The 71,318-nt window shown below is 49.3% G+C and overlaps 1 protein-coding gene and 1 pseudogene across 1 annotated transcript; both read left to right on the plus strand.

The window, feature by feature from the left end:
- Nucleotides 1-29,056: 29,056 nt before the first annotated feature.
- On the plus strand, nt 29,057-30,154 carry LOC148218307 (28S ribosomal RNA; annotated as a pseudogene).
- Nucleotides 30,155-47,248: 17,094 nt separating this feature from the next.
- On the plus strand, nt 47,249-48,204 carry LOC148218308 (olfactory receptor 14J1-like). Its single transcript, XM_088157875.1, has one exon. It carries the CDS (start codon nt 47,249-47,251, stop codon nt 48,011-48,013), a length of 765 nt encoding a protein of 254 aa, XP_088014001.1. The 3' UTR covers nt 48,014-48,204.
- Nucleotides 48,205-71,318: the final 23,114 nt, after the last annotated feature.

Consider the following 71,318-nt stretch of genomic DNA (forward strand, 5'->3'; position numbering starts at 1 on the left):
GATTGGTTGTAAAAATGACACATTCCTGCAAAGCCATGAGAAGGAAAGCAATTAATGATTGGTGTAAAAGGATGCTGGCAAACTTCACAAAAGTATTTGATTGGCTAAAAAACGAACATCAAGCATTGTAACTAAGAATGAGGAGGCTTCTGATAGTTTGGCACTGGATGTAACACCTTTAATGTCTCACCCTTCTGTGAGACTGACACCATGAGGCCATAAACCATCTTTTACAACGTCTCTCAGTTGCCTCATCTCTTGCAATATCAATCTCCCAATACACATTTTTTTGACATCAGACATGACTAATGAAATCAATAGGGACTTATGGACACCAGGTCTATCCCATTAAAGTCAATAGGGATTTAGGGACACCTGGTTTATCCATTAAAATCAATGGGGTTTTGTGGAAATTTGGCCCTAATATAGGGAAATTTGAGTAAATTTGGAGGAAATCTTGGGCTGAATTCTGGGAATTTCCACTCCAGGATTGCAGTGCCAATGCTCTGGATGTCCTGGATGAATTCCTGGAGGCCAATCCTGAATCCCTGATGCTTCACCTGCTGTCCATGCTGGAGCTGTGCCTCCAGGTAAGCTAAAAACTTTCCATTTTCAGTCTGTAACCTGGGAATTTCGAGCCCAAAATTGATATTTTTAGCAGCAAAAATACTGGCATATCAAGTCTACCCAAGGAAGTCAACAGGGATTGAAGGACACCAGATCTACCCCTGTGAAGTCAATAGGGATTTAGGGACACCAGGTCTACCCATTGAGAGGGCTTGATTGGGAAGAGTTACTGGTTAAACTGGGAGCACTGGGAAGGGCTAAAGGGGGACACTGGGGTGACTGGGAGCACTGAAGCAAAAGAGGGACCACTGGGAGGGATGTGTAGAGATAAATGGAGATAAACAGGACTCCAGAGCTAACCCATTGAAATGAATAAGAATTTAGGGACAGCAGGTCTAGCCTTTAAAGCCAATAACGTTTAGGGCCACCAGGTCTTCCCTGTCAAAGCAATGAGGATGTTTGAGACACTCGTTTTGAGGGTCCCAGGGGTTTTTGGTGATACAGGTGTCCAGGGGATACCCAGGTATATCCAGGTGATTTCTGGGGGTACCCAGGTGATTTTTGGGGATAGCCAGGTGTACCCAGGTGATTGTTGAGGGGGATCCAGGTGATTTTGGGCAGTATCCAGATGTACCCAGATAATTTTTGGGGATATCAGGGCTATTTTTGAGGCACCCAAGTGCCCTGACTCACCCTGACAGGCCAGGAGAAGATGATGGCCACTGTCCTCCCAGTCGACGTGGACACAGATGACCCTTGGCAGCCGAGAGGCTGTTGGGGGGCACCCCAACTTTCAGGGGGTACCCCAAAACTCCAGGTGAGGGCCTCAAGGGTGGGAGGGAGCCCTGACTTATCTCAGAAGAGGATGCAGTGCAGGTACAGCCAGGTGCTTTGGTCCATGGGGTTGCTGAAGACAGTGTTCTGCACCAGCTCTAGCTCTGGGGGGAGCATGTGGGCACCCCAAAATCTCTAGGGGGCCGTGGGGGACACCCCAATAGCTGAATACTCAAGTGTACCTGAGTTCAGGTGTACCCATTAAAGTCAAAGGGGATTTAGAGACACCAGTTCTACTCATTCAACACAATAGAACGCATCACCTCCCACTTTAGGTGAGGGAGGGGCTGGAAAATTTTGGGGATCCTGTGAAATTGTGGGAATTTTACTGGGCAATTGCTCACATTTCCTCAGCCATTTCTTGGGTTGTACCCCAGCCTCACCCTTTCTGGAGTCCCTGGTGGCTGCAGGCAGTGGTGCCAGGCTGAGAAGTTGGAGAAGTCACAGCTCAGCAGTGCCCCAGCAAAGGATAGCTTGGCCTCAGCCCCCACTGGTGTTCCTAGGCATAGACTGAGAGGGCACCAATATAAACCAGTAAGCACTGGGAGCCACCCCTGAGCTTCTGAGGCCCATGATGGCAGCTCCCAGTAGAAACCAGTAAGGCCTCATACACCCAAACCCATCCTCAGTGTAGTCTAAGGGCTCCCAGGTTTATACTGGGAGGGCACCAGTATAAACCAGTAAGCACTGGGAGCCACTCCTGAGCCCCTGAGACCTGTGGCAGCAGCTCCCAGTATAAACCAGTAAGGGTTGATGCACTCAAACCTGCTCCGAGTGTGGTCTAGAGGCTCCCAGGGTGATCTAGTGAGATGGGGAACATATATGGTTTGAAAATTCAGAACCTTATAAGTCTATGATGTGTTTAAACAGGTAGAGGAGAAATTGAACACATGGCAGAAATAGTGTGTAACCAACCATATAGAAACTTATTTCCCAGGAAAAAACTTTAAGATAACATATATTACAAAAACTCAGCAAAGCAAGACCTGGCTATTTTACAAACCCAACAAAACAGAAACCTGTGGCTTCAGAAACCAGCCAGGACCAGGCAGGTGGCTTTCGGTGGGACAAACTGACCTGAGGGAGAGCCAAACCTCCACAGCACCTGCCCAAAAGCAGAGGTCAAACCGATTACTGAGGAAGACATACAGCCTTCATCCCAAAGACCGCCAAACACAACCAAGAGGACAGATGGCACCTAATAATAATACAAAGGGAGAGAAGGTGGAGATGGGTGGGCAGGGAGGTGTGGGCTTATGGGATCAATGTGTATTTATACCTGGAACCTATCGTGACCAGGTACACGTGGTTTGGAAGAAATATCCCCCCATGTGTCCCCCATGTGCTGCCAATGAAACACTCTCTACAATTGCAGTGTCAAGTGCTGATTCTCGAAATCAGTTGTTGAGCCAGCCAGAAGGTCTTCGTCTGTCTGCTGGAGCACAGGGGACATCGACATCCCAGTGCACCCGGACTTTTTCTGGAGCTGACCTCTGCTCCCCGGTCACTCTCTGCAGGGATGAGCAACCAACCTCCTATATGGTCTAGAGGAACGTTTGACCAAAATTTTCTGGGGGATGCCCAAGGTAAGGTGAGCCTGTAAGACACTAGGGATGCCTGTACATGGCTAACAGTGTGTCAGAGACATCTGACACATAGAGCTGACAGGTTTGGGGAAGGTATTTGGAAGCTGGCAAAGACGTTTCTGTTGACCACTTAGGGTGGCCACTAGCAAGTTTGGGGGTAAGTTGAATGAACCAAGGTGTTATCAATATTATTAACAGCATAACTCACTGCTATAACCCTAACTGCCATAAATTGTGCTTGTTGTTTGTTGTAGGGTAGTGGAAGGGAGTATTTTATATGGTGGTTGGTGTTTTGTGTTTGCATCACTCGCATTTTGGTGGTGGAGATTTTGGATTTTGGGGAATGTCTTCTCTGTTTTCCGTAGTGGACCTGTGCAATATCTGGTGTAACACTGCCCTCTTGTGTTATCAACTGTCATTGCAACAAGTTAAGATTTCTGTTCTTTTCTGAGGCGTGAGATTCTATTGTTTCTGATGTAATGCTGCCCTCTTGTGTCTGTAACTGTCAATGACAGGTCAGTGATTTTTTTTGGAAACTGTCAGAGTTAAAAAGGTGGTGGAAGCTGGAAGTGAGTGCGGAGGGCTCGACCAAGCAAGGAGGAAGCCCTTTCTAGGTGGCTCCAGATTGAGCCCCCGGATTTCTTGAGGGATCAAGGGAAACTTGTACGGTTGGTACGGGAGGACGGGGGAGTAGAGCAGGTACACTTGGGAGGAATATTCTCAGATTCCATAGATAGTTATCTGGGTTTTGATTGGGAGCAACCTCTAATCGAAAGGGAACCTAGATGGGTTAGACCAATTCCTTGCTTTGCATGTGGACCAGCAATTTGGACACCAAGGTGGCATCCAGCCTGGGACCTCCTACAGTGACATTGGTGCAAAAGGAAGTGGCACTGCAGATCTAGGAGGTGGACGCCTACATGCCCCAGGTGTACCCCGGACCCATGGCATCATATTCCGGAATTAATACAGGTTGAGTGTGAGATTGTGAATTTGATCTGTGCAAAGAGTCTTTCAGTTCCCAAGGATTGGCTCGTTTTCGATGACCACTGGGAGGAAGTGAAAGAATATTGCCAGCAGAGGTTTGAGAGAGGAGATAAGAGAAATAAGGAGAGAAATCATGGGGACCCAGCAAAATAAAGAGGTGCCCAGGAGGAGCCCTTTAGGATGTATACTAACCCACTGGAAGGAAGTTGTGAGGACAGGAGGAACAGAGAGCAAAAGTGGTTTCATAAAATAATCTAATCAATGGTGGCCTCTCTAGAAATCAGAAGATCGGGCAAAGTGGCCATTAAATGGAACATGGGACTGTAACACCATGTTGAAATTAATGTTTTTAAGGTGGGAAGGAAAATGGGATGAGGCATCATATTCAGATGTTTTTCACCTTACAGAACCACCCAGAATGGCAAAGGGATTGTGCTATTAACCCTCCACAAGACCCACTGATCCTAGCAATGGAAAGAGAACACAGAAGGGTCATAGCACACCTTTGGACCCAGATCAGATATCAGGATACAGCAGTTAGTGTCATTATTTTTAGGTCAATCCAGCGGTGACATAAGATGCAAACTTCAGAAATTCAGACCCACTGAAGGAAGAAACTTAGAAATATTATTGGATGAAGCCTGGAGGGTGTTTAGCAATCAAGAAGAAGGGAATAAGGGGAAACAAGGAAGGGTGATGGCAGTAGTTAAAAAGGAAGATGAAAATTTTAAAAAGGGGCTTCCCCCTCCGCGTTTAGGAAGAAAAGAATGTGCTCTATGTGAGCAATTAGGCCACTGAAAAAAATGAATGCCCAGAACGCTGAGGACAGGGAAACAAAGGGGCACGGGTAGAGGCAAATGTAAATGAAGACTGACAGGAACCAGGGGGATCTTCCCTGGCTGATCCCTTGGTTATAATGAAGCTAGGGGAAAGAAAAGATCAAAAGCAAATAAAATTTTTAATTGATACAGGGGCAATGTGTTCGATTTTAAACACAGCTTTAACTCAGGTGGGAGAAGATTATATTATGTTTAAGGGAGCCACTGGCCAAGCTGAAAAGGCTTATTTTTGTGGACCACTAAAATATAAATCAGGAAAACTACTAGTAGGCTTGCATAAATTCTTATACATGCCTAATTCACCACATGCACTCCTTGGAAGAAATTTGTTTGAATAATTGAATGCAACAATCAGATTTGAAAAAGGGCAGGTTACTCTGGAGGTGGATACTCAAGAATATATTCAAATAATGAGGTTCCCATAGAAGGAAAAATCAGTGAAGATATCATCACCCAGGTGTAACCTGGTGTGTGGGCCACTGAGAAGCCAGGAAGAGCTAAGAATGCATCACCAGTAGAGGTAAAGCTAAAAGAGGGACAATGACCAGTAAAGATAAAACAATATCCCTTAAAAAGAGAGGGTGGGGAAGGAATCCAGCTGGTAACAGAAAAATTCTTGCAATGGGGTCTGTTAAGGGAATGTGAATCTGATTTGAACACTCCCATATTACCAGTTCACAAACCTGATGGAACGTACAGAGTAGTCCAGGATTTAAGAGCAGTCAATAGAATAGCAGAGGATTTATCTCCTGTAGTAGCAAACCCATACACTTTGTTAACAGTACTGACACCTTAACTAACCTGGTTTACTGGTTTAGATTTGAAAGATGCTCCCTTTTGCCTCCCTCTCTATGAAGCCAGCCAAAAGATATTTGCCTTTGAATGGAAAAGTGGACAAAGGACCCAGCTCACTTGGACTGTACTGCCTCAAGGATTCAAGAATTTCCCCACCATATTTGGCAACCAACTCGCCAAGGATCTCGAGTCTTGGGAAACCCCACCCGGGAAGGGGAGACTGCTACAATACAGAGATGACATCCTGATCACCACTGAGACAGAAGACACTTGCATGCCTTGGACGGTGAGTCTCTAAAACTCTTTGGGGCTCCAAGGGCACCGAGTGTCTAAGAAGGAAGCCCAGGTAATGCAGCAGGAAGTCACTTACTTGGGGCATGAAATTAATGTGGGGCAAAGAATTGTGGGGCAAGCCTGAAAAGAGGCTCTATGCCAAATACCAAAACCACAGACTGTAAAAGAATTGAGAACTTTCCTCAGAATGACTGAGCGGTGTCGCCTTTGGATCTATAATTACGAGTTGCTTGTTCAACCCCTGTATGCACTGATCAACTCTGAACAGAAGCATCTGCAATGGGACAAACAGGCCACATGAGCCTTGGAACAACTGAAAAAGGCCCTGATGTCAGCTTCAGCTCTGGGACTCCCTGAACTGGGTAAGCCTTTCTTTTTGTTTTCTCATGAGAAACAGGGAATCGCCCTGGGAGTATTGGCACAAGATTTCGATTTAGATATCACAGAGCAGTCACCTACATCTCCAAGCAATTGGATGTGACCACAAAAGGATAGCCAGGATGCCTGGATGTGGTAGCAGCAGTAGTGATAAATATCCAGGATGCTTGAAAATTCACTTTGGGACAAAAAATGACTGTGTTGGTGTCCCATACAGTGTCTGCAGTATTAGAAATGAAGGGCAGGTAGTGGCTTTCTCCACAGAGGTTCCTGAAATACCAATCCATACTGGTAGAACAGGATGGTGTGGAGATTGTGATCACTAACATTGTCAATCCAGATTCTTTCCTCAGTGGAAACACAGGAGAACGAGTACACCATGACTGCTTGGAAACCATTGAAGCAACATCCTCAAGCTGCCTGGATTTGAAGGATGTTCCTGTGGAAGATGCAGAGGACTGGTTCATGGACAGAAGCAGCAATGTCCTGAATGGCAAAAGGCATGCAGGATATGGCATCTCCATCAGCCATGAGGTAACAGAGTCAGAACCATTGCCTGTCAATACCTCTGCACAAAATGTGGAAATCGCCTTGACCCGAGCCTTGGAATTGACCCAATGTGAGAATGTGAACATAGACATGGATCCAAAGAACACATTGGGGCTGTGCATGCTTATGGAGCAATCTGAAAGGAAAGGGGGCTACTGAACTCTCAAAAGAAAAACCCTGAACATGCAGAAGAAATTCTGAAATTGCTGGAGGCAGCACAGCTCCCAAAGAAAATAGCAATTATGCACATCAGAGCACATCAAAAGGCATACTTGGAATCAGAAAAAGGAAATGAGCTGGCAGACAGGGAGGCAAAAGAAGCAGCAAAAAGAGAGGTACAATTGGAAGGAGCTCTAATCCCAGACAGGAAAATCTCCCTTGAGGGTAAACCAAATTATGCCAAAGAGGATCTGAAGCTAATTCCAAATTTGGATGAGACATACAGTAAAGAGGGTTGGGCCCCTACCCCAGAAGGAAGGGTAATCATACCTGGCCATCTAATATGGTTTGTAATAAGGGAGGAGCATAGGAAAAGACACTGGGGACCAGAGACTGTGTATGAACACTTAAATCACTACATCATGGCTAGAAATTGATACACTACAGTGAAGCAGGTAACTCAACAATGTGATCTCTGCCTCCAGACTAATCCTAAAAACAAAGCTAGAAATGGGTGAAATTGAGAAGGGAAATGTACCTGACCAATTATGGCAAATAAGACTTCACAGAACTCCCAAGAAAAGGGGGGTTTTGTTGTTTACTGGTATTAACTGATACCCTTTCAGGATGGCCTAAGGCTTTCCCTGCTACAACTGCTAAGGCCAGACAAGTGGTCAAGGCATTAGTAAAAGAGATAGAATCACGATTTGGGGTTCCAGCTGCCATTTCTTCAGATAGAGGGCTCCATTTTATTGCAAAGGTGGCACATCAGGTTAGTAATAGTTTAGGTATAGATTGGCAATTACATACCCCATATCATCCCCAGTCAAGTGGACAAGTGCAGAAGATGAATCATTTAATCAAACAGCAAATTGTTAAATTAGGACAGGAGGTCAATCTGCCCTGGCCTCAATCCCTTCCTTTAGCCCTTTTACACATCCCAACTAAACCAAGGGCAAAGGAAAGGCTGAGTCCTTTTGAGATCCTGTATGGGCGACCTTATGCAATACAGAAGGGAACATCAGCACAAATAGGGGAAGAAACTATAACAGAATACATGGTGGCCCTAGGGAAACAACTCAGCAATATCAGGAAACATGTAGAAAGAAGCTGGTGTAGGGGATTGGATGGACCAGTACATAATGTACAACCTGGAGATTGTGTGTATGTGAAGTCTCTCACAGAAAAGACTTTGGAACCACAGTAGGAAGGACCATACCAGGTGCTCCTCACCTCCTTCACTGCCATCAAGATCAGAGAACAAGCAGCATAGAGACATCACACTGGAATTAAAAAGGCTTCACAGTCACCATGGAGAATCAGGCAGGTGCAGCCTGGAAAGCTGTGGCTCTGATGATCATAGCCATGGCTATGGCAGACATGTGTGCAAGACCTCCTATATACAATGGAACTGGCATTTATGTGTGTCAGGGGAAAGCTTCTGACTTTGACTCTCCTAAGTCTCTGTGGCAGGTGTTCCAAATATCAAACACAACTGTCTGGCCAGGGAAAGATGTCTGGGGATGCAAATTTGCATTTGTTCAGGACGGATTCCATCAGGGACTTCTAAAACCCATTCAAATTGGTACTGAATGTTGTGACACATGCTTCACTAACTGTTCTGAATTCAGGCTTAAAATAGAGGGATGTGAAACCAAGGCTTTTAGAATTCAACCATGAGGGAACTGTGCTACATCTATCTGAACAGAGAACGTGGGCACAAGGGGTTAAAGGGAAGTGGCAGATTATTAACATAGAGCTATGTGCCACAAGAAAACAACTGAGGTTTGTATGTGAAGGAAATGTCAACAATGACCGAGATATCTGCCTGGATACACAACAAAGCATCTGTCTCTTCAGAATCCATTCAGTCAACCAGACAACCTTGCTGGTATATATAGATCAGGGTTGTGTATGCCTCAGAACAGCATGCCCCACCATAAGAGTGGACGAGCTCATTATAAAGGAAACACAATCTGATTTGTGCATTTGTAACTTGGTCAAAATTGAGGGGTGCAATTTCTCCTATTGGGCACCTGTTGTATCACATCAGTATATAAAGGCAAACATGGCAACTGTGCAGGATGTAATGTCTGTGCCCAGAAGAATGAATCTCACTCTAGTTACAGAGCTACTAAAACACTGAGATCTTCAGGAAATTCTGAACGAAATGAGAAGTATGGGAAAGAAGATCTTGATCACAATAGACCATGAGACAGACTATAAGGAGACCATAGAAGGTTGGAGAGAGACACATCTCACCACTGGTGGGATGTATTTTTTGGGTGGTCTCCTACTGTAGCAGGGTTTCTACACTGATTGTGTCATCTGATAGTAGTTTTGTTAGTTCTGATTAGTTAAAGCTTTGTTCTTGGTTATGATTTTCTGGAATTTGAAACAGTCACAAAGAATGGCTACAATGCCTATCCTGTTATGGAATCAACTAGGTAAAGACAGTCATAGAGAGTATGATAGGTATCTTAGAAAGCAAAAGAATTTGCATCATTTGGGAGAAAAAGGGGGAAATGAGATGGGGAACATCTATGGATTTGAAAATTCAGAATTTTAAAAGCCTATAATTTGCTTAAGCAAGAGGAGGGGAAATAGAGCACATAGCTTAACCGTATGTAACAAACCAGATAGGAACTTAGGTACCAGGAAAAAAACATTAAGGTATATTGCAAAAACTCAGCAAAGCAAGACCTGGCTATTGTACAAACCCAACAGAACAGAAACCTGTGGCTCCAGAAACCAGCCAGGACCAGCCAGGTGGTTTTGAGTGGGACAAGCTGACCTGAGGGAAAGCCAAACCTCCACTGCACCTGCCCAGAAGCAGAGGTCAAACAGCAATTACTGAGGAAGACATACAGCCTTCATCCCAAAAACCACCAAACACAACCTCCAGGAGAGGTGGCAGCTAGTTATGATACAAAGCAGGAGAAGGTGGAGATGGGTGGGCAGGGAGGTGTGGGCTTGTGGATCAATGAGTATTTATACCTGGAACCTGTCTTGACCAGGTACACGTGGTTTGGAGGAAATATCCCCCCAGGTGTCCCAGCTGGCAATGAAACACTCTCTACAATTTCAGTATCAAGTCCTGATTCCTGAAATCAGGAAAGGTCCAGCAGCTGTGTTGGTTCTGCAGAGCAAAAATGGCCCCTGGTTCCATGGGACCCCAGTGTCACAACTGACTCCTTGCTTCCCTGTCACTCCCTCAGTGTCAAAATGGCCCCTTCGCTCCAACAGAACACAAAGGTTTTGTATAAATATTGAGCAAATCCTGCTTAACACACCTGGGAACATCTGTCTGCATTCAAAAGTGAGATTAAAGGTGAGGGTGGCACCAGCAGCTTCCATCTACAACAATGACCCAGGGAAAAGACAGGGACAGAGAATTCAGCTGAAAGACTCAGAATTCTGCTTACAGAGATCATTGCTGGTCACACTGTCCCTCGTAGGAAGGTGACATCATTCCAGACAGCCTGGACTGAGCATGTGGTTCCTCAGTGGGGTTTGTTGTTCAGGAAAGCTGCTCAGGCTTTTCCATTTTTCCTCACAAACAGGAAAATTTCTCCTGGGCCTGTGTGCAGGCAGAGCCCTGAGGAGAGCAGGTGGGACATGGTGCAATGGGCTGGGACAGCCAGCTGCAGAGCTCAGGGGACAAGGTTCTGCTGCAGGGCACAGGGATGTCAGTCCCAGGTGGGCAATGTCAGACATGGTGAGGCTGGGGGTGAGGAGCAGGTTGTTCAAACAGGGGCAGCCAAAAAGGGGCTCATTCTTCTGTGTGCCCAAACTTCCTAAGGAAACATTCAGCATCAACATCACCTGGGGAATGCTTCTATCCTCTTTTCTGAAATTAAAAACTAAAAAAATACTCACTTTATTAAAGAAAAAAAAGTTACAAGGTGCACTTTGAAATCCGTCCTCATTAACAAAACTCCAAACGGACTCCAAGCAGCTGCACAACCCCTGATAACTTGAAGACAACTGGAAGAAGACAAGGTGCTCCTGAGGACTTTCTCTATTTTAATGATCCCCACAGTGGATTTGGGGCTGTGTCCAGGACCCTCAGGCACTGAGAGAAGGTTGAAGAAGCTGCTCAAGGAGTCAGAAGCAAAACTCCAAGTCCCTTGGAGCATCACTGGCCCCACTGAGGGCAGGGAGTGCCAAAGGCTCCCCAGGGACTGGTGAGAGCAGATCCTTGAGGGCAGGATTGCAGGAGCCCGAGGCTGTGAGCAGGGAACTGCAATGCTGAGCAAGGCCTGGGCTGGGTGGAGGAAGCAGAAAGGCCAAGGCCTGAGCCCAGGCCTGGCCCAGCAGGGCCTGTCCCTCACGGGTGGCTCGGGGCTGTTGCTGGGGCAGTGGGATGGCAGGGGCAGCAAGGACAAATGTCATCAAGCTGCAAGCCCTGCCAGCCTCCTGAGGGAGGGCCGAGGCAGAAGCAAAGTGCAGCCCCTGCCAGGAAAGTTCCTTCTGTGGGGCTGCAGAGGCCCTGCCCGAGCCCAGGGCACAAAGGCCTGGGTGCCTCTGGCCCTGCCAGCCCTGCCCAGCCCTTGGCCATCTCTCCTGCAGGCTGTGCCCCCTGTGCGTGCTGCTCCTGTGCCCTGGCCGGCTGCACACGCCCATCTCGCTGTCCCCCCCAGCATTTCTCAGCCCAGCATTGCTGTGCCCTCCCTGGGCTCCCTGCACCCAGCGCTGCCGGCTCCTGGCACACAGAGCCATGGCATGGCCCAGCCTCACGCTGGGACACCTCGGGCACCAACATTCTGCCCTGGGAGGGACTTTTCTGTTTCCTCACCTCCAGGCTGAACCTTCCAGGCTGCACTTTGGGGAGGTTTCTTTCTCTTCCCACTCCACAGGAAAGCTCTGTGTCCTGCTGTTCACAAAGAGAGAAGGGCTGGTGGGATATGTGGTGGTCAGAGGCTGTTTGGCCAACAATGACTATGAAATAATACAGCTTTTAAATTTTGTGTGAAAGAGGATGGGACATCAACAAAAACTCTACACTGGACGTAGAGGGAGCAGACTTTGGCCTATTCAAATTCAGATTTGGGGATAACAGAATCAGGTGCTGATTTCTTTAAGGGAAATAGCCTTTTAAAACAAAGAGATCCAGGCAAGATGGAAACATTTCAACAAAGAAATGTTGAAGGACCAAGAGCAGCCTGTCCCTATGCCCCAAAAAGTGACCTAGCAAGGAAAAAGACTGGCCTAGCTAGGCTTCCATGTAGTCAGGGAAAAAAGAAGGCACATCAACTTTGGAGAGAGAGGAAGACAACTCAGGAAGTGTTTAAGGATGTTGTTCAGTCATGCAGAAAGAAAAGGAGAGAGCTGAACGTTTAATTATAACTTAACCTGACAACATCTGTGAAGAAATCATGAAAAATATTTTTATAAATATATTAATTACCAAAGCAGGGACAAGGAGAACCTCATCTTTTATTGGATATGGGGGTGAATGTAGTAACTAAAGATGAGAAGAGGTTTGAGGTACATCAGGACTTTGCCTGAGTTTTCAACACTAAGACAGGTTGACCTCAGGACAAGTGTTCTCCTGAGCTGGCAGATGGGGACAGGGAGCAGAACAGACCCCTGTAATCCAGGAGGAAGCATCTGGGGATCTGCTGAGCCACTCAGATGCTCACAGGTGTATCTGGCACCAAATGGGATCCATCCTAGGGGGATGAGGGAGCTGCTGAATGAGCTCCCCAAGCTGCTCTCCATCATTTCTCATCAGTGCTGGCTCAGCAGGGAGGTGCCAGAGGACTGGAGGTGCCAATGTGAGCCCATGCCCAAGAAGGGCTGGAAGGAGGATGTGGGGAACTGCAGGCCTGTCAGCCTGACCTGGGTGCCTGGTGAGGTGATGGAACAGATCACCCTGAGTGCCATCACAGGGCACCTACAGGATGGCTGAGGGATCAGAGCCAGCCAGCGTGGATTTCAATATCTGCATTGATGATCTGGATGAGGGCATTGAGTGCAGCATCAGCAAATGTGCAGATGGCACCAAGCTGGGTGTGAGTGTGGATATGCTGGAGGGTAGGAGGGTTCTGCAGAGGGAACTGGACAGGCTGAAAAATCATCAGAGGACAAGGCAGCCAGACTTTTCTGTCCTGGATACTTTTGTGTGGACGCAATCCTTGGATGGATGGAATTTTAGATGTAGAATCCCAGTTTTGGCCATTGACATTTAGGTGAGAAGGGCAGTTCTTTTCCACTGTAATGCAAGTACAGAGCCCCAGTGTTTGGTGGTAGATGAGAGACGGCCCTCAGGAGGCCAAGGCCAGCCAGCGCTGTCTGTCCTGGCAGTTTTTGTCTGGGAGGACCCTTGCATATGGGGAACTCTTAGGGGGAGTAGCAATTTCAGCCTTGGGCACCTGGAAAGAGGGATGGTTCTTTTCCATGGGAAGGAAAGCACAGAGCCCCAGTTCTCCAGGGGCTGATGAGCAGCAGCCCTCAACATGCCAGGAACAGCCAGACCTGAGAGGTGGCCCCCAGGAGGCCAAGCCATCCAGATCTGTTCCATGTCCCCTTGGTTCCATGGGACCTTGTAGTGTCACAATGTTCTCCTTGCTTCTGCAGTGTCACAATGAGGCCCTGCAGGGTCACAATGGCCCTTTGGTTCCCCACAGTGTCACAATGGTCTCCATAGGAAGAAAACAACCAAGCCCCAGTGCTGCAGGGGCAGATGTGGAGCAGTCACCAGAGGCGAAGGACAGACAGACTTGATGGTGTTTGCAGATTTTTTGTGGGAGTAATCCCCAGATATACAGAATTTTAGAGGTGGAATACCAATTTCAGAAATGGACATCTGGAGGAAAAGGACAGTTCTTTTGCAGGGAAGCACGGAATACCAGTGTTTCAGGGGCAGATGAAAGATGACCATCAGAGGCCAAGGCCAGGCAGACCTTTCTGTTCTGACAGTTTTTGTCTGAAAGCAATCCTTCGATATAGGGAATTTCAGAGATGGAATCCAAATTTTGGCCGTATCTGCACTGATAAAAGGGACATTTTTTTTCCCTAGGAAGGAAAGCACAGAGCCCCAGTGTTTCAAAGGCAGATGAGAGCCAGCCCTCAGGAAACCAAAGCCTGCCTGACTTGTCAGTCATGGCAGCTTTTGTCTGGGAACAATCCTTGGATATAGGGAATTCTGGAGGGAGACTCCCAATTTTGGCCACGGGCACCTGGAGAAGGACGGTTCTTTTCCACAGGAAGGAAAGCACAGAGCCCCAGTGTTTCAGGGGCAGATGAGCAGTGGTCCTCGACATGCCAAGGTCAGCCAGACCTGTCAGGTGGCCCCCGAGAGGCCCAGCCAGCCAGACCTGTTCCATGCTCCCTTGGTTCCATGGGGCCCCACAGTGTCACAATATTCTCCTTGATTCCAGGAGTCCCTGTATTGTCACAATATTCTCCTTGTCACAATATTCTCCTTGCTTCTGTAGTGTCACAATGGCCCCTTGATCCATAAGTTCTTGCAGTGTCACCATGGCCCCTGGGCTCCATGAAGCCCCACTGTGTCACAATGGCTCCTTGGTTCTCTGGGCCCCACAGCTTCATCACTGACCCTTGGTTCCACTGGGGTCCTGAGTTTCACAGGGGATTTCACCCCCTGATTCCATGAGGCACCGGAGTGTCACAATGGTCTCTTTGGTTCCATGAGGTTCCATGGTGTCACCATGGTGTCCTTGGACCTGTATTGTCACAACGCCCCCTTGGTTCTGTACTGTCAGCAATGGTTCCTTTGTTCCACTGAGGCCTTGATGTGTCACAATGGCTCCTTGGTTCCATCACATTCCATAGTGTCACATACAGAAAATCACGCTATGAAAAGCCAGTGTCCATTAAGGAGACAGGGGAGTCTGCAACTTTATTTCAGTAAAGGGAAAGAGTCCACCAGGGCACACGCTCATGCAGTTTTCACTCTGAGGTTCTGGACGCAGCAGCCTCCTTTATCCTCAACTCCCAGGTGCACATTGCCCTCTTCCTTTCCCCATTGGCTGAGGTACTAGGAAGGTACAGCATTCCCAAATTGCCTACCCCATATCCCCCCTTGAACCTGTCATTTTACCCCAAAATTCATAAACTCAAGCTCATGCAGACCCTTGTCTGTTTCCGGAGCCAAGCTGGCTGGGCTCTGTAATAAACCTGTTGCTTGTAGTTAGTAGAGAAATTAAGACCCATTTCAAAGATATTAACACCCATACTTTCAGTTCATTGAATTATCTTTAAAGACAACTTACTTGTCAGTCACAATGGACTCCTCAGTTCCATGAGTCCCCACAGTGTCACAACTGACCCTTGGTTCCAGGAGGTTCCGCAGTGTCACCATGGTGGCTGTCAGAGGCTGGATGAGATCGATGTCCCAGGCACCTTGGGATGCTCGGAATGCCCGTGTGGGGCCAGGGCCGGGTCAGGCCTTGGTTTGTGGTGGGACAGAGCCCCGCCCCCAGCCATGGCCTGGCACAGCTGCCAATCACACAGGAGGGGCAATGCTAACCCAGCTCTGATTGGCTGAGCTGTCCATCAATCACACAGCAGGGGCGGTGTTAACCCAGCTCTGATTGGCTGAGCTGTCAATCACACAATAGGGGTGATCTTATCCGAGCTCAGGTTCTCTTTCTATCGACCTTCTCTTCTGCTGTTCTTCTCTATTTCTTCTCCTTCTAATCCTGCTTACCTGGAAGATTTTTGGATACCTTAGCATCTTAATGGTTAAAGGTTTCTAGGTTAAATGACATGAATGAAGTTCATGATATGATGAGACACTTATTTCGAATTGGATCTTTTATTAAACCCTTTGCCAATTTTCCTTGATTGTCTATATTTTGCCAGTAAAATTTTGTGTCATTTGGACCTCTTAACTCAATTGGTTAGAGCATGGTGCTGGTATCACTGAGGTTGTGGGTCCAATCCCTGTGTGGGCCATTCACTCAAGAGCTGGACTTGATGATCCTTGTGGGTCCATTCCTACCAAGAATCTTCTTTGCATCTGACCATGTTGAGAATACCCGGCTGAGGTTTCTCCTGTGCACCAAACTTGACTAAAGAAACCTTTGGTCACCCTCAGCATTTCAGTGTTCTGGGGTGTTACAGCCCTGCAGGCTCACCATGGCCTCTTGTTTCCATCAGGCCCTGCTGTGTCACACTGGCCCTTGGTTCCATGAGCATCTGGAGTGTCCCACAGCTTGATGACATTTGTCCTTGCTGCCCCTGCCATCCCACTGCCCCAGCAACAGCCCCGAGCCCCCCGTGAGGGACAGGCCCTGCTGGGCCAGGCCTGGGCTCAGGCCTTGGCCTTTCTGCTTCCTCCAGCCAGCCCAGGCCTTGCTCAGCATTGCAGTTCCCTGCTCACAGCCTTGGGCTCCTGCAATCCTGCCCTCAAGGATCTGCTCTCACCAGTCCCTGGGGAGCCTTTGGCACTCCCTGCCCTCAGTGGGGCCACTGATGCTCCAAGGGACTTGGAGTTTTGCTTCTGACTCCTTGAGTACCTTCTTCAAACTCCTCTCAGTGCCTAAGGGTCCTGGACTCAGCCCCAAATCCACTGTGGGGATCATAAAAATACAGAAAGTTTTCAGGAGCACCTTGTCTTCTTCCAGTTGTCTTCAAGTTATCAGGGGTTGTGCAGCGGCTTGGAGTCACTTTGGAGTTTTGTTAATGGGGAAGGATTTGATGTGCATCTCATGACTTTTATGTTTGTAATCACATGAGTAGTTTTTCATTTTCCATTTTAGAGAAGAGCTGATAGAAGCATTTACCAAGTGATCTTGATGCTGAATGTCTCCTTAGGAGGTCTGGGCATGCAGAAGAATGAGCCCCTTGCGGACTGACCCTGTTTGGACAACCTGCTCCTCACCCCCAGCCTCCCCATGTCTGACATTGCCCACCTGGGACTGACATCCCTGTGCCCTGCAGCAGAACCTTGTCCCCTGAGCTGTGCAGCTGGCTGTCCCAGCCCATTGCACCATGTCCCACCTGCTCTCCTCAGGTTTCTGCCTGCACACAGGCCCAGGAGAAATTTTCCTGTTTGTGAGGAAAGAATGGAATAACCTGAGCAGGTTTCCTAAACAACAAACCCCACTGTTATGAATGATGTTCTATTTTTCCCAATTTATCAAGCAACAAGATTAAATTTAATAGTAAGTTTTTAATAGTAACAAAATGAATATAATCAAAGTATTGGAGATGAAAATTAAAGTATTGGAGATGAAACAATCAAAGTGCATATATTTAAGATTATACAAATTTTGGCAGTAAGTAATTTAGTATAATTGAGGTTCATATAAAGCATAAGCAAAACCGACCGGGGAGGGGCCCCCCTCCGACCGGGGATACGGGGAGTGGCTCCCATTCCTCACGTATCAAAGTATCCAGGCTAACAATCCCACTTATATACTGTAGGCTACAGAAGTTTCTAGAAAGCTCCTCCTAGTTTCTATTCCTAAAATCTACATCACTATGTGTACAGCGCATGCTCTACTAATGGGTTAGGGGGTCTCTCATCCTTTTGAGGGTCTTATTTCTGATGAAGGCTCATCGTCTTCATCAGTGACCGAGGTGTGACCCACAGGTAGCGCAGGCGCCCTGTGTGACTGAGCAGATGTTTTCCATAACAAGATTTTAATTGAGTCCCATGCCTGGAATCGTCCCATTTTGGCCTATTTCAAGGTCAAAACTTTCTATTTCTAGATGCTGCTTGTCAGACCTACGTCCTTCTACTATTCTTGTTTGACTTTCTTCCAACCTCCTTCTTCGACTCCCAACATCTGGAAGATGTCCTTTGCCCTGTCTCACCCATCTCCCCCCTCACTCTGTAACAATTGTCTTCTATTGATCTAAATACAATTTTTTTAATATAGTTACAACTTAATAGCACGAATCACATTTATCACAATTCCCCCATTTCTCTTTTTGATCATATTGATTCGTGCTCTAAAAAGTTGCTACTTGGTATTGTCTATATTTCTTCATACTAGCCTCCAATTTTTCTAACATTTCTCATGTGGCATCCAGCTTTTCACACTCCTTCTCAAGTTTGGTTAATATTTCTCATGCCAGGGTATTCTCTTTGCATTCAGTCACTATTTTCTTGATCTTTCTCCCTCGAGTGCAAGTGGATTGTGCTTTCAGTACCATCAAGGAATTTAATTTCCCTTTTGCTTTTGATTCTATATCCATGGGCATGGCTGTAAGTTGCATTCCTTGAATTACTGAGTGGATTAGTTTGATTAGACAGGATATCATGCAAGGTAGAAACAATAGTTCTAAAACAGAACATAATAGCATGAATCCCAATTTTTTTTTTTTCATTACACGCCTGCAGAAAGTTTATCCCACCAATCAGCTTTCAGAATTCCATTTTTGAAGTGGTACATGTGCCACTCTTTTAATTTTATCAGCAAGCTTTGTGATGGCCTCCCCATGATCATCTATTTCCACACAGCACTCAGATTCATTAAACCTCCCACAAACTCCTCCTTCTTCTGCCCATGGATAGTCTAGGGCAATTTCTTGCATCAAATTTGCAAAAAGGTTTTTATTTGAAGTTGGCAAATCCCAGTCGCCATAGTGCTGTTTTAATTGTTTATAAACCTCATTCAGTTCCCTTAACTCTTTCCCTCTGATCTTTTCCTATCCTTTTTTTTGTTTCTTTTTGTTTTTCAACTTCCATTATCATATTTTTCAAAACAAAAGAAAATTTTATATCTAGGACAAAGCTGATCATTGTTAGGATAAAGAGTTCACCCATTGAATCCTAAATTTCTTCTTACTCAATAGAATTTTTGACTTTTCACACAATTTTCTAAAAAGCTGGTACAATCGTAACAGGTAGCACTAACATGTGGCTGTGCCACAAAAACTGATTCCATCTTATCCTTGACCACAGGGATCAGGAATAGTTTGTTTCTTTACTGCTGGCTCTTGCATTGCTTGTCTTCTTGTAATTTGTTCCTGCATGGTCTGTTCTTCTTTGCTCCATGCTGTCTTATAGTTTTAGCCAGTTGCCAGGGGTATTATAGTAAGCACAATGAAAATAATTCTCAGGAATTTTAACTTTCTACCTGTCTCAAGGCCCCTTGGGTTGCAGCCAAGGGCCGAGATGTCCATCTTCTCGGTAGCAAAGTTTTTCTCCTGGGATTTGTTTCTTTTTGATACCCTTGGCCTCATAAGGTTCGTATGAGCTATTTTAACTTTTTCTGTTCCAAAGATGGCACAAAGTATTCGTAGTTCTGCAGCACTGCCTTATCTCTCTCCCTAGATTGATCAGCTATTTTTCCTAATTCATTAAAGCTCCAGAGATATGCCAACTACAAGATTTGTTTTCACATAACTTGTCCCAATGGCATTCAAAAAAAATCACTAAATTTTTTTTTAAAAGTTAGCTGTTTACATACACAACTTAAACAAACCAATTGTCTTTTTTTTTTTTTTCACTCTAGTTACTCTTCACTACAAATTAAAACAACAGGTACAAATAACACAAATTTATGGACAACCCTTTAAGCCATGGTTAGTACCTTCCCAGTGTGTTAATTATGTTTTTGACCCTCTTAATAGCAGGTGTTACCAGTCTCTTTTTCTGGAGTTGTAGTTCTTCAAATAAATCAGTTAATGTTGACTGTTAGAGGCTCTTGGAGAAATTTTTCAATCCTCCTGAGCTGTTTCCATTGATCAACGAGGTGTCTGATTCTTTCCCATCAGAGCTGTTCTGCCTTCAGGTTCAATGAGGTTGCAGTTGGCAGCCAATTCAGGATGTCCAGATTTTGATAATGCACCTCTCAAAACAACTTCAAACTGGTATTTTAAACAGCATTGCCATAAAATAACATTTTTTTATCACACATACCAAAACCACATCCCCCCTTGGTCCCAAAGTACAGTGGTTCTATGCTAACTTTATATAGACTGTAGCCTTTGGCACCCAGCACACTCCTTAGCTTCACCATGGATTTATTACAATTTTATTGAGTAATTTGTTTCCTAATTTCAAATATTGTTATACACCCATAACATTGTTTTAAAAAATGGTCACAAAGTGCTCTCGTGCCCCAGTGAATCCCCCCATGCGAGCTGCCTGGGATCTGTCGGGCCAAAGGTCCCGGCCCCACTCTTCTACCGTGGGCAGAAGAATCCATCCTTCTTCCAGGGTTACCCCCAGCTTCTTCACAGCCTCCACTTCTGCCAAGGAAAAGCATGGTGCCCCACCCTGTGCTTCTGCTTCCCCAAAAGCCACACTCACACTGCTGCTTTCTCCCAGGGCTTCCCCCTGCTTCATCATCAGCCAAATTGTTTCCTCTTATTTTATGATGCTTGTATCCCCAAATAGTCTGTTCTGTTGGTGTTGAATATTGAATTCTGCAGCTTTAAGACTGATTCCAAGAGTGAAAGAGGGGAGAAAAAGTGCAGAATTAGTTATCAGAAACTACAATGACTCCCCCACATTCCTACTCACAGACTTAGTTGTCTGCAGTGGACAGAGGGAGAGAACTCTCTTTTGCTTTTGGGTTAATTTTTTTTTTCTAACCAATTAAAGTAAAAAAGTTCCTTTTTTTTTTTTTTTTTATATTTTGTTGAATGATTCAATCCTGCTCTGCACTAAAAACCCAAGAAAGCACTGGAAGCTCACACTGTAGCCCACCAGGCCTGGCCTGGGCCATGGCATTTCCCAGCACCGAAGGAACTGACTAAGTAAGTCAAGCTGCAACTCATAAAAAACTCTTTTGAATCTGTCATCTCTTTGAAACAACAAGAAGTTTTGCTGTTTAATATTGTTCATTTTTATACCGAAAAGTGTTTTGCCTGTTAAATAAACAGTTTTCTTTTTTTTTTCTCTTTTCCCCACTTGTCTCCGAGGTAATATTTTTCCCCTAACCAACTAGAAAAGAAAGACTGCTTAAATTTGTTTACTAGAAAAACCTTATTTAAAAGTTCCCCCCCAAATTTACCCTAAACTAAAACAAAGTCCCTGTGTGTACTAAAAATATGATTTCTTCATTTTGAGAATCTACTTTCAGCTTTATCAAGGGCTCTTCTTTTGTTTCGGTCCTCATTAAATAAATGAGCCCCTGACCCTTCTAGTCTTCTTGAAGCATTTTTTTATTTTGCTGCCTTTTTTTGCAGATTTTTTTTTGTATATGTCCTTTTTTTATTACAATAGAAAGAAATGGTTCCTGTACCCTTAGAGACAGGATAAGAATTTTGTAAATGTCCTTTTTTGTGACAAGAAAAGCACATAGGTCTTGTGTCCGCAGAAGTAGGACCTGATTTTTCTTTCTTCTTTTTATTCTTTCCTGATAAATTCTTTGTGTTTGTGGCTGCTTGTATTTCTTGGACTGCTGCCATTAGAATCCTGGCTTTTATTTTTTTTTCTCATCTCTTATAACATACACTTCGTGTCCTTCCTTTAACAACTCCTGAAGCCCCCTATCCTGCCAATTTTCTAATTTCTTCAGCTTTTTCCTGATGTCCCCCCAGGACTTAGCTACAAATTGTGTTTTCAAAAGGACCTGCCCTGCTGGTGTATCGGAGTCCATGCTGGAGTATAATTGCAAATCCTTTCTTAATCTCTCTAACCATTCTGCTGGGGACTCATCTTTCCCTTGGTGTTCACTCTGAGCTTTCCCTATGTTTTGTCCCCTTGGCACTGCTCCCCGAATTCCTTGGATAATCATCCAAATCCCTCATATTCTGCCTGTGTTCCACCTCCTGATTATTCCAATTTGGATCTGCCATAGGCCATTTCTGATCTCCCTGGTCTGGGCCCTGATGATCTCTATTCCAGGCCTGTATTCCTGGCTGTCTAATCATTTCTCTCTTCCACTGTAAACAAGATTCCTAAAATAGACTGCAATTCCACCCAGGTGTAAATATTCGGCCCTAAAAACTGATCTAGTCTCTCTGCTACTCCAGTAGGATCTTCTAGCATTTTTCCCATCTCTTTTTTAAATTCCCTGATGTCCTCAGTGTTAAGGGGAGCACTCATGTAACCAATAGGTCCCTGTCCTGGGGCCAGATTTGCCATTGGAACCTCTCTAAGAGGGTATAATCTATCTTCCCTTCCTGCTCCCTTGTCCTTTTTGTCACTTTCTTCCTCATGTCCCCTTCTGCCTCTAGCTCTGTGTGCTACTGGCTCATCCTGCATAGGGGGTTGTTGGGGGTTGAATTTTTCCCTTTTCTTCCTGTAGAATTTTTCCCATTGTTATGCTAAGTATTTGTGGCTACTCCCTAGCTAGTAACAGTTTCTCTCGAAGGGGTTAGGGAGAGGGGGAACACCAGAAAAGGAGAGGTGGGGCAGCTGCCTGCTCTCCCTGGCTCTCTCGCTCACTCGTGAAGTCGGAGGAAGACGGCTGGTGCTGCTACCCAGCACCCTTCCCACAATCCCAATGCCGGGAGCCACGTTCCTGCTGTCAGACATCGCTCTGCTGCCTTCCCACTTCACCCTCCTACCTCTGGACACTCTGCTGAGCACCACGACCGACACCATGAAGGGGGAGTCGCTCCCCCATCCCTCTCAGCCCTGGGCCACTGCCGCCATCACCCAGCCCTCTTCAACTGCGCGGGACCTGCCCTGCCCACAGCACCGGTAACTGAGCACAGGGATGGTGGGCCTGTGGCCAAAAAGGACTGGAACTGAGCTATACTGTTCTGTTTTGCTGTCAATTTTTATAGCTGTTGTTTCTTTTGTTTGCCTTGGTATATATATTAGTAAAGAACTGTTATTCCTACCCCCATATCTTTTGCCTGAGAGACCCTGATTTCAAAACTATAATAATTGGAAGGGAGGGGGTTGCACTCTCCATCTCAGGGAAGGGGGTCTTGCCTTTTCTTAGCAAATACCGGTTTTTCAAACCAAGACAGTTGGGCTTGACCACCAGGCTTGGCCAGGAATGGCAGGGTGGGGCAACCCCACAGCTCCAGGCATAGGGCAAACTGCTCTACTCAGCTCTGGCAGGACATAGCTGAATTTTGGCATGGCCTGGGTAGACGAGTCTTCCCTGGCCATCCTGGAAGTTTGCCAGGGGCTTGATTGTTTGAATTTCTGTGAGTTACATTATCCAAGTGCTGGCACCACCCCAGGGAAGCCTCAAACGTAACTGGCACAGGGCATTGCCCTGGCAGTGAAAATGTCTTGGCTGTGAGCAGCAGAGCAGAGAGAAAGCAACTGGCCCAGGCAGCTGCTGCCACAGGGACACAAACTCTGGTGCCCAGGACAGTCCCAGGGTGGCCATAAGGGTTTTCAGATGGACACAGAGCAGTTATAGAACATGTTGGGGAGAAAAGAATATTCTGTTCCAAGGAAGATGCAGAGAAAAAAGTCCTGTGCAGCTCATTTCCCATAGGAGGTGACACTGGTGTCCCAGAGGGAATTGGCCATGGCTTTAGGGACAGCAGTGCACATGGAGCCCTGGTGAAGCAGAGAGAGATTGAGCAGGAAGAAGTCCCTTGGGTGTATATTTGGTAATTGCAGACTCTCACAGGGATGATGAGGCCGTTGCCCAGAAAGGCAGCCTGGGCGATGCCCAGGAAGAGCCCCAAGGGCAGGAGCTGCAGCTCTGGTGGGTCTGCAAAGGCCAGGAGGAGGAACTGGGTGCTGGAGCTGATGTTGGACAACTATTGGAGCAAATACTCAAATGAGAGCTTTGAAGGCCGAAGTGGAGCAGGGTTCCATGTGAACAGCAGTTGAACATGGGTCAGTCGGTCCTAAGTGATAGGCGAGCGCCGTTCCGAAAGGGAGGGCGATGGCCTCCATTGCCCTCAGCCAATAGAAAGGGAGTCGGGTTCAGATCCCCGAATTCGGAGGGCCAGAGACGGGCGCCGTGAGGTGCCCAGTGCGGTGACACAACCCATCCCGGAGAAGCTGGCGGGAGCCCCGGGGAGAGTTCTCTTTTCTTTGTGAAGGGATGGGCGCCCTGGAATGGGTTCGCCCTGAGAGAGGGGCCCACACCTTGGAAAGCGTCGTGGTTCCAGCGGCGTCCGGTGAGCTCTCGCTGCCCCATGAAAATCCAGGGGAGAGGGTGTAAGTCTCGCTCTGGGCCGTACCCATATCCGCAGCAGGTCTCCAAGGTGAACAGCCTCTGGCATGTTGGAACAATGCAGGTATGGGAAGTCAGCAAGCCAGATCCTCAGGCTTAGGATTAGTTCTAAGGGCTGGGTTGGTCGGGCTGGGGTGAGAAGGGGGCTGGGTGAGCACTGTGGCTGGACGAGGCTCCGCACACAAGTAAGTGTGCTCCGCATGGCCTGCCCAGGTACTGGGGCATGCGCGTGTGTGGAGGTGAAGCCGGATGCGCACTGGGCCCTTCCTGTGGATCGCCCCAGCTTCAGCGAGTGCTGCTCGCCCCTCCCGTCCTGCCCTTCAGTGTGCCGTCATCGCCGTGTGCCACCGCCTTGTCAGTTCCCGCTGGCAGGGTTCACGCCATTTGCGGCCGGCATGTGCGGCCATGGCTGGTGTCAGCCAAGCGATTCCTGCCGGGGAGGGTCTCTAGGGGGAATTCCCAGGCTGGCACCCCACCTCAGCCAGTGCCTAGCAGCCGGCTTAGCACTGGTGCAGACCAGGGGAATCCGACTGTTTAATTAAAACAAAGCATCGCAAAGGCCCGAGGCAGGTGTTCACACGATGTGATTTCTGCCCAGTGCTCTGAATGTCAAAGTGAAGAAATTCAATGAAGCGGGGGTAAACAGCGGGAGTAACTATAACTCTCTGAGGGCAGCTTTAGAGAGTCAGGTTACAAACTGGGCTTGGCTGCGGAAGTCACACCTCCTCGTGGTCCCGCTGGACACCCGTAAAGGGTGACCGAGTTGACTTCTGCCCCAGTGTGAGCGAGGGTGTCGTATCGGCCTCTCCCTGTGGCTTGGATTCGCCACCCAGCGGTAGTCTCACAACTTTGCTGAAACCACAAATTAATTGGCACAGCTTCAGAGCTGCTGCCCAGAGCCTTGTCCACGGGCTACAGTTGGACACAGTTGGCAGTGTGGGAGAGGGCCACCTGCTGACTTTGACCACCCTCACTTGATCTTGACAGTTACTAGTTTTTACCAGTCTTGACAATGGTCCAACTACTGGCTTTGCAGTACATATCAACAGCTACTCAGACAGACCCTTCAGATCTGTGGGTCCAAAAAGCCAACATTCCATCTCTTCCCCCTGCCATACACAATGATGAAGGATTCGATCTGGTGAGTTTGGAGTTTATGAACTCCACCTATTCTGACACAGGTAGACTCCATCTAGGTATTGGTCAGGTGGGATTGGCTGATTTTCCTGAGCCATATGAGACCTCGCCCATTGGGTTGGCTCAGGAACTTAACTCTGAGTGCAGAGTGAGAGCGAGTGAAGAGCCTAGTACACCCATTGCTCTTCAAAAAACCAATAAGGGCGAGCCATTACTAAAAACACCCATTCTGTCCGTTAAGGATAAAGACCTGGCTTGTCCTAGTTGAGACATCCATTTCACCAGGATGTCAGGATTAGTCGAACATCTGCTGAGAAATCACGGACAGAAAAAGATCATTTTCCAATGTCCGAAGTGCGGTAAACAAAATCTCAATTGCCGCAGCATACAATGTCATATCCCACGATGCAAAGGGACAGTGTCTTTGGTTCCAACAGGTGACTGGACGTGTGAGGTATGCCAGAGAAGTTTTAACTCCAAGATTGGCCTGGGACAACATAAGAGATTGATGCATCCCTTTGAGAGAAATAAAGAGCGAATTGTGGCCTCCCATCCAAAGGAAACATCACAGAGAGGGGCCCACAACAAGGTGTGGTCAGAGAGTGAGGAAGCGCTAGTAAGACAGCTGATAACAGAGTACGCCGGGTGCAAGAATGTAAACCTAAGAATTGTGGAGTGATTGCCAACAAAAACAACTAAACAAATAAGGGATAAAAAGCACCTTTTGATAAAGGCCCCTTCCAAGCACTCACAAGAGGTGAAAGGACAGAAGTGCATGAGGTGAATTCTAGGATGGAAGTGCAAAAAAAGGCCTCCCAGGAGATGGAACTGCCGAGGGGAAATGAATTGAAGCTCCATTATCACGATGCCATCAGAGAGAAATTACCGGCGCACGAGTTACCCAACTGTCGAAGAGCCTTCAAGAAGGTTCTAAAGGGAAAAGACCCGCAAAAGGCAGTGAATAAGTGCTATAAGGAGGTCCTTGAGGGTCCAGAGAGTAATTGTCATGATGGAAAATCTTCCCAAAAAGCAAAGTCGAAGAAAGCCCGAAGACAGAAAGCATCCAAGTCAACTAACTGGATGCACAAGATAGCTATCAAAAGAGGAAAATATCTAAGATTCCAAAAAATGTTCCACTTACAGAGGGGAAGACTTGCAAGAATCATCCTGGATGATGTGGAAGATTTGCAATGCCAGATACCATCTAACACAGTCCACGCAGCGTTCAGATCCAGATGGGAAACAACGGTAGGGTTCAGGAGTCTTGACTCTTTCCCACCTCATGGGAAAGCTGATAACACCGCCTTTCAAGCTCTGATCACCCGGAAAGAGATTGAGAAAAACATCAAGGAAATGAGTAAGAGATCTGCTCCCAGGCCAGATAAGATTACTTTGGGTCATCTGCTTAAAAAGACACAAAGTTTTCTATGTTGATGGAGATCTTCAACCTCTGGTTTATATCTGGGACGATCCCCAATACGCTGAGGGGCTGCCGGACAGTCCTAATCCCAAAATCCAGCGACGTTGCCAAGCTGGGTGACATCAACAACTGGAGGCCCATCACCATTTCATCTACGGTGCTGAGGTTGTTCTCCAGAATCATAACAGCAAGACTGGCCAAAGCGTGTCCCATTAACCCCAGACAAAAGGGGTTCATAAGGGTGTCGGGATGTTCAGAAAATCTCAAGCTGTTACAACTTGTGCTTAAGCATGCAAAACGGGAGCACTGTGACCTAGGAGTTGTGTTTGTGGACATTGCAAAGGCTTTCGGTACCGTCTCCCGCCAGCATATCATCACGGGTCTTGAGCAAAGGGGAGTCGATCCCCATATTATCCATCTCATTAAAGACATGTATAAAAACACAACCATGTATATCACTATGAAGAACGAACAGACCGAGAGTATCAACATCCTCTCAGGTGTAAAGCAAGGTGACCCCATGTCTCCTCTGCTGTTCAATCTGGCTCTTGACCCCCTGCTGTGCAAGTTGGAGAAAGAAGGTAAAGGGTTCCAGCGAGGCAAACTAAGAGTTACAGCAATGGCCTTCGCCGATGACCTAGTACTACTCAGTAATTCCTGGGACGGTATGTGTGAGAACATCAAAATCCTGGAGACCTTCTGCGATCTAACGGGACTCCAAACTCAGGGGAAGAAATGTTATGGATTCTACATCAGGCCAACTAAGGACTCGTATACCATCAATGATTGTCCAACTTGGCTCATCAAAGGTTCCCTGCTGAACATGATCAATCCAGGAAGCTCTGAAAAATATCTTGTTGTACAGGTCGATCCCTGGACTGGCTTTGCAGACTCTGGGTTGTCAAGGAAAATGGAAGGATGGCTCCGTCAAATTGGGGAGGCACCACTCAAACCCCTACAAAAGATTGATATACTTCAGTCTTATACCATCCCAAGACTGATGGATCTGGCCAACCGAGACCAAAGCTGGGCCCCTGAGTCCCTTGACTCGAGTATTCGGAATGCAGTCAAGGATTGGTTACATCTCCCACCGTGCACATGCGATGCCATCCTATATTCAAGTTGCAGAGATGGTGGACTAGGCATCATCAAATTGGTGGCGCTGATCCCAAGTGTACAAGCAAGACGTCTACATCGATTGGCCCAAACATCTGACAAGGCCCTAAGAAAGTTTTTGAAGGGAGAAAACCTGGAGACGCTATATGAGAAGCTATGGATCAGAGCTGGAGGTGCGAAAGAAGCCATGCCGTCAATTTGGGAGCGTAGTACAATGATGACCATTGTCATGGGAAATGAGGACTTATCAGAATGGGAGGTCCCTGCTCCAAAAATTCATTACCCAAAACCATCTAATTGGAGAAAAACTGAATTTAAGAAATGGAAAAAGCTAGCATCACAGGGCCATAGAATTGAGATCTTTGAGGAAGACACCATCAGTAACAACTGGCGAAGGAACTACAGAGGCATACCTCATCGTAAACTGATCACCGGTCTGCAACTAAGGGCGAATGTCTACCCCACACGAGAATTCCTGGCCAGGGGTAGGAAAGAAAGTTATGCACGATCTTGCAGGCACTGTAAAGCAGAATACGAGTCAGCTGCCCATATCATTGGAACTTGCCCGATCACCCAGGACGCCAGGATCAAGCAGCACAACTCCATCTGTGACACCCTTAGTGCCGAAGCTAAAAAAGGAGGGTGGACCGTATTCCAGGAACCACACATATGGGATGATAGCAATGAATTATTTAAACCTGATTTAATCTTTGTTAAGGACAGCAAGGCATTGGTGGTGGATGTGACTGTACGTTATGAACATGACAAGCGCTCTCTAAAGAGAGCAGCTGAGGAAAAAATGACTAAATATCAACACCTTCTGCCGCAAATTCAAGACCTTACTAACGCCGCAGATGTCAAATTTATAGGCTTTCCCATTGGGGTGTGGGGAAAGTGGTACTCAAAGAACTCTGACGTGCTACAGACTCTCGGTCTCTCTAAATCGAGGCTAGGGAAGACTGCAAAAGCCTTGGCACTCAGAGCGCTCTCCTCCCCTGTTGATATTGTTCACATCTTTGGGAGCAAAGCTCGTTCAATTGTTTCTGTTTTACCTAATAAAGTTGTTGACCCCTCCCCTCCTGTTGGTTGCGCTGGACAGTGAGAATTGCTTTGGGTGGGAGGGGTTCATCCTTCATAACCACGTCTGGCCCCATAACAGCTTTTGGGCCCCAAATTCTGATTTGACTATAGGTGGACGGGCCACCTTTACTTAACCCGGAAGAGGAACATATAATTCTTTATATGTTTATTATATAGCCAAATGCCTTGTCATCTAATTAGTGACGCGCATGAATGGATGAACGAGATTCCCACTGTCCCTACCTACTATCCAGCGAAACCACAGCCAAGAGAACGGGCTTGGTGGAATCAGCGGGGAAAGAAGACCCTGTTGAGCTTGACTCTAGTCTGGCGCTGTGAAGAGACATGAGAGGTGTAGAATAAGTGCGAGGCCGGGCGCGTGCTCGGCGGCGCGGGGCGACCCGCCCATCGGCGTCCCGGCCGTCGGTGAAATACCACTACTCTGATCGTTTTTTCACTTACCCGGTGAGGCGGGGGGGGGGGCAAGCCCCGAGGGGGGCTCTCGCTTCTGGCACCAAGCGGCCGGCGCATGCCGGCCGCGACCTGCTCTGGGGACAGCGGCAGGTGGGGAGTTTGACTGGGGCGGTACACCTGTCAAAGCGTAACACAGGTGTCCTAAGGCGAGCTCAGGGAGGACGGAAACCTCCCGTGGAGCAGAAGGGCAAAAGCTCGCTTGATCTTGATTTTCAGTACGAATACAGACCGTGAAAGCGGGGCCTCAGGATCCTTCTGGCTTTTTGGGTTTCAAGCAGGAAGTGTCAGAGAAGTTACCACAGGGATAACTGGCTTTTGGTGGCCAAGCGTTCATAGCGACATCGCTTTTTGATCCTTCAATGTCGGCTCTTCCTATCATTGTGAAGCAGAATTCACCAAGCGTTGGATTGTTCACCCACTAATAGGGAATGTGAGCTGGGTTTAGACCGTCGTGAGACAGGTTAGTTCTACCCTACTGATGATGTGTTGTTGCAATAGTAATCCTGCTCAGTACGAGAGGAACCGCAGGTTCAGACCCCTGGTGCGTGCGCTTGGCTGAGGAGCCACTGGCGCGAGGCTACCATCTGCGGGCTTATGACTGAACGCCTCTAAGTCAGAATCCCGCTTAGACGTAGCGATACCGCAGCGCCGCCGGCGCCTCGGTGGGCTCGCGATAGCCGGCCGCCTGCCCGTCTGCGGGCGGGCCCGGTGAGGAGCGCCGCTCGTGGTTGGGAGCCAGAGGGGCGGACGGATGCGGTGCCGCCTCTCCCCCGTCGCGTACCGCATGATCGTGGGGCACCTGGCGCTAAATCATTCGTAGACAACCTGATTCTGGGTCAGGGTTTCGTACGTAGCCGAGCAGCTCACTCGCTGCCATCTATTGAGAATCAGCCCTTGACACAAACTTTTGTCGCTCAGCTGGCTGGCCTGCCACTCCAGTGCTCGGGTGCGGTGCCTCCTCCTTCCTCCTCCAAGGCCTCTCTTGGAGGGCCGGGGCCGACAAGGGGCCCTGGTTGCACGGCCTGCCTTCGTGCCCTCCTTCGCTCGGGTCGCAGGCCCGATACACAGAGTCTGGGGCCCGGGCACCGAGCAAGGGCCTTGTGCCGCCCACGTACCCTCTCGGGGAGGGCGTGTGAGAGAGAGACCCTGCCGGATCCCTGGCAGACCGTTACTGGGTAGACCAGTTGCCCTCCGCCTGCATTAGTCTCTGGTGGTCTATAGCCGGGCAGACCTGTTACCCTCCCCCGGTCTTGTGGGACACATACTGAGAAAGTAAGAAAATTAGAGCCTGAATAATATTCCAGGCTGGAGCTTTTCAGCTCAGTTCCCAGCCGATAAGCTGGTCCAGCTCAAGGCTAGGGAGAATTTCTCCCAGGATGATAATTTGGTCAAAATAAAAAGGAATTAATAACAAAGATAGGCCCTGGGAATAGGGTGTCTTCTCTCTGAACCAATCACCTTTTCTCTACTCTTGGAATTGCGAGTCATGCTATAAAACCAAGTGTGTTTCTGAATAAACTTGTCTCTTTCCTTGCTATCATGAAAGATGACCATGTAGCTGTGCATCTTATTTCCGCCGCACTTAAAGGGTTAAAACCCCATTCCACGGCTACACGGTCTCAGTCTCTGGCAGCCAACTGCGGGGTAGACCTATAACCATCGTCCGGCCTTGCCGCCTGGCCGCCGAGCGATGGCGCCGTGTCCCTTCCATCGGACGCGCGGCCTCGTTGCCCTCTGCAGAGCTGCGAGCACGCCTTCGGCGGCCGGCCTGCACTCGCAGCCGCGCAGGCAGCCCTGCTCACGCGTGTTCTTCCCCCCTGAAAGCCGGTACGTGAAGGCGGGCGACTTTCGGTCCCAGCCTGCGCCAGTGTCCCTGCCGGCTCCACACCCCGGCTGCCACTGGCGAGCTCCGACGGGCTCAGCCACAGCCCCAGCCCCAGCCGCAGCCCCTGTCCGCTCTGCCGACATGGTGCCGGCACCCCGCTTCCCCAAGCGCTCCCCGAGAGGAGCCGGCAGTGTTGCCGCGCCCCCTCCCCGTGCCCGAATGCACAGCAGCCCTGCTCCCGGCTTCATTTCTGCATCACTCACTCCCTCACCTGCCCGCCGCGCTGCCGCCCTGACACAGGCTTGACGGGTGCAGGGGCTGAGCAGGAAGGAACGTCAGCAAACCAAAAGGCTCAGAGAAAGCTGAACAGAAAGCTTCTTCAAAAAGGGACAGACCGGGCCAATCATCCCGCCACCACCTGCAGTCTGCCGCCAGCCCTGCTTCTGCACCAGGCTCTCAGCCTGCTGGTCTCAGCATCATCCCCCTCACCTCCCTGCTGCTGCCGCTGCCGCTCCGTGAACTGCCCGGTGGGACCCTGGGCGGGGGCGGGAAAAGTCTGAAGATGGCGCCCGGGAGGCTGATGGTGGGGGGCGGGGTCGTCCTCAGCGTTAATGGGCGGCCAGAAGAAGATGGGACAGGGGACAGGGAGAGGGCATGAGAGAGGGTGTGGGGGGGTGTCTGTGTGTGTGTCTGTGTGTGTCTGTGTGTGTCTGTGTGTGTCTTTGTGTGTTCGTCTGTGTGTGTCTGTGTATCTGTGTGTCTGTGTGTCTGTGTGTCTGTGTGTCGGTCTGAGGGGGTGGCGTCGGAGTGCGAGTGTGTGGAGTGGGTGTGTGAGTCACTGTGTCTGTCTCTCTCTCTGTGTGAATGCGGGCCGAGGGCTGGCGGCTTCATGCCGGCCCCGGGCGCCTCGACAGCGAGCCCTCACGGCCCCCCAAACCCGCGCCGAGGCCCCAAGAGCTCTGCGGAGCTGCCGGTCGCCCCGCTGCAGCCTCCTCTGTGGGGCGGGAAGGGGCAGGGCGAGTTGTGCCAGGGAGCGGCGGCTTTGGGCCGAGTTTCGCTGCACGTACGTGCTTCCCCTGGCTGTGCTGCGGCCCGTGAGGTTCTGTTTTGTGGGGAGGCTCTGTAGGTTGGGTCTCTGGGGGACGGGGAAAGGGGGGGGGGGGTTGTGGAGACAGTGTTTGGGTGGGTCAGTGTGTCAGCAGGGCGAGAACATGGCACAGGCTGCCCGTCAGCCCGGCTAGGAGTGGTCTGGGAACAAAGGGAACACAAATAAGATTTGGCAAGAATTTTATTTTCCAGAAAAGATTTTTGTTCGAAGCAAATAGAAGAGCCATTGAATCAAAAAATATGAAAAGAAAAGGAAAAGGAAAGGAAAATAAAAGGAAAATAAAAGGAAAATAAAAGGAAAATAAAAATTAAAATAAAATAAAATAAAATATAAAATTGAAATTTTTAAAAAAAGTCGAAAATACTTCTTTATATTGAAATCGGGTTCACCGGCTGGGACAGGGCTGCTAGAGGCATCGGGCTCCAGGCCGTTACGGGGCTCAGGGTTCCCCCGGCTCCGGGATGTTACGAGGATGCCTCATCTTCCGGGCTCCGGAGCCAGCGGCGTCCTGGGGCGGACAGGTGTACCCCACTCCGACGGGACTTGGGCAAATTTGGGCAGGGCTGGGTAGACCTGTTGTCCCCACCGGGCTCCGATGTTCACCAGGGGCTCGCTGTTTGTGGCTGCCTCCAGCTGTGCCACGCGGGCGGTCACCGGCGCAAGGAAAGCGCAGCCCACGAGGGGAAGAGTGGCGTGGCTTTGTCCGGGTTCCCGTCCCACCCAGCTTCCTGGGACAGGCGAGCCGAGAGGTGATGCCAGAGCCGCTCCCCGGCCGAGGCGAGGCGAGGCGGGGACAGAGAGAAGCCGCGAGCGTGTCCCGCTCGGGCCCGGCTGCTGCCGGCTTCGTGAAGGGGGGCGGGCGCCCGCTCGCTCCCCCGGTGATGGCGGCGGGCGAGGCGGCGGCGCCTCGTCCCTTTTCTGCCGGGCCTTAAGCCGGGGCCCTGCCCGCTCGCTGGGGGCGGCGTTTTCGGCTCTCGGTCTGGTGCGGTGGCCGGCAGCCGGGGCTGGACTGTGGCCGGGGTTGTGTTGAGCCCGCCGAGGCTTTCCCCGGCCCCTTCCCCGAGAGCCCCGAGCATGGCTCGCTCGGCCGAGGTGGCTGCGCCTCCTTTCCCTCTCCCGACCTGTTTGCCGGAGTGTCCGTGTCGGAAGGGCCGCGGGGACGTGCAGTGGGGCGTGTGGCCTCGCCTCGGCCTCGCCCGCTTGCCTGAGGGGCTCGGTGACGGGAGTCGCCCGATGAAGTTTGCGGGCCGGGGTGGCGGCACCGCGTCCCCGCCGTGTGTTGTTGAAGTCGTCCCCCTTCCTCGGCCCTAAGCCGGGGACCCGCTTACTGGGCGGAATTTTTCAAGGTTGGCGGCAGCGGTGGCCGGAACCCGGCAGAGAGCCCCCGGGAATGTCGTGGGTGAAGCAGCGGCGCCTCGCCCTTTCTCGGTGTTGGCCGGTGCGATCGAGCCGCCGTGCCGGGCGGCCCGTGGTGTCTGGCCTGCCCCGGCTGCCGTGGTTGCCGGCGGGCTGGGCTGCCAGCGGCTCCGCTTTTTTAGGCGTGCCGGTGTGCGGGGCGGCGTATGGGGGTGCCCACCCGGCCTCCGTTCTTTGTATTTTTCTCTTACGGCCCTGAGCTGCGGCACCGAGAAGCGCTGAGGGAGGGTCGCGGGCCCTGAAAGCAAAGGCGAAGGGAGAAGCTGGAGAGTGAGATGTCGGTGGAGGGGTTGGGGGGAGTGAGAGGCGCGGGCCTCGCCCCCAGCCCTGGCCCGTGACCCCCGTGGCTAACACGGGTTGTGTGACGCACCCTGTGAGTTTTATTTGTTTGGGGTTTTTTGGTCACTGTTTGCTGTCCCCCGGCTTTTCCGGAGGGAAGCCGATCCCTGCGGGGTGGGCAAAAGCCGCTGGCCCGTGGCATGGTCGGTGGCAGCTTCTCCCACGCTTGCTGGATGGGTTCCCTGGGTGCGGTGAAACGTGGCCTGCCACAGCCGTCCCCTCCCTGTTGTGCACTTTTCTCACTAGGCAAACATCCTTGCATGTTGGCTCTCCCAATCATTGTGAAGCAGAATTCCCCAGGCCTTGGATTGTTCACCCACTGGTAGGGAACGTGAGCTGGATTTAGACCATTGTGAGACAGGTTAGTTTTACCCTACTGATGATGTGTTGTTGCAACAGGCTGCTCCTGCTCCTTCTAAATTACTTTCTTGAAGTGTGTCCATCCTTCCTGGACCCCTCTGTTCTTAAGGATTGTTCCCCTTAAAATATCAGTACCTGATTTGGTACTCTCCAAAACTTTATCCTGAATAGACCAAAGTGTGCCCTCCATAATTCCAGTGTAGAAGTTTGATTGATGCCTATCCTTGTTTCACAGAATATTGAAAACTGGATTATTTCATGGTCACTGTACCCCAGGCAGCCTCCAACCACCACATCTCCCACCAGCCCTCTCTGTTTGTGAACAGCTGGAGACAGAGCTTTCATTGGGAGTGAGAGTGTTACCAACAATTTGTTCAAATTAAAAACTCCTTAACACCAACACAGCATTAAAAAGCAGCATTCTTTATTTGGCTGGATACACAGAGTGACATTACCTCCCAAAGCCGTGCATGCTGAGTACAGGAAATTTCTGTTTATATTCTGTACTCTGCAAACATATTCATTGATTGTCCTGGACTAAACAAGTATATAATAATCGTTTCCCCAAAATCATTAACATATTTCCCCTCCTCTTTACCCATGGCTTCTTCTGTCCTGGGGGTCTCTCTGGTTGTCTCTGGTGGTCGTGGACCCCAATGTTCCAGTTCAGCCTGGCTGAGCTGGCAGGACACTGAGGCTGGGGAACTTCCAGTTCCCCTTCTTCCACAACGGGCACTGTGCAGGTTTCAGAGGCCAGTGGTTTTGGAGAACAAGCATTGTGTTAGCTCACCTGGGGTAGGTAGTTTATCATCTGGTAACATGAGGTCACAGAGTGGGCTGTGACATCACAGAGTGGGTTATGAGAGGTCATTGAGCAGCTATGACATCATATGCTGGCTGTGTGACATCATGAACCTGACTGTGACATCACAGGACAGAGGCCTGACATCACAGGGCAGGCTGTGACATCACAGGAGGGGCTGTGTGACATCCCAACTGGGTTGGTCACTCTGCCCCAGCCCCCCCTCACAGTTTCCCCAGACAAGTCCAATGCTGTTCATGCCAAGCAGGGTCCCCTGTCCCCTGGGATCCCCCTGGTCCACCTGGAGCCACAGCCTCCCCCAAGGATGTTCCACAAATCAACCCCAGAGCCTGACACGGGGACAAGGGGCCAGGGCTGTGTGACCAGGACATCAAGGCCGTGGATTATCCAGGTGACTGGGGCCTGGTTTGGGTTGCCCAGGGCAGGAAAGATGTCTGGCAGCTGGAGCAGGGTGAGGGAAGGGCCTCCAAGGTGGGGCTGGAGCCCTTTGGCTGTGAGGAGAGGCTGAGGGAGCTGGGCTTGTCCAGCCCGGAGCAGGGAAGGCTGAGGGGCTCCTCATGCCAGCCTGGCAGTGCCAGCCAGGAGCTGATGGAGAACACAGAGCCAGGCTCTGCACTGAGGGGGCTGGGGGGGACAAAAGTCAATGGGTGGAAAGGGGCAGGAAAGGAGATCAGCCAGGACAGGAGGAGTTAAAATGAGTCAGGTTGGTTTCAGCATTTCCTCAACATCAAAATTAGCTTGACTCGTCCATCTACGAGTGACAGCCTTGAAAACAGGGCATTGTTGGAGGTGTTTAACCCCCACTCCAAGCAGAGCATCCTGATACAACACTTGACCAGCGTTTATATCTGTCACAGAATCATCTTTGTCCAAAATTGATTTTGTACACAAACCCCTTGTGGGTGGTAGACTCATCAGATACTCCTGGGACATCACACAGAGCTGAGGGAAGAGCTGTGATGGTTATTAAATTGTATCCTGTTCAACTTTTGTTTGTTGACAGAGAAGAGAAACCTTCCTGTGCCTCTGAATCTCACCAGTTGCTGACCCCTCAATGTACACAAACCTGATGAGTTGTGGTTCCCACTGCAGTACTGGCACTTGCACCTCCCTCCATCCCCACAGCAGAGCTGCCTTGTCCCAGAAAGTCCCTGGCAATGCAGGGATGAAGGAAACAGGACAGGCTGTGGGGATCAGGGGCAGGACACAGGCAGGGATTTGGGGTGGTTGTGAGCCCAGGGCAGGAGCCAGCCCTTGGCCTTGGTGAACCTCATCCAATTGTCCTGGGCCCATGGCTCCAGCCTGTCCAGATCCCTCTGCAGAGCTTCCTGCCCTGCAGCACAGCCACACTCCCACCCAGCTTGGCCTCACCTGGACACTGACTGAGGGTGCCTTCCATGCCCTCGTCCAGATCAGCAATAAAGAGATTTCACTGCCCTGGCCCCAGTCCTGAGCCCTGGGGACACCCCTGGATGTGGCTCCATTGCCCAGCACTCCTTGGGCCTGGCTTATCCAGCCAGATTTGTACCCAGGGAACAGATGCTGCAGAGGCTGTTGGAGGAAGTTCCTGTGAGCCCAGAAGATTGGCATTAGTGCAGCTGTAGCTCTGCACAAGAGAGCTCTTCAGCCACTTTCTCTTTTTTCCTCCCTCTGGGCATGGGAGGAGCTCCTGACTTCAGCAAGTGACTCGTGTGTGCAAAGAGGAAATTTGGGCAGAATCGGGGCAGGGAGGGTTTGGGGCATCTTGGGATCTGTGCTGGGCACAGAACGTGATTTCCATTGGTCTGAGAATGTCTGCACTGTGGAAAGCGAATGGAATATCCAGCAGAGGAATGACTTCAGTGTTTTATGGAGCTGTGCCTGCCTTTGGTTTTGTTTGCTGACAAGAAATGAACATCCCTCTGTGTCTTGGGCAGCTCCTTCTCCAAGGAAAGCAGGTGGGAGTTGGTGCCAAGGAGCTGAAAGCTGCAGGCACAGCCTGGAGGGGAGGGAGCTCAGATTTGCACAAGGCTGCTCTGAGTGCCAGGGCTTGGATGGGGGAAATCGTGGGGTGGGGGTAGGGACAGAGTCTGATTGATTGTCAGCCATAAAGGGTCTTGATTTTCATCTTTATTCAGACTGCATTAGGAGGTTAGGGGGATCAATATCAACTGGAGATTACTGATATTAATCTAGAAAAAGGAAAACAAAACTAAATAGGACAGAAAATGTCCCTGTATTAAAAACAACATGGTATATTCTCTTTGAATACATTTCTGAAATCTGTATTATTAACCACAGAAGAATTAAAGACTTAAAATGAAATTATTCCCAGGGGCTTGCTTTGTTAGGGTGTTTTGAAATATTAAGGAGCCTTTGTCACTGAATTCCTGAACTGAAGAGCAGAAAAAGTCTCTGGAGAGCTAAAAGTCATTAGGGAACCTCCAAGTTGCTGAGGATCCATCCTCAGCAGAGCAGGAATGAACAGATTCCAGGGGTTTCCAGGCTGCTCAAGAGCTGTGAGCTCACGTGCAGGCACAGGGGCTCCATGGGGACATCTGAGGGGTCTCTGGGCTCCTGAAGATCTGTTTGGTCACACTCAGTCACAGGGGCTCCATGGGGACATCCCAGGGCTCCTTAATCTTCCTAAGGCTCATGAGGTGACAGTCACAGGGCTCCACAGTGACAACAGAGGTGTCTCTGCCCTGCCAAGGGGACAATTTGTCACAGGCAGTGGCAGGAGTGCAGTGGGGACATCCCTGTGCTCCTAAAGAACAGTGAGGGCACAGACACTCACAGGGGTTCCAGGGTGACACCCCAGGAGTGCCCAGGCTGCCAAAGAGCCGGGATGTCACAGACAATCCAGGGGCTCCTGTCATGGGCACAGTGGGAGCTTCACACAAAGTTCATTAGAGAAGCTCCTGTTGGGTGCAGAAAGGACCCCCAACACCCCAATTACACCCCCAAGCTCCCCCAAACCAGGACCCCCAGGCTTTCTAAACTCCTTCTGTGAGAGGAGCCGGGGAGTGCCTGGATCCAATCCCAGCCCCAGACTTTGTTAAGGATTTATGTGTAAAGGATTAAACAGATGGAATTGAATCTTTGTACAACTTTGTCCCTCAACATTAAGAATGGCAAACCACAAATATTTGTATACATAGAGATATGATTGATTATGATCATTATTAGACATAAAGATCTTAATCAGAATTATTTACTCCACAGTACAGGAGCTGTAACATCGATTTTAATGTAGTGCTCTAGAAATTGCAGCATTTGTAGGAATTGTATCAAAGCAGAACTAAGTAGAGATGGGTGTCACTCCCCCAGACCAACGACCCTGGGCTCAGGGTCCTTTAGCTCAGCCTCAAGCAGTGACCCTGAGGGGTGTCTTCACTCCTCTGAAAAGGGAAATGTCAGGAGATGCTGCCACTAAAATTTGGGATGGGGCTTTTCTAGTCTGAAGTGCTGCCCTGTCAGTCAGATGTGCCCAGGCTGTGCCAGCTCAGCAGCTCTGCACAAGTTCTCAGTGGTGTCACTTGGTTGTTCCTTTCTCTGGGGATTTTACCAGCTCTGCCACAGCTCCAGCTCCCTCTCAGGATGTTGAACTTTGGGATGGAGGAGTCAGGCTGGTTTCAGCATTATTCACCCCAAAAGCAGCGCGAACCCCCCTCTTTCATTTCCCCCTGGGGCTTTGCAAACAGGGCATTGCTGGAGTTGTTTGAGCCCATTCCAGGCAGAGCCTCCTGCTCCAGCAGGAATTGCCTTTCCTGTGCCATGGCCAGCCCAGGTCCTGCTGCAGGAAAAGCCCCAGCACAGGGAAGGGCTCGGGCACAAGAGCAGAGAGCCGTGGTGGGACCTGTGCCAGGGAGAGCCTGAGGCACCAAAGGCACCTTGGCAGCAGCAGCAGCTCCCTGCAGGCCATGGCCAGAAGCCTCCCTGGGCAAGCCGGCCTGGTGGCCACCACTGCAGAGCTGCTGGCTCAGGGGGGATTTCTGGCTGGGCTCTGCCCCAGCCCACAGAGTGTGACCTCAGCCCTGCCTCTGGCACAGCCCTTGTGCCTGGGCCCTGCAAAGCCCAAAGGTCACCTGTGCCACCCTGGTGCCCATCCCTGCCTCTGGCACTGTCAGTTCTGTACTCGGTGCTGCCTCCAGCCCTGCACCCCTCATCTACCGCCTGAGGGACCAGGAGCTTGAGGATGCCATGAGGAATATGACCACTCTGTGCTTTTCAGAAACAATAAAGTACCTGTTTGTTCTGCATAGCATTCAGAATGGAACTCATTACAGACTGCCCAGACTGCTTTGGGCCATGTGTCTTATTTGTTATTCTATTTGGTGTATTCTATTTTTCCACTTGTTTTTCTTTTTTTTTAACTTCTGATTATATTTTCCACCAAGGGATGTCATTAGTCACCGTATTGCTCCATTAGTATCTGCGGTGCTTGTGTTCAGCAAAGACAGTGAGGAGCCTGGGGCAGAGGGGCAGTGTGCAGGAGGCACACAGCAGTGTCCTGGCACAGCCAGAGCTCCTGGGATGGACCTGAGGAGCAGCAGGGCAGGGCCTGGGCTGTGTCTTTGTTCTGGGCACAGCCTGGGAAGGTGCCCCAGGGCAATTGTCCCACACCAGCCCCTGCAATCACCACACCCAGCACTGGCCTCTCCCCCAGCTGCAGGAGGTTGTTTGTCCCTGCATGGAGGGACACCAAGTGACCAGGCCAGCAGGCCATGTTTGGTGTGTACTGAGAAGATTTCAGCAGTGTATTGTGTGTGTGTGTGGGGAGATGAACCCGAGTGAGCACAAACACCATCACCAGCACTCGGGGGGGGCACAGTTCTGGTGGCACAAACAGTGCCTTGAGGCCACTACACTCTCGGAAACACCTGAATTCATTACTGGGCTGTGGTTAGGATTGCATAGAGAGAAACATTCTGGCAGGGAGTTTCCAGGAAAAAATGCTCAGGACAGCCATGGACTGCACAGAGAGACCATTGGAGTTCCTTGGTCTGTGGGGAGAAATCAGAGCTGTCTCCCTTCTGAACCATCCCAAGGACCTGGACAGGGCTGTGATATGTTCTGGGCACTGAACTGGAACTGAGGGATGTAGAAAAGGCCTTTGGAGTCAGGGATGTTGAGAAGGCTGGGAAGTGTCATTGTGGGACCTCTCTCAAACCCCTTCTAAAGGGCAGAGCCATCCCAGAGGGTCCTGGGCACTTGGGAAGGGCAGACATGGAACCAGTCTGCAAGCAGGGCAGGGAGGGGCACTGGGACAGTCACAGACTGGTCAGGCTCAGCAGGGAAGGGCATGTGGAAAATCCTCCTGCAGCCATTCCAGGCACTGGCAGCACGAGGCAGGGATTGCAGAACCCCCGTGGGAAGGAAAAGAAGGGGATGTTGTGTGCCCAGACTTTAGCCAGGCCTGGGACATGGTCTGCTGTGCTCCCCTCAGAGCCAGATTGGAGAGAGCTGGGCTGCAGGAGAGGAACATGGGGTGGGTGGGAATTTGGCTGAACAATCAGGGTCAAATGTCATCCATGGCACAGAGTCCTCTTGGCAGCCACTCCCTGGTGACAACCCTGAGTGACCAGTCCTTGACCACCAGAGTGGAACATTTCTATTATCTCTACAATGGCATGAAATGCACTTTCAATTCCTTTGTGGATGCTTCCAAATTGCAGGAAGTCTGTGACCAAACTCATCTAGTTAATGGTGACTGCAAAATGTAATTGGGCAAAATGACTGAGTTGGGTAAATTTGTCTTGCCATCAGGGGCCAATCAAGCAACAAGAAAAGGTAAAACTTATGTCTCAGTTAAAAGGTAGTTCCATATTGAGAAATCAAACCCAACCAAAAAAAAGAAACAAAGCAAGACCCAGCCACAACAACAAAAAATCCCATGAACCAAGCAACCACAAAAAGCAAAGGCCATACACAGAAGCAAAGCACATCCACAGGAAATCTCCAAGCAGCAGAAAATATTTAACCATACTGTGGCAGGAGTGGATTCTGTATGTGCAGCTGCTCTTTTGAATAAAAGTCTTAAAAAATGCATCACTTCCCTATGCCCCTTGCCCCCCACTTCTCTCAGTTTATTGCTGATCATGGTGTGACTTGGAATGAAACATCCCTTGGGTCAGTCCAGCCCAGCTGTCCCATCCCTGTTCCCTCAGGAACACTTGACCTCCCCAAGCCCATGGGTTGGAGGGGGTTGCAGACTCGCCTCATGTGGGGCGAGCACTGTGACAAGGACAGGAGAACAGAACAACATTTACTCTTGTCAAGGACAGTAGAACAGAACAGAACAGCCTTGGAGAAATGGATAAAGGATATAGCTGAAGCAAACAGAAGTCACACAAAATGCAAGGAGGATGCCAGCTCAGCTCTGCAAGGCTGACAAAACAGAAGTTATACAAAACAAGAATCTTGCCCTTACTCAAAAGTGGGGATAAAGGAACAGCCACCTAAAAAGGACACTGAAGGATATTGAAGACAGACCCCAAAGAACAATATAAAGACTTTCAATAAGGGGTGCAACTATGTCAAATAAAGTCCAAGGAAGTGGGATAGCTAATAAATCACATAATCAATGTGTCTGATAAAAACTCAGTTCATTCAATGTTCATTTGATGCTCTGTGCACTAAGATGGAGCAAGGATTGCCCAAGTGACCACTATGCTGTAATAAAGAATACCTGTTTTCAAATAGTCAAAATTGTGTTCAAAAGTTTCTATCCTGTGGATTTCAACATCAGTGCCGTCCTTGACTCCATTATGGTTCTTGCACAGTTTCACAATGGCCCCTTGGTTCCATGAGGCCCTGCTATATAACAGTGGACCTTTGGTTCCATTAGGGTCTGTGCTGTCAAAATGGCCTCCTTGGTTCTGCACTGCCACAATGCTCTCCGTGGTTCCACAAGGCCTTGGTGTGTCACAACAGCCCCTTGGTTCCATGAACTGCCATAGTGTCACCCCGGTCTCTTGGATCTGCAGTATCACAATGGACAATTGGTTAAAGCAGCCCTGCAGTGTCACTATGAATATTTGGTTCCATGGGTCCCCACAGTGTCACCACGGCCCCTTGGTTCCACGAGGTCTCACTGTATAACAATGGCCCCTCAGTTCCATGAGGTTTTGTACTGTCAACAGTGCTCTCCTTGGTTCTGTCATGTGAAAATTGCTGCTTGGTTCCAGAAGGTTCCTCAGTGTCACAGTGGTCTTCTTGGTTCCATGAGGCTGTGCAGTGTCACAGTGTCCCATAATTTCCATGAGCTTCTGTCCCATCAACCATGTCCTTTGCTCCAATGAGGGCCCGCAGTGTCACACTGGTCCCTTGGTTCCATGAGGTTCTGTGGTATCACCATGGTCTCCCTGGATCTGCAGTATCACTATGGACCATTGGTTCCATGGGGCCCTGCTGTGTCACTGTGGCTCCTTGGTTCCATGAAGTGTCACTGTATAACAATGGAATCTTGGTCCCATGAGGTTCTGTAGTGTCACAATGGTCTCCTTGGTTCTGGACTCTAACAATGGACCCTTGGTTCCACGAGGTTCTGTACTGTCACAATGGTCTCCTTGGTTCCACGAGGCCTTGCTGTGTCACAATGGATCCTTGGTTCCATGAGCTTCCATGGTGTCACCATGGTCTCCTGGCATCTGCATTGTCACAATGGACAATTGATTCCATAGGACCCTGCTGTGTCACAATAAACCCTCAGTGCCATGAGGTTCTGGAGTGTCACAATGGTCTCCCAGGTTCAACAAGGTCCTGGACTGTCATAATGGCTGCTTGGTTCCATGAGCTTCCATAGTACCAACAATGATTTCCTTGTTTCTGCAGTGTCATGGTGGACCCTTGGTTCCAGAAGGTTCCTAAATGTCACTGGTCTCTAATGCAGGCCAGGAGTTTTACACATAGAAGCACAAACGGGATGGGACTGCTGTGGAATGTGTCTCGAGCTGCTTTACTATTATTTTTTCCTCCCAAGCATCAGTCTCATTACAATGTTGGGACAGCAGGAAGATTCCAGCAGCTCAGGTACTCAGCAACAGCCAGAGAACGTGATGTTACAACGCAGTTTGAAAGTTTTTTTGACCAATCACAAAAGCAAAAACATATTGACAGTAGTTCTATCTAACCACTATAAGTACACATATACCTTTGGTTAAAACAATGCTTGTTTATTTCAAATACAATACCTACTTGTAAGCCTTAAAATACAATGCACAGGGCGCCATTATTAAACTTAGACCTTCCTAATATCTTGCTACATATACTTTTCTGCAGCTTAGGGAGTTATTCTCGCCACGCGTTAATACACAAACCATTGTTCTATTTGTCCTTGCTTTCTATATTTCATATAATTCCTCTGCTGATATGCCTTATGCTTTCCACTTAGCTCTAATTGCAGTTGGCTGTCTCTGAGGCCTGCTTTTTCCAGCTTTCCCAAAACCCTCTGATTTTTAAGGATTCCCACAGTCTCCTTGATTCCTTGTGGCCCTGCTGTGTCACCAGGGCCCCTTGGTTCCATGAGTTCCTGTGCTGTCAACAATGGTTCCTTTGTTCCAATGAGGGGCTGCAATGTCACACTCGACCTTGGGTTCCATGGAGTTCTTCAGTGTCACAGTGGCCCCTTGGATCCATGAGGTCCCACAGTGTCACCATGGTCACCTTGGATCTGCATTGTCACAATGGACCATTGGTTCCATGTGATATTGATGTGTCATCATGGTCTGCTGGGTTCCACGATTCCCCTTAGTGTCACAATGGAGCCTTGTTTCTGTGAGGCTCTGAACTGTCACAATTGTCTCCTTGGTTCCATGAAACCCTGCTGTGTCACAAGGGTCCCCTTGGTTCCATGAGGATACAAAAGCTTTGCATAAACATTGAGCAACATCTGCTTAACACACCTGGGAACATCTGTCTGCATTCAAAGGAGGGGTTAAAGGTGAGGGTGGTACCAGAAGCTTCCATCTTCAACAGAGATCCAGGGAAAGAACAGAGAATTCAGCTGAAATATTCAGAGAATTCTGTTTAAAGAGATCATTTCTGGTCACACTGTCCCTCGTAGGAAGGTGACATCATTCCAGACAGCCTGGACTGAGCATGTGGTTCCTCAGTGGGGTTTCTTGTTCAAGAAATCTGCTCAGGCTTTTCCCTTCTTTCCTCACAAACAGGAAAATTTCTCCTGGGCCTGTGTGCAGGCAGAGCCCTGAGGAGAGCAGGTGGGACATGGTGCAATGGGCTGGGACAGCCAGCTGCAGAGCTCAGGGGACAAGGTTCTGCTGCAGGGCACAGGGATGTCAGTCCCAGGTGAGCTATGTCAGACATGGTGAGGCTGGGGGTGAGGAGCAGGTTGTCCAAACAGGCTCAGCCTGCAAGGGGCTCATTCTTCTGCATGCCCAGACCTCCTAAGGAGACATTCAGCATCAACATCACTTGGGGAATGCTTCCGTCAGCTCTTTTCTGAGCTGAAAAGTAAAAAAATATTCCACTGCTTAAAAACAAAAATCATGATGTGCACTTCGAAATCTTCGTCTTTGAACGTACTCCAAACTGATTCCAATCATCTGCACAAGGCCTGGAGATGTGAAGACAATTGAAGGAAGACAAAGAGCTTTCTGTATTTTAATGAGACCCTCTGTGGATTTGGGGCTGAGTCCAGGAGCCTCAGACACTGAGAGAAGGTTGAAGAAGCTGCTCAAGGAGTCCGAAGCAAAACTCCAAGTCCCTTGGAGCATCAGTGGCCCCACTGAGGGCAGGGAGTGCCAAAGGCTCCCCAGGGACTGGTGAGAGCAGATCCTTGAGGGCAGGATTGCAGGAGCCCGAGGCTGTGAGCAGGGAACTGCAATGCTGAGCAAGGCCTGGGCTGGCTGGAGGAAGCAGAAAGGCCAAGGCCTGAGCCCAGGCCTGGCCCAGCAGGGCCTGTCCCTCATGGGTGGCTCGGGGCTGTTGCTGGGGCAGTGGGATGGCAGGGGCAGCAAGGACAAATGTCATCAAGCTTGATCCAAATCATCCCAATCAGTAGTGCATTTGGTGCTGAGCCCTTGAACCTCAGGGCCTGAGAGGAGATTGCACAAACCTTTCCACGAGTCCAAATCAGAAGAAAAACCCAAAATGTCTCAAAGCATTAATGGGTCTCACTGAGGTCCATCCCCAACACAGGCTCCTCATGGACTCCTTGGAGGAAAGAACTGGATGCCAGGATTGCCCAAAAACCACTCAGTGAGTCAGAGAGGAAAGGAAAATCCAAAGAACCTTTGAAACCATGAGTATCTCAAAATATTAATGAGCCCCACTGAGTGTCAATACAAAGCTCTCAAGGGACTAATTAAAGCAGATAATTGGAGGCCATGATTGCACAAAGCTCTCAGAGACTCCAAGGCAAAAGCAAAACCCAAAGTCCTCTGAAAAACCTGCAGTCCCTGGGAGCACCAAGGAGCCCCCCAGGGCCACTCCTGACCAAGGCTCCCCAGGGACTCGTCCCAGCACATCCCTGAGGCCACTGGGATGTGGGGGGATGCTGAGGGCAGGACAAGGGGTGACAGTGGCCAGCCTTGCTGGGGCTGTGCCAGGAGGCCCCATTGGCTCAGGACAAGGTGTCTCCTCCCAGCCCTTGGTGGCACAGACCCTGCTGTGCCCCAGGACACCAAGACTTGGCTTCTCTTTGTCCCCACCTGTCATCTCTGCCTCCAATTTCCTGCTCTGACTGGAACCTGTTGACACTTTCGCAGTTGTGTCCCTCCATGGGACCCATTAAAACTTTAGGAAACTTTGGAGTTTGATTGTGACTTGGAGTTCTTGAGAGGTTTCTTCAGCTCCCTCTCCGGGACTGATGTTCAGGGCCTCAGCACAAATCCCAAGAGGGTCATTAAAGTGCTTGTGCTGTGTCTGTGCTGATGAGCTGGGCTTGGCTCCTGGCTCAGAAAGCGATCCTGCCAAGCAAGAAGAGCTTCAAAAGCTCTTTCTCTTGATGAGCAGCTCTTCTCCCAGCCCAGCAGGGCTGGGGCACTGCCTGCAGCCACCCCGGGCACAGCACAGAGGCACAGAGAGCTTCAATCAGTCAGGCCTGGGAAGATGCTCAGAAGTGCCTGGGGCAGAATCACTCCCAGCCCTTGACACAGGAAGCCTCTGGCTGCAGGACAATGCAGCTGCAGCTCCTGCAGTGATCTCCTAAAGCTGCAACATCCCAATGCCTGCAGACTGTGTGAGTACATTCTCTGATGATCTCTTGTATAGAGCAGCCAGGGGTGCCCAGTGCTGTGGTGCAGAGCAGGATCCTGCAGCCCAGGGCGCTGTGCTGGGGCAGGGACTCTGCTGCCTGCCAGGGACAGCTCTCAGCCAGCCCTGGGAGCTGCTTCCAGCACTGGGGGACAAGGTCTGGGTGGAAGGAGACACCTGGTAAGGCTTGGAAGTGTTCTCCTTATGTGATGAGGATAGTGCAGGGCTGCTCCCAGCATGACATTTAACTGCAGAACATTTCGAAGAAGATTATACAGGGATCACAGTGAGGCAGGGGCTGCATAAAAGGGAAAGTCCTGCTTTTTTAATCTGCTGCACTGGGTTGCATTGCTGGGAAATTGCACATTGATATTCATCTCTCAGTTTAGGTTGAGAAAAATTTTTAAAAATTCTCTTAGATCTCAGTAAACCAGGGAAAGAAATATCAGTACAGGGTCCCATACAGGAAGCATCAGTGTCACTTTTCCAGCCTCCTCAGGGTTATTGTGATGTTGCCATCAGAGCCTGCAGAGGCAGAGCTGACCCTGGGCAGTGTCTGTGCTGGGAGGGGTGCGCAGGGCAGAGCTGAGCCCCCAGCCCTGGGCACAAGGAAGCAGCTGCTGGCAGGGACAGCTCCAGGCAGCAGAGCCCTAGGCAGGCAGTGGGGGGAAAGTGCCACCAAGCTGGGCTGGGAGATTTAAAATCCTCTCCAAACTGATCTATTCCATGATTACTTTTCTTACAGATCCTCATGCCAAGACACAGCAAATGTCCAACAGCAGCTCCATCAGCCACTTCCTCCTGCTGCCATTGGCAGACACGCGGCAGCTGCAGCTCCTGCACTTCTGCCTCTTCCTGGCCATCTCCCTGGCTGCCCTCCTGGCCAACGGCCTCATCATCAGCGCCGTAGCCTGCGGCCACCACCTGCACACCCCCATGTTCTTCTTCCTGCTCAACCTGGCCCTCAGTGACCTGGGCTGCATCTGCACCACTGTCCCCAAAGCCATGTACAATTCCCTCTGGAACACCAGGAACATCTCCTATGCAGGATGTGCTGCTCAGCTCTTTTTCTTTCTGTTCTTCATCTCAGCAGAGTTTTCCCTCCTGACCATCATGTGCTATGACCGCTACGTGTCCATCTGCAAACCCCTGCACTACGGGACCCTCCTGGGCAGCAGAGCTTGTGCCCACATGGCAGCAGCTGCCTGGGCCAGTGGCTTTCTCAATGCTCTCATGCACACAGCCAATACACTTTCCCTGCCCCTGTGCCATGGCAATGCCCTGGGCCAGTTCTTCTGTGAAATCCCACCCATCCTCAAGATTTCCTGTTCCAAATCCTATCTCAGGGAACTTGGGCTTCTTGCAGTTAGTGTCTGTATAGTACTCGGGTGTTTTGTGTTCACTGTTTTCTCCTATGTGCAGATCTTCAGGGCTGTGCTGAGGATCCCCTCTGAGCAGGGAAGGCACAAAGCCTTTTCCACCTGCCTCCCTCACCTGGCTGTGGTCTCTCTGTTTATCAGCACTGCAGTGTTTGCCTACCTGAAGCCCCCCTCCATCTCCTCCCCATCTCTCGATCTGGCTCTGTCTGTTCTGTATTCGGTGATGCCTCCAACCCTGAACCCTCTCATCTACAGCCTGAGGAACCAGGAGCTCAAGGCTGCAGTGTGGAGACTGAACACTAGATGGTTTCAGAAGCATTAAACTGCTGGCCAATTTCTGAAAATCATTTGTAATAAAAGTCTCCTTTGATTCTTCTTGTTGGTTTGCTTGTAGATTTGTTCTTTCCATTCCTTTGTTTTAGCTTTTCAATATTGTCCACAAAGAAATGTCATTATTTGTTCTATGTTTCCTTTTGATTTTATCCATCTTTGCTGTGACCCAGAGACTGTGTCAATGAGGGGCTGCGCTCTTGGTAACTTTAAATAAAATAAAATAAAGATTCTCCCAGCAAAGATTTCTCCAGAAATGCCCCTTTTGTTCCCTTCTCTGAATCTGCAGCAGCAATGTCTGTGTGCAGAGCTGGGGGCAGATCAGTGCTGGCACAGCAGCAGCAGCAGCACTTGGTGTTGCCAGTGCTGCTCCCGTGCCACTGCCCCGCTGCCCTCCTGGCCCTCGTGTTGCTGCAGGGCCTGAGTGCTCTCGGGGCTGGGCACAGCCTGGGGGTGGCAGTGCTGGGGCTGCAGCAGGGACAGGCCATGGGCACTGCTGGGGCAGCGCTGACACCTCAGGGCAGGGCCTGGGGGCTCCGGGCTCCTTGGCCACGCTCTCTCCACAGCACTTGGCCAGCCCAATGCTGAGCACAGAAAAGCCCCGGGAGCAGCCCCAGGCTGGCCGTGGGCAGGCTGGGGGCAAACAGCATGGCTGGTGCTCTGCAGGCTCCCTGCAAGGGGGACACCCTGGCAAGGAGCAGCAGAGCAGGGGCTGATCCATCCCCACTGCACTGGACACCCCAGGGCAGCGTCCCAGAGCGTCCTCATGCACCTGCCAACAACATCCCCCCTCTGCAGCCCTGGCCTCTCCCCCAGCTCACACAGGAGCCCCATCCTTGCAGGCACACACACGGCAGCACTGGCTCAGGAGCCCCTGTTTGCATTGCACACAGCAGGGTCAGCACCCCCATGGTGCTGCTGTGGGGACATGGAGCTGAGGGAGCACAAATGCCATCAGCCCCCGGGGACAGCAAGGGCTGGGGGATGGCAGGGAAACCACTCAGGTTTGTCGTGGCCTCTGAAGTCAGCCAGAAAGTTTGTTCCCATCAGCTGTGAGATTCCTGTCCCACTGCAGATGTTGTTGCTCAGAGCCAGGGCTGCCTGGCAGCCACCCCCAAACTGCCCTGAGCATTTCCTTTGGTTCACCTTTGCTTTCTTTACACTTTCCTGATCCAAATTTCTTCCTATTGCCCAGCCCTGTCCCTTCTCCTGCAAACAGCCCATCCCTGTTTGCCCCTTCCTTTCTGGCCCCACTCCCCATTTCTGTTCCCTAATTGCAACCATGGGAACATCCTCTGGGGAGAAGGATCATCCTCCAAGTGCTTCAGGAATTGTCTGCAGGGTCCTGCAGTGCCTCGTGCTGTTCCCTTGCCAGAGGCACCACAGACTAGGGGGGCACATCTGGGCTGCTTCTGTCTGGGTGTGGGGCTCCCTGTTGTGGGGAATGAGGAGGGGCTGGAGAGGCTCTTCAGGACTGACAGGATGGGCTTTGGGGCCTGTGTGGAGAAGCTGAGGGACCTGTGCTGCTGGACCTTGTGAAGAGGAGGCCCAGGGCTCATCCTGGAACAGCTCCAGGGGTAGTTTCAGAGAATCACAGAATCAGAAAAGCTGGAAAAGTCCTTGGAGATCATCATGTCACACCTGTGCCCTGACACTACCACGACTCCCTGAGCCTCCTCTACTCCAGGATCAACAACCTCAACTCCCTCAGCCACTCCTCAGAAAACTTGTGATCCAGACCTCTCACCAGCCTTGTTGCCCTTCTCTGGACACGCTCCAGACCCTCCATGTCCTTCCTAAATTGGGGACCCAGAACTGGACACAGCACTCAAGGTGCTGCCCAAGCAGTGCTGAGCACAGGGGAAGAATCACTGCCCTGCTCCTGCTGGCCACACCATTCCTGATCCAGGCCAGGAGCCATTGGCCTTCTTGGCCACCTGGACACACTGCTGGCTCATGTCCAGCCTGCTGTCCATCAGTGGCCCCAGGTCTCCTTCTGCCTGGCTGCTGTCCAGCCACTCTGTCCCCAGCCTGGAGCACTGCAGGGGTTGTTGTGGTCAAAGTGCAGAAACCGGCTCTTGGACTGGTTAAACTCAACCTAATTGAATTTGGGCCCTGGATCCAGCCTGTCTAAGTCTGTGTACAGAGCCCTCCTACCTTCCAGCAGATCCACACTCACACCCACCTTAATGTCAACACGGTTCTATAAGGCCCTAGAATGTCACAATTTCATGAGGCCTCCCAGTGTCACAATTTTCTTTTGGTTCCATGGAGCCCCTGGGTGTCACAAAGTCTCTTAGATCCTTGTGCCCCACAGTGTCACAATGGCACCTTGGCCACCCCAAGGCCTTGCAGTGTCACAATGGCCTCTTGGTTATATGAGGTCCAGCAGTGTCACAGTGTTTCCATGTTTTCCTTGTTTTCATGAGGTCTCAGTGCAGCAATGCTCTCCTTGGTTCCACAGTGTCACAATGGCCTCTTGGTCCCATGGGGCACCATGGTGCCAAAATTGTTTCCTTCAGTCCATGAGTCCCTCTAGTGTCACAATGGCCTCTTGGTTATATGAGGTCCAGTAGTGTCACAGTGGTCTCCTTTTTTCCAAAAGGACAAAAATTGTCACAAGTGTCTTCTTGATTTCATGAGGCCCCATGGAGTCACAGGGGCCCCCGAATTCCATAAAGCTCCACAGTGCCAAAATGGACTCTTTGTTTGCATGGTGTCAAAATGGACCCCTGGTGACACAAGATCCTGCAGTGTCACAATGGATTCTTGGTGCCATGACATCCTGCAGTGTCAGTGTCACATTGGTGTCTGAGTCCCTCTGCAGAGCCCTCCTATCCTCCAGCACATCCACACTCACACGCAGCTTGGTGCCATCTGCACATTTGCTGATGCTGCACTCAGTGCCCTCATCCAGATCATCAGTACAGATACTGAAATCCACGCTGGCTGGCTCTGATCCCTCAGCCATCCTGTAGGTGCCCTGTGATGGCACTCAAGGTGGAACAACAACAAGCAAGGAGGAAGCCCTTTCTAGGTGGCTCCAGATTGAGCCCCCGGATTTCTTGAGGGATCAAGGGAAACTTGTATGGTTGGTACAGGAGGACGGGGGAATAGAGCAGGAGGAATATTCTCAGATTCCATGGATAGTTGTCTGTGTTTTGATTGGGAGCAACCTCTAATCAAAAGGGAACCTAGAAGGGTTAGACCAATTCCTTGCTTTGCGTGTGGACCAGCAATTTGGACACCAAGGTGACATCCAGCCTGGGACCTCCTACAGTGACATTGGTGCAAAAGGAAGTGGCACTGCAGATCTAGGAGGTGGACGCCTACATGCCCCGGGTGTACCCCAGACCCATGGCATCATATTCAGGAATTAATACAGGTTGAGTGTGAGATTGTGAATTTGATCTGTGCAAAGAGTCTTTCAGTTCCCAAGGACTGGCACGTTTTCGATGACCACTGGGAGGAAGTGAAAGAATATTGCCAGCAGAGGTTTGGGAGAGGAGATAAGAGAAATAAGGAGAGAAATCATGGGGACCCAGCAAAATAAAGAGGTGCCCAGGAGGAGCCCTTTAGGATGTATACTAACCCACTGGAAGGAAGTTGTGGGGACAAGAGGAACCGAGAGCAAAAGGGTTTTCATCAAATACTCAAATCAATGGTGGCTTCTCTATAAACCAGAAGATGGGGCAAAGTGGCCATTAAATGGAACATGGGACTGTAACACCATGTGGAAGTTAATGTTGTTTTTAAGGTGGGAAGGAAAATGGGATGAGACACCATATGCAGATATTTTTCACCTTACAGAACCACCCAGAATGGCAAAGGGATTGTGGTATTAACCCTCCACAACACCCACTGATCCTAGCAATGGAAAGAGAAAACAGAAGGGTCTCACCTATATTAAAATGGTGCTGCTCAGCCTGTAGTCTTGGTCAGAAGTGCACTAAAAATGATAAGGTATATAAGGAAGAAGACTCTGATCTGGATGATCTCCCCTCCTCCATCACGAGAGTTGGGTGGGAGCCCAGGAAGGGCACCAGATCAAACTCCAACACCCCTGGGAAGTCCAGCATCCTCCCATACAAGGCAAAGCTAGGGAACAACCAGCATCTTTGCAGGCACCTCTTAGAGAAGAAGTGGGACCAGATGGAACAATGATGCTACTAAAGGTTCCCTTCAATACCAATGATTTGGAAATTTGGAAAAGGAATGTAAAGGATTACAGAAAGGACCCTCTAAGTATAGCTGAACACTTTTGGTTAATAGTGAAATCACATAACCTGGATTGGAATGCTATACAGTTACTGTTCCATGCAATGACAGAACCAGAGAAACAGCTGATCCCAAAGGTACCCTGGGATTTGGCCCAGGAGCACTGTAAGACATGGGGGAGGATGTAAAGGAATTCTTTTCCCCCCAGGACTCAAAGTGGGATGTGAATAGAATGGCAGGAAGACAGAAGGTACAAGAATATCAGGAGTGGATTGCAAAGGGAATAGAGAAAGCCATCCCCAAATCTATGAACTGCTCAGCTTTATATGCTATTAAACAAGGTCCCTTTGAGTCACCACCTGAGTTCTCAGACAGGCTGAGACACAATGCGTCGTAGCACACCTTTGGACCCAGATCAGATATCGGGATACAGCAGTTTGTGTCATTATTTTTAGGTCAATCCACCGGTGATAGAAGATGTAAACTTCAGAAATTCAGACCCTCTGAAGGAAGAAACTTAGAAATATTATTGGATGAAGCCTGGAGGGTGTTTAGCAATCAAGAAGAAGGGAATAAGGGGAAACAAGGAATGGTGATGGCAGTAGTTAAAAAGGAAGATGAAAATTTTAAATAGGGGCTTCCCCCTCCGCGCTTAGGAAGAAAAGAATGTGCTCTATGTGAGCAATTAGGCCACTGAAAAAATGAATGCCCAGAACCCTGAGAAAAGAGAAACAAAGGGGCACGGGTAGTGGCAGATGTAAATGAAGACTGACAGGAACCAGGGGGATCTTCCCTAGCTGATCCTTTGGTTATAATGAAGCCAGGGGAAGGAAAAGATGAAAAGCAAATAAAATTTTTAATTGATACAGGGGCAATGTGTTCGATTTTAAACACAGTTTTAACTCAGGTGGAAGAAGATTATATTATGGTTAAGGGAGCCACTGGCCAAGATGAAAAGGCTTATTTTTGTGGACCACTAAAATATAAATTGGGAAAACTAGTAGGCTTGCATACGTTCTTATACATGCCTAATTCACCACATGCACTCCTGGGAAGAGATTTGCTTGAACAATTGAACGCAACAATCAGATTTGAAAAAGGGGAGGTTACTCTGGAGGTGGATACTCAAGAATATATTCAAATAAGGAGGTTCCCATAGAAGGAAAAATCAGTGAAGATATCATCAACCAGGTGTACCCTGGTGTGTGGGCCACTGAGAAGCCAGGAAGAGCTAAGAATGCATCACCAGTAGAGGCAAAGCTTAAAGAGGGACAATGACCAGTAAGGATAAAACAATATCCCTTAAAAAGAGAGGGTAGGGAAGGAATCCAGCTAGTAATATAAAAATTCTTGCACTGGGGTCTGTTAAGGGAATGTGAATCTGATTTGAACACTCCCTTATTACCAGTTCACAAACCTGATGGAACGTACAGAGTAGTCCAGGATTTAAGAGCAGTCAATAGAATAGCAGAGGATTTATGTCCTGTAGTAGCAAACCCAAACACTTTGTTAATAGTATTGACACCTTAACTAACCTGGTTTACTGGTTTAGATTTGAAAGATGCTTTCTTTTGCCTCCCTCTCTATGAAGCCAGCCAAAAGATATTTGCCTTGGAATGGAAAAGTGGACAAAGGACCCAGCTCACTTGGACTGTACTGCCTCAAGGATTCAAGAATTTCCCCACCATATTTGGCAACCAACTCGCCAAGGATCTCGAGTCTTGGGAAACCCCACCCGGGAAGGGGAGACTGCTACAATACAGAGATGACATCCTGATCACCACTGAGATAGAAGACACTTGCATGCCTTGGACAGTGAGTCTCTAAAACTCTTTGGGGCTCCAAGGGCACCGAGTGTCTAAGAAGGAAGCCCAGGTAATGCAGCAGGAAGTCACTTACTTGGGGCATGAAATTAATGTGGGGCAAAGAATTGTGGGGCAAGCCTGAAAAGAGGCTCTATGCCAAATACCAAAACCACAGACTGTGAAAGAATTGAGAACTTTCCTCAGAATGACTGAGTGGTGTCACCTTTGGATCTATAATTACGAGTTGCTTGTTCAACCCCTGTATGCACTGATCAACTCTGAACAGAAGCATCTGCAATGGGACAAACAGGCCACAGGAGCCTTGGAACAATTGAAAAAGGTCCTGATGTCAGCTCCAGCTCTGGGACTCCCTGAACTGGGTAAGCGTTTCTTTTTGTTTTCTCATGAGAAAAAAGGAATCGCCCTGGGATTTAGATTTAGATATCACAAAGCAATTGGATGTGACCACAAAAGGATAGCCTGGATGCCTGAATGTGGTAGCAGCAGTAGTGATAAATATCCAGGAAGCCTGAAAATTCACTTTGGGACAAAAAAATGACTGTGTTGGTGTCCCATACAGTGTCTGCAGTATTAGAAATGAAGGGCAGGTAGTGGATTTCTGCACAGAGGTTCCTGAAATACCAATCCATACTGGTAGACCAGGATGATGTGGAGATTGTGATCACTAACATTGTCAATCCAGCTTCTTTCCTCAGTGCAAACACAGGAGAACCAGTACACCATGACTGCTTGGAAACCATTGAAGCAACATCCTCAAGCTGCCTGGATTTGAAGGATGTTCCTGTGGAAGATGCAGAGGACTGGTTCATGGACAAAAGCAGCAATGTCCTGAATGGCAAAAGGCATGCAGGATATGGCATCTCCATCAGCCATGAGGTAACAGAGTCTGAACCATTGCCTGTCAATGCCTCTGCAGAAAATGGGAAAATCGCCTTGACCCGAGCCTTGGAATTGACCCAATGTGAGAATGTGAACATAGACATGGATCCAAAGAACACTTTTGGGGCTGTGCATGCTTATGGAGCAATGTGAAAGGAAAGGGGGCTACTGAACTCTCAAAAGAAAAACACTGAACATGCAGAAGAAATTCTGAATTTGCTGGAGGCAGCACAGCTCCCAAAGAAAATAGCAATTATGCACATCAGAGCACATCAAAAGGCATACTTGGAATCAGAAAAAGGAAATGAGCTGGCAGACAGGGAGGCAAAAGAAGCAGCAAAAAGAGAGGCACAATTGGAAGGAGACCTAATCCCAGACAGGAAAATCTCCCTTGAGGGTAAACCAAATTATGACAAAGAGGATCTAAAGCTAATTGGAAATTTGGATGAGACATACAGTAAAGAGGGGTGGGCCCCTACCCCAGAAGGAAGGGTAATCATACCTGGCCATCTAATATGGTTTGTAATAAGGGAGGAGCATAGGAAAAGACACTGGAGACCAGAGACTGTGTATGAACACTTAAATCAGAACATCATGGCTAGAAATTTATACACTACAGTGAAGCAGGTAACTCCACAATGTGATCTCTGCCTCCAGACTAATCTTAAAAACAAAGCCAGAAATGGGTGAAATTGAGAAGGGAAATGTACCTGACCAATTATGGCAAATGGACTTCACAGAACTCCCAAGAAAAGGGGGGTTTGTTATTTACTGGTATGAACTGATACCTTTTCAGGATGGCCTAAGGCTTTCCCAGCTACAACTGCTAAGGCCCGAAAAGTGGTCAAGGCATTAGTAAAAGAGATAGTATCACGATTTGGGGTTCCAGCTGCCATTTCTTCAGATAGAGGGCTCCATTTTATTGCAAAGTTGATACATCAGGTTAGTAATTAGTTTAGGTATAGATTGGCAATTACATACCCCATATCATCCCCAGTCAAGTGGACAAGTGCAGAAGATGAATCATTTAATCAAACAGCAAATTGTTAAATTAGGACAGGAGGTCAATCTGCCTTGGCCTCAATCCCTTCCTTTAGCCCTTTTACACATCCCAACTAAACCAAGGGCAAAGGAAAGGCTGAGTCCTTTTGAGATCCTGTATGGGCGACCTTATGCAATACAGAAGGGAACATCAGCACAAATAGGGGAAGAAACTATCACAGAATACATGGTGGCCCTAGGGAAACAACTCAGCAATATCAGGAAACATGTAGAAAGAAGCTGGTGTAGGGGATTGGATGGACCAGTACATAATGTACAACCTGGAGATTGTGTGTATGTGAAGTCTCTCACAGAAAAGACTTTGGAACCACAGTAGGAAGGACCATACCAGGTGCTCCTCACCTCCTTCACTGCCATCAAGATCAGAGAACAAGCAGCATAGAGACATCACACTAGAATTAAAAAGGCTTCACAGTCACCATGGAGAATCAGGCAGGTGCAGCCTGGAAAGCTGTGGCTCTGATGATCATAGCCATGGCTATGGCAGACACGTGTGCAAGACCTCCTATATACAATGGGACTGGCATTTATATGAGTCAGGGGAAAGCTTCTGACTTTGACTCTCCTAAGTCTCTGTGGCAGGTGTTACAAATATCAAACACAACTGTCTGGACAGGGAAAGATGTCTGGGGATGTAAATTTGCATTTGTTCAGGACGGATTCCATCAGGGACTTATAAAACCCATTCAAATTGGTACTGAATGTTGTGACACATGCTTTACTAACTGTTCTGAATTCAGGCTTAAAACAGAGGGATGTGAATCCAAGGCTTTTAGAATTAAACCGTGAGGGAACTGTGGCACAACTATCTGAACACAGAACATGGGCACAAGAGGTTAAAGGGAAGTGGCAGATGATTAACATAGAGCTATGTGCCACAAGAAAACAACTGAGGTTTGTATGTGAAGGAAATGTCAACAATGACCGAGATATCTGCCTGGATACACAACAAAGCATCTGTCTCTTCAGAATCCATCCAGTCAACCAGACAACCTTGCTGGTATATATAGATCAGCGTTGTGTATGCCTCAGAACAGCATGCCCCACCATAAGAGTGGACGAGCTCATTATAAAGGAAACACAATCTGATTTGTGCATTTGTAACTTGGTCAAAATTGAGGGGTGCAATTTCTCCTATTGGGCACCTGTTGTATCACATCAGTATATAAAGGCAAACATGACAACTGTGCAGGATGTATTGTCTGTGCCCAGAAGAATGAATCTCACTCTAGTTATAGAGCTACTAAAACACAGAGATATTCAGGAAATTCTGAAAGAAATGACAAGTATGGGAAAGAAGATCTTCATCACAACACACCATGAGACAGACTATAAGGAGACCATAGAAGGCTGGAGGGAGACACATCTCACCACTGGTGGGATGTATTTTTTGGGTGGTCTCCTACTGCAGCAGGGTTTCTACACTGATTGTGTCATCTGATAGTAGTTTTGTTAGTTCTGATTAGTTTAAGTTTTGTTCTTGGTTATGATTTTCTGGAATTTGCAACAGTCACAAAGAATGGCTACAATGCCTATCCTGTTATCGAATCAACTAGGTAAAGGCAGTCATAGAGAGTATGAGAGATATCTTAGAAAGCAAAAGAATTTGCATCATTTAGAAGAAAAGGGGGGAAATGAGATGGGGAACATCTATGGTTTTGAAAATTCAGAATTTTAAAAGCATATACTATGCTTAAGCAATTGGATGGGACTTAGAACACATAGCAGAAACGGTATGTAATGAACCACATAGGAACATAGTTACCAGGAAAAAAACATTAAGATATATTGCAAAAACTCAGCAAAGCAAGACCTGGCTATTGCACAAACCCAACAAAGCAGAAAACTGTGGCTCCAGAAACCAGCCAGGACCAGACGGGTGGTTTTGAGTGGGACAAGCTGACCTGAGGGAGAGCCAAACCTCCACTGCACCTGCCCAGAAGCAGAGGTCAAACAGCAATTACTGAGGAAGACATACAGCCTGCATCCCAAAGACCACCAAACACAACCACCAGGAGGGGTGGCAGCTAATTTTAATACAAAGCAGGAGAAGGCAGAGATGCGTGGGCAGGGAGGTGTGGGCTTGTGGGATCAATGTGTATTTATACCTGGAACCTGTCTTGACCAGGCACACGTGGTTTGGAGGAAATATCCCCCCAGGTGTCCCAGCTGGCAATGAAACACTCTCTACAATTTAGGTGTCAAGTCCTGATTCCAGAAATCAGGAAAGGTCCAGCAGCTGTGTTGGTTCTGCAGAGCAAAAATGGCCCCTGGTTCCATGGGACCCCAGTGTCACAACTGACTCCTTGCTTCCCTGTCACCCCCTCAGTGTCAAAATGGCCCCTTCGCTCCAACAGAACACAAAGGTTTTGTATAAATATTGAGCAAATTCTGCTTAACACACCTGGGAACATCTGTCTGCATTCAAAAGTGAGATTAAAGGTGAGGGTGGCACCAGCAGCTTCCATCTACAACAATGAACCAGGGAAAGGACAGGGACAGAGAATTCAGCTGAAAGACTCAGAATTCTGCTTACAGAGATCATTGCTGGTCACACTGTCTCTCGTAGGAAGATGACATCATTCCAGACAGCCTGGACTGAGCATGTGGTTCCTCAGTGGGGTTTGTTGTTCAGGAAACCTGCTCAGACTTTTCCATTCTTTCCTCACAAACAAGAAAATTTCTCCTGGGCCTGTGTGCAGGCAGAGCCCTGAGGAGAGCAGGTGGGACATGGTGCAATGGGCTGGGACAGCCAGCTGCAGAGCTCAGGGGACAAGGTTCTGCTGCAGGGCACAGGGATGTCAGTCCCAGGTGGGCAATGTCAGACATGGTGAGGCTGGGGGTGAGGAGCAGGTTGTTCAAACAGGGTCAGCCTGCAAGGGGCTCATTCTTCTGTGTGCCCAGAGCTCCTAAGGAGACATTCAGCATCAAGATTACCTGGGAAATGCTTCTATCAGGTCTTCTCTGAACTGTAATTTAAAACAAAATACTCACTTGATTAAAGAAAAAAAGTGATGAGGCGCACTTTGAAATCTTCCTCCTTAAAAGAATTCTAAACTGACTGCAATCAGCTGCACAACCCCTGAAGTAAGAAAAAGAGCTCCTGAAGGCTTTCTGTATTTTAATCAGCCTCACAGTGGATTTGGGGCTGAGTCCAGGACCCTCAGGCACTGAGAGAAGGTTGAAGAAGCTGCTCAAGGAGTCCGAAGCAAAACTCCAAGTCCCTTGGAGCATCAGTGGCCCCACTGAGGGCAGGGAGTGCCAAAGGCTCCCCAGGGACTGGTGAGAGCAGATCCTTGAGGGCAGGATTGCAGGAGCCCGAGGCTGTGAGCAGGGAACTGCAATGCTGAGCAAGGCCTGGGCTGGCTGGAGGAAGCAGAAAGGCCAAGGCCTGAGCCCAGGCCTGGCCCAGCAGGGCCTGTCCCTCACGGGGGGCTTGGGGCTGTTGCTGGGGCAGTGGGATGGCAGGAGCAGCAAGGACAAATGTCATCAAGCTGTGTGACACTCCAGATGCTCATGGAACCAAGGGCCAGTGTGACACAGCAGGGCCTGATGGAAACAAGAGGCCATGGTGAGCCTGCAGGGCTGGAACACCCCAGAACACTGAAATGCTGGGGGTGACCAAAGGTTCCTTCACTTGAGTTTCATGCACAAGAGGAACCCCAAGTATTCTCAACATGGCCAGATACAAAGAAGATTCTTGATAGGAAGGGACCCACAGGGATCATCAAGTCCAGCTCTTGAGTGAATGGCCCACACAGGGATTGAACCCACAACCTCAGTGATACCAGCACCCTGCTCCAACCAATTGAGTTAAGAGGTCAAAATGACACAAAATTTTACTGGCAAAATATAGACATTCAAGGAAAATTGGCAAAGGGTTTAATAGAAGATCCAATTCAAAATAAGTGTCTTATCATAGCATTAACTTCATTCATGTCATTTAACCTAGAAACCTTTAACCATTAAGATGCTAAAGTATCCAAAAATCTTCCAGGTAAGCAGGATTAGAAGGAGAAGAAATAGAGAAGAACAGCAGAAGAGAAGGTCGATAGAAAGAGAATCTGGGCTGGGATAAGATCACCCCTATTGTGTGATTGATTGACAGCTCAGCCAATCAGAGCTGGGTTAACACTGCCCCTGCTGTGTGATTGATTGACAGCTCAGCCAATCAGAGCTGGGTTAGCATTGCCCCTCCTGTGTGATTGGCAGCTGTGCCAGGCCATAGTTGGGGGCGGGGCTCTGTCCCACCACAAACCAAGGCCTGACCCGGCCCTGGTCCCACACGGGCATTCCGAGCACCCCGAGGTGTCTGGAACATCGATCTCATCCAGCCTCTGACAGTGACCATGGTGACACCATGGAACCTCCTGGAATCAAGGGCCAGTTGTGACACTGTGGGGCGTCATGGAACTGAGGAGTCCATTGTGACTGACGAGTAAGTTGTCTTTCAAGATAATTCTATGACTGAAAGTATGGGTGTTAATATCTTTGAAATGGGTCTTAATTTCTCTAACTACAAGCAACAGGTTTATTACAGAGCCCAGTCAGCTTGGCTCCTGAAACAGACAAGGGTCTGCATGAGCTTGAGTTTATGAACTTTGGGGTAAAATGACAGGTTCAAGGGGGGATATGGGGTAGGCAATTTGGGAAGGCTGTACCTTTCTAGTACCTCAGCCAATGGGAAAAGGAAGAGGGCAATGTGCACCTGGGAGTTGAGGATAAAAAAGGCTGCTGCGTCCAGAACCTCAAGAGTGAAAACTGCATGAGCGTGTGCCCTGGTGGACTCTTTCCCTTGACTGAAATAAAGTTGCAGACTCCCCTGTCTCCTTAATGGACACTGGCTTTTCATAGTGTGATTTTCTGTATGTGACAACATGGAATGTGATGGAACCAAGGAGCCATTGTGACGCATCAAGGCCTCAGTGGAAGAAAGGAACCATTGCTGACAGTACAGAACCAAGGGGGCGTTGTGACAATACAGGTCCAAGGACACCATGGTGACACCATGGAACCTCATGGAACCAAAGAGACCATTGTGACATTTTGGTGCCTCATGGAATCAGGGGGTGAAATCCCTTGTGAAACTCAGGACCCAAATGGAACCAAGGGTCAGTGATGAAGCTGTGGGGCCCAGAGAACCAAGGAGCCATTGTGACACAGCGGGGCTGCATGGAGCCCAGGGGCCATGGTGACACTGCAGGACCTTATGGATCAAGGGGCCATTGTGACACTACAGAAGCAAGGAGAATATTGTGACAAGGAGAATATTGTGACAATACAGGGACTCATGGACTCAAGGAGAATATTATGACACTGTCGGGCCCCCATGGAACCAAGGGAGCATGGAACAGGTCTGTCTGGCTGGGCCTCCCGCGGGCCACCTGACAGGTCTGGCTGACCTTGGCATGTCGAGGACCACTGCTCATCTGCCCCTGAAACACTGGGGCTCTGGCCTTTCCTTCCTGTGGAAAAGAACCGTCCTTCTCCAGGTACCCATGGCCAAAATTGGGAATCTGCCTCCAGAATTCCCTATATCCAAGGATTGCTCAGAGACAAAAGCTGCCATGACTGACAAGTCAGGCTGGCCTTGGTTTCCTGAGGGCTGACTCTCATCTGCCTTGAAAACACTGGGGCTCTGTGCTTTCCTTCCTAGGGAAAAAAATATCCCTTTTATCAGTGCAGATACGGCCAAAATTTGGATTCCATCTCCAAAATTCCCTATTTTGAAGTATTGCTTTCAGACAAAAACTGAAAACAGAACAGACAGGTCTGCCTGGCCTTGGCCTCTGATGGTCATCTTTCATCTGCCCCTGAAACACTGGTATTCCGTGCTTCCCTGCAAAAGAACTGTCCTTTTCCTCCAGATGTCCATTTCTGAAATTGGTATTCCACCTCTAAAATTCCGTATATCTGGGGATTAATCCCACAAAAAAATCTGCAAATACCATCAAGTCTATCTGTCCTTGGCCTCTGGTGACTGCCCCACATCTGCCCCTGTAGCACTGGGCCTCAGTTGTTTTCTTCCTATGAGGACCATTGTGACACTGTGGGGCCCCTCAGAACCAAAGGGCCATTGTGACCCTGCAGGGCCTCATTGTGACACTGCAGAAGCAAGGAGAACATTGTGACACTACAAGGTCCCATGGAACCAAGGGGACATGGAACAGATCTGGATGGCTTGGCCTCCTGGGGGCCACCTCTCAGGTCTGGCTGTTCCTGGCATGTTGAGGGCTGCTGCTCATCAGCCCCCAGAGAACTGGGGCTCTGTGCTTTCCTTCCCATGGAAAAGAACCATCCCTCTTTCCAGGTGCCCAAGGCTGAAATTGGTACTCCCCCTAAAGAGTTTCCTATATACAAGGGTCCTCCCAGACAAAAACTGCCAGGACAGCGCTGGCTGGCCTTGGCCTCCTGAGGGCTGTCTCTCATCTACCACCAAACACTGGGGTTCTCTACTTGCATTACAGTGGAAAAGAACTGCCCTTCTCACCTAAAAGTCAATGGCCAAAACTGGGATTCTACATCTAAAATTCCATCCATCCAAGGATTGCGTCCACACAAAAGTATCCAGGACAGAAAAGTCTGGCTGCCTTGTCCTCTGATGATTTTCTTCGATTATGAGAAGAATCTTTTAATTTTCCCACACCTGGGAGAGTGTCCAGATGTCTCCCAAGGTGGGGTTTGGAGGCTGCAAGAACATGACCACTACATGAAGGAGCTCTGTGCTGAGTGGGGTGGAGACTGAGGACAGCAGAGGAGAGCCCAGATTGGACACAAGGAGAAAGGAATTTCTCTCCCAGGGCAGGGCTGTGGTGCAACACATCCACCAGAAGGAGTCTGGAGCAGCCCAAGGCTCTGTGTGTGCAGGCAGAGGCAGGCAGGAGGCAGAGCTGTCAGCAAAGGAAGGGGCCAGCGAGGTGGGGCAGCCGGGGGATGACGACAGCCTGCAGGGACAGAGGCGCAGGGCATGGACACCGTAGGACAGCCTGGGCTGCAGAGGCCACAGGGATGGGCAGCAGCTGAAAGGCCCTGACAGAGCCAATTCCTGCAGCACTTGGGCCATGCAGGCTGGCCCTGGGCCTGAGGCCAGCAGGGGACAAGTGAGCCTTGCTGTGCTGGGGCCTCATTGCCTCCTTGTCCCTGCTCAGCAGCCTGGCAGGGGCCGCCCCATGGTGCTGCCCTTGGCATTGCACATGGCCAGAGCCCAGTGGCCCGGGAAGAGCCCTGAGCAATGAGGGAGGGACAGGATCTGCCTTGCCAGGGGCTGGGGCTCAGCCCTTGGCCCTTTGTATTCCTGAAACACATCCAGGTGTGCTCAGCATCAGAGACACCTTTCCCTTGTTTGTCCCTTCCTGTCCTCAGTGCCACAGGTGTTTTCGTTTTGCTGGAACCTGGGGACACTTTGTCAGTCTTATCCCTCAGTGGGCACCATTAAAACATCAATAAATGTTGGAGTTTGAATCTGCGTCTGAATTCTTGAGAAGTTGTCTTTCAGCTCCCTCTCAGGGACTGATGTCCAGGGACTCAGCACTGTTGGAAAATCCCAGCTCTACACAGACAGGGCAACTGAGTGGCTTTTACATTATTTTCTTCCATTATCAGTCTGCTTGAAGGGTGAAACATCAGAGATGTAAAACTCACTGCCATTCTACCAGAAGCCAAGTTATTTCCTCATTATAAAACCTTAGAAATATTTTTCAGCATATTAACTTTTGCCACACAATGTTGCTAATAATTCTAACAAGAATATCCTATTATTTTACAACACATGGTCTTGCCACAATGCAACTTTCGCAATTCTAATTCTCCAAAATATCTGGTCTTTTTGCAAGGCCACCATTTGGAACTTGTTTCTAGTTCAATCTCTCTCTCAGCAATGTCTTCTCTCTTCCAGGGCCATTCTGAGTCAGCACACCTTATCTCAGAGTTTGCATCCAGATGTACAAGACTGTGTGAGCTTTCAGTCAGGCTTTGAGAATCCTTTACAAATCCATTTCTCACAAATATCAATCACAGAATGCTGCAGTCACCTCTGCTCTAAAGACAACAGTAATAAAATAGAGCCTTGAAAAGTGGAATGGATATTTCTAAGAAGCTCTTTGACATATTTCTCCCAAACTGGAGTTGAAAAACTTCCAAATGAACTGGACCAGACCAGAAGGAAATCAAGGCAGAACTGTTCTTTGCTAGGAAACCTCTGAAGAATTTGGACAGAATCAAACTCCAAAGTGTCTGATACTGTTCATGGGTCTCACTGAGGGACACGACTGAGAAAGTGTCCCCAGGTTCCAGTGTGAGCAGGAAATTGGAGGCAGAGATGACAGGTGGTGTGGGAAATGCAGGCACAGAGAGCTCTCAGGGCCTTGGGCATACAGGCTCAGAGATTGAGATGGATCCAAGGTTTGACCTAAGACCTTGGAGAAGGCTTGGGGAATCAGAGCATTAAAAGGAAAATTAATATAAAACAAGAATATAAGTTTTTAGTTTAGGTAAAAATATGTTTTAAGCAAACAGAAATATGCATTCTGTAAGCAAAGCAGTATGTTAAGTAAGATAGTAAAAGATTGTAAAGCTTAGCAATAGAACTTGTTATAAAGTTAGTTAGAAGTTTAAGATCTATCAATGTAGGTTGGTGAAGTGTTATAAAATTGGTTGAAAAATGATGCATTGCAGTAAAGCCTTGAGAAGGAAAGCAATTAATGATTGGTGTAAAAGAATGCTGGCAAACTTCACAGAAGTATTTGATTGGATAAAATAGTAACGTAAGACATTGTAACTAAGAATGAGGCAGGTTCTGATATTATGGTGTTGGATGTAACACCTTTAATGTCTCACCCTTCTATGAGACTGACACCATGAGGCCATAAACCATCTTTTACAACATCTCTCAGTTGCCTCATCTCTTGTAATATCAGTCTCCCAATGCACATTTTTTTGACATCAGACATGACTAATGACATGACTTATGGACACCAGGTCTATCCCATTAAAGTGAATAGGGATTTTGGGACATCTGGTTTATCCATTAAAGTAAATGGCTTTTGGTGAAGTTTGGTCCTAAAATGGGCAAAATTTGGAAAATTTGGGGGAAATCTTGGGCTGAATTCTGGGAATTTCCACTCCAGGATTGCAGTGCCAATGCTCTGGATGTCCTGGATGAATTCCTGGAGGCCAATCCCAAATCCCTGATCCCTCACCTGTGGTCCATGCTGGAGCTGGGCCTCCAGGTAAGCTCAAAATTGTCCATTTGCAGTCTGAAATCTGGGAATTCTGAGCCCAAAACTGGGATCTTTAGCACGAAAAATGTTGGGACATCAGTTCTACCCACTCAAGTCAAAGGGGATTGAAGGACACCAGGTCTACCCCTGTGAAGTCAATAGGGATTTAGGGACACCAGGTCCATCCATTGATAGGGCTTGATTGGGAAGAGTTACTGTTCAAACTGGGAGCACTGGGAAAGGCTGAGGGATACGCTGGGCTGACTGGGAGCACTGATACAAAAGTGGGACCACTGGGAGAGATTTGTAGAGATAAATAGAGACAAACAGGACTCCAGAGCTAACTCATTGAAATCAAAGAGAATTTAAGGACAGCAGGTCTATCCTTTAAAGCCAAATAACGTTTAGGGGCACCAGGTCTACCCTGTCAAAGCAATGAGGATGTTTGAGACACGAGATTTGGGAGACCCCAGGGGGTTTTGGTGATCCAGGTGTCCAAGGGGTACCCAGGTGATTTTTAGGGGTTCCCAGGTGATTGTTGGGGGGGATCCAGGTGATTTTGGGCAGCATCCATTTGTACCCAGAAAATTTTCAGCGATATCCAGGTTGTTTTTGGGACACCCATGTGCCATGACTCACCCTGACAGACAAGGAGAAGATGATGGCCACTGTCCTCCCAGTCGATGTGGACACAGATGACCCTTGGCAGCTGTGGGGCTGTCGGGGGCACCCCAACATTCAGGGGGTACCCAAACTCCAGGTGAGGGCCTCAAGGGTGGGAGGGAGCCCTGAGTTACCTCAGGACAGGATGCAGCACAGGTACAGCCAGGTGCTTTAGTGCATGGGGTTGGTGAAGATGGTATTCTGCAGCAGCTCCAGCTCTGTGTGGGCAAAGGAGGCACCCCAAAATCTCTAGGGGGCAGTGGGGGAAATCCCAATATCTCAGTGGGGGCACCCAGGTATACAGGAGTTCGGGTCTACCCATTAAAGTCAATTGGGGATTTAGGAACACCAGGTCTACCCATTCAAACCAACAGAACCCACCAGCTCCCACTTTAGGTGAGGGAGGAGCTGGAAAATTTTGGGGATCTCGCAAAATTGGAGGGAGATTTTGGGGAATCCCTCACCTTCCTTCAGCTTTCCAGGGGGCAGTGCCCTTGCCATAGTTCCTGGTGGGCATCAGCAGCCACAGGCAGTGTTGCCAGGCTGAGAAGTTGGAGAAGCTGCAGCACAGCAGGGCCCTGGTGAAGGCCAGCTTGGCCTTGAGGTCCTGCCTGGCCACAAGTGCCTACCAGTGTTCCCAGGTGTGGACTGGGAAGGCACCAGTATAAACCAGTAAGCACTTGGAGCCACCCCCAAGCTCCTGAGGCCTGTGGCAGCAGCTCCCAGTATAAACCAGTAAAGCCTCATCCACCCAAACCCGTTCCCAGTGTAGTCTAGGGGCTCCTAGTGTGGTCCTGGGGCTCCCAAGTTTATACTGGGATGGCACCAGTACAAACCAGTAAGCACTGGGAGTCACCCCTGAGCCCTTGGTGACAGCTCCCAGTAGAAACCAATAAGGCCAGCACAACCTGAAGTCACTTCCAGTAGGTCCCAGGCCCCATCCCAGTATAAATTAGTAAGGCCAGCATCCCCAGAAGTTGCTCCCAGTGGAGTGCCAAGCATCCCCAAGCCCCTTCCCAGTATAACCCAGTACACCTCAGTTAAACCCAGTAAAATCCAGAATATCACTGTATAACCCAGTATAAACCACTGCAACCCAGCCACGCCCAGGACCACATCCCAGTATGAACCAGTGTAACCCAGTTTAACTCGCAGTTGGCCACCAGGTCCTCCAAGCCAGCAGGGGGCACTCACACACCCCTGCTCCCTTTCCCAGTATAATCCAGTACAAACCAGTAACACCACAGCACCCCATCCCAGTACAAACCAGTATAACCCAGTACACCCAGTACACACAGTGTTAGGTCCTCCTGGACACTCACACACCCTCTCTCAGTATAACCCAGTAAAACCCAGTGACCTCAGCCTTGTCCCAGCACCCCCTGAACCCCATTCCAGAACAAACCAGTACAAACCAGTACAAGCCACTCACAGTTGCAGGGGTTGGCCACCAGGAGGTGCTCGCACAGTGCCAGGTCCTTCCGTCCAGCAGGGGGCGCTGCAGTGCGGCCCAGCACCCAGCCCTGGTGGTGCTACACCCTGTAGGATTTGGGGTTCACCCCCAGGCACTGCCCCATGAATGACAGCTCCAACAGCACCCTGAAACCTCTGTAAACCAGGATGGACCACTATAAGTGGTGAAAACCATTATAAAGCAATAACCAACCATGTAATGCAAACCAGTAGTAACCTGCACAAATCAGTATAGACAAGAAAAAAACAGTACAGACCTCTACAAACCAGGAAAATAGGTAAAAACCAGTACAAACCAGTGAAAACCCTTGTCTGTGTCAGGAGCCAAGCTGGCTGGGCCCGGTAACAAACCTGCTGCCCAAAGTCAGTAGAAATGTTACAACCCATTTCAAACACCTGAACACCCATCCCTTCACCCACCAAATGATTTGTAAAGACATGAGCACACATCTTTCCTCTCACATTGATGGTTCCTGTGCTGGTGACAGTCTGTTAAACCCAGCCTTCAGCCTGAGCTCTCTGCTGTTGCAGTTCCATGCACAGAGGTTGTTGTCTCTCAGCCCTTCCATGGGCAGGCCGGTGTTCAGCCATCTCCAGGACAGCAGGGCCCCAGCCCACATCACTGTGCCCTGGGAAGACAAAAACCATCACTCCAAATGTCCCCTCCTCCTTCTTCCCAGGCATTTGGCGTGGCAGTGGAGTTTGCTGGAAAAAGGAGACCCCTGTGACACTGTGGGGCCTCATGGAACCAAACATCCATTGTGACACTACAGAATGTCACAGAACCAAGGGAACTGCTGTGACAGTGCAGAGCCCCTGGGAACCAAGAGTCCATTGTGACACAGAGAGGCCACGTGGAGCCAAGGAACCATTGTGACACTGGGGAAACTCATGGGACCAAGGGGCCACAGTGACATTGGGGGGCCTCATGGAACCTGTGAGCCATTGTGACACTGCACGGCCTTGTGGAAGCAAGGAGACCATGGTGACACTGTGGGGCCTCGTGGAATCAAAGATTTCATTTTGAAATTGAGGAACCTCATAGAACCAAGGGTCTGTTGTGACACTTTGGAACTCCAGAGACCATTGTTGAGTACAGCACCTCATGGAACCAAATGCCCAACGTAACAGATCAAGGCCTCATAGACCCAAAAAGAGCATTGTGACTCCATGGGACCCAATGGACCCCAATCTCCATTGTGACAGTCCAGAACCTGATGGAACCAAGGGGCCTTTGTGACACTGCAAGGCCTCAGGGAACCAAGGAGTCCAAAGGTCTGAAATAATCCTTGTAGGGATCTACCTTGGGGAATGGGAACCTCCTTGGTGGCACTTTGGGCTTGGCACACACCTGAGGAGTGTGTCTTTTTGCAGTGCGGAAACTCAGGATTTTTAGATTGCTTCCAAAAAAACAGGAAAACACCTGTTTGCCAGAGGGCAGCCAGTTCTCCGAGCAAAGCAGGTCCCAGGTGAGTGAGGACAGACAGAATGGGGTTGGAGAATGTGGAGCAAGGTTCTCCACACTGGCTCAGACCTCAAGGCACAGCTTCTCTGAGCAGGCCAGACCTTGTGACGAGAGACCCTGGATCAATATCAACCATAGAATGCTGCAATCACCTCTGCTCTAAAGGGAATGGTAATAAAATACACTCTTGAAAATAGGAATACATAATTCTCAGAAGCTCTTTGAATAACTTCTCCATAAATAGAGTTGAAAACCTTTCTAATGAGCTGCCCCAGACCAGAGGGAAATCAAGTGAGAGCCATGGTTTGTCAGGACTTGCTTGATCCTAATCAGCCCCGTGGTGCATTTAGTGCTGAGCCCTTCAACCCCAGGGCCTGAGAGGAGATTGCACAAACTTTTCCAGGAGTCCAAGTCAGAAGAAAAACCCAAAGTATCTCAAAATATTAATGGTTCCCACTAAAGTCCATCCCCAACACAGGCTCCTCATGGACTCTTTGAAGGAAAGAACTGGAGGCCAGGATTGCCCAAAAACCTCTCAGAGACTCAGAGAGGAAAGGAATAAGAAAAGTGCCTTAAAAAACTGAAGTACCTCGAAGCATTAATGAGCCTTACAGACTGTTGTTACTGACAGAGGATCTCAAGAGATTAATTAAAGCAGATAATTGGAGGCCATGATTGCACAAAGCTCTCACAGAATCCAAGGCAAAAGCAAAACCCAAAGTCCTCTGACAAACCTGCAGTCCCTGGGAGCATGAAGGAGCCCCCAGGGCCATTCCTGACCAAGGCTCCCCAGGGACTCGTCCCAGCACATCCCTGAGGCCACTGGGATGTGGGGGGATGCTGAGGGCAGGACAAGGGGTGACAGTGGCCAGCCTTACTGGGGCTGTGCCAGGAGGCCCCAGTGGCTCAGGACAAGGTGTCTCCTCCCAGCCCTTGGTGGCACAGACTCTGCTGTGCCCCAGGGCATCAAGACTTGGCTTCTTTTTGTCTCCACCTATCATCTCTGCCTCCAATTTCCTGCTCTAACTGGAACCTGGGGACACTTTTTCAGTGGTGTCCCTCAGTGGGACCCATTAAAACTTTAGGAAACTTTGGAGTTTGATTGTGACTTGGAGTTCTTGAGAGGTTTCTTCAGCTCCCTCTCCTGGACTGATGCTCAGAGACTCAGCCCCAATCCCTGAGAGGGTCATTAAAGTCTTTGTGCTGTGTCTGTGCTGATGAGCTGGGATGGGCTCCTGGCTCAGAAGATGATCCTGGTAACCAAGAAGAGCTTCAAAAACACATTTCCCTTGATTAGCAGCTCTTCTCCCAGCCCAGCAGGGCTGGGGCACTGCTTGCAGCCACCCCAGGCACAGCACAGAGGCACAGAGAGCTTCAATCAGTCCGGGCTGGGAAGATGCTGAGAAGTGCCTGGGGCAGAATCACTCCCAGCCCTTGACACATGAAGCCTCTGGCTGCAGGACAATGCAGCTGCAGCTCCTGCAGTCATCTCCTCAAGCTGGAACATCCCAATGCCTGCAGACTGTGTGAGTACATTCTCTGATGATCTCTTGTGTAGAGCAGCCAGGGGTGCCCAGGGCTGTGGTGCAGAGCAGGATCCTGCAGCCCAGGGCGCTGTGCTGGGGCAGGGACTCTGCTGCCTGCCAGGGACAGCTCTCAGCCAGCCCTGGGAGGTGCTCCCAGCACTGGGGGACAAGGTCTGGGTGGAAGGAGACAGCTGGTAAGGCTTGGAAGGGTTGTCCTTGTGTGATGAGGATAGTGCAGGGCTGCTCTCAGCATGACATTTGACTGCAGAACATTTCCAAGGAGATTATACCGGGAGCAAAGTGAGGCAGGGGCTGCATATAAGGCAAAGTCCTGCTTTATTAATCTACTGCACTGTGCTGCATTGCTGGGAGATTGCACATTGATATTCATCTCTCAGTTCAGGTTGAGAAAAAAATTTTAAAATTCTCTTAGATCTCAATAAACCAGGCAAAGAAAGAAATCAGCACAGGGCCCCATACAGGAAGCATCAGTGTCGCTTTTCCGGCCTCCTCAGGGTTGTTGTGATGTTGCCATCAGATCCTGCAGAGGCAGAGCTGACCCTGGGCAGTGCCCTGTACTAGGAGGGGTGTGCAGGGCAGAGCTGAGCCCCCAGGGCTGGGCTGGGCTCTGGCAGCACTGGCAGGGCCCAGCCTTGGGCACAGGGAAGCAGCTGCTGGCAGGGATAGCTCCAGGCAGCAGAGCCCTGGGCAGAGAGTGGGGGGAAAGTGCCACCAAGCTGGGCTGGGATATTTCAAGTCCTTTCCAAACTGAACTATTCCATGATTACCTTTCTTACAGATCCCCATGCCAAGACACAGCAAATGTCCAACAGCAGCTCCATCAGCCACTTCCTCCTGCTGCCATTGGCAGACACGCGGCAGCTGCAGCTCCTGCACTTCTGCCTCTTCCTGGCCATCTCCCTGGCTGCCCTCCTGGCCAACGGCCTCATCATCAGCGCCGTAGCCT

This window comes from Sturnus vulgaris, unplaced genomic scaffold (assembly GCF_052056855.1).
Source record: "Sturnus vulgaris isolate bStuVul1 unplaced genomic scaffold, bStuVul1.hap1 Scaffold_192, whole genome shotgun sequence".
NCBI classification, from domain to species: Eukaryota; Metazoa; Chordata; class Aves; order Passeriformes; family Sturnidae; genus Sturnus; species Sturnus vulgaris.

Bases quoted from the DNA above. Each gene is read 5' to 3' on its own strand.
- LOC148218308 (XM_088157875.1), top strand. From the start codon at position 47,249: ATGTTCTTCTTCCTGCTCAACCTGGCCCTCAGTGACCTGGGCTGCATC.